Genomic DNA, 72,089 nt, shown 5'->3' with positions numbered 1-72,089 from the left:
AAGTGATGACGAAGTCTCTTATAGGCAGCCAGGAGTCAGCTGACCAGGCAGGGTGTGGCACCAATTGGACTGCAGGAACCAATCAGACTTCCTCCTGTATCCCTTCTAGCCTCAGGTTGTGGCTAGAAGGGATACAGCTCCGACCGGAAATGAACAATGAAATTAATTGAATACCTATTATACTGTGCGCTAATTAGCATATTAATTTATAATTTATAATCGAGCCGTCGTCTGATTAAATCAAATAATACACACAAGATAAGACAAGACAATTCCTGTGCTGTGATTTCGGCTATATTTGCATGTAAAATTAGAGAAGCAACATAATATCTATTTGAACTGAACGCGCTGCTCCTCTCAGCCGTTGCGGCAGTACCAGCGATCACAGAGACTCGATAAGGTTGGTCAAAGAAGTCGCTAGATTTGTCGCTAGTCACTTTTGGGGAAAAAGGTCGCTAGGGTGGTCTGAAAAGTCACTAGGGTGGTCTGAAAAGTCGCTAAATTGGCAACACTGGCTTGAATAGCTTCAGCATCAGCGACTTCTTATAGGACACAATCGCTGTCAATCAAACGGAGATGCAGTCTTTCGACAAACCCTCCAATCATCATGCAGAAGCCCGGAGTCCAGACCCACCCACTCCTCCATTCACCCCCAGAGACGCTGAGCGTCCGGGGGCGGGACATAATCGCAGCATTTATCCAATGAGCGTCTAGTTTTCAAGCACTGAAAAAAACTGTTCAAAGCAGCCCCATTGAAGTCAATGGACGCTGGGCTTCAACAGGCAAATACACTGATGCAACGGGAATATATGAGAAGGAAATCGAGTCACCTGCTATATGTAGCTGATTCTGAACGAACTCGTCTTCGAGATGAACGCATTTTTTATCAATAAAATGTTAACACAATAGTATATGTTTGACCATTAATTTGTTGACATTATAGGGGAAGCTGAGCTTCCCTTGCAGTCTTAAAGAAATCCCCACTGATCTACACCTACCCCTTACAGGAATGAAAAAATAGTAACTATTGTTGTACAGTGTGACCAAAATTATGCTGTATTGATGTGCGCATGCCCAGTAGCGTACATATCCCTTCGCCTTAACCACAGAAACACACACAAACACCTCCCAAACAAAAGATAACAAAGAGAAATAGAAGAAAAGGGACGTAACAGGACTCATTGTCATTCAGAATAAGATAATGTGGGTGATTGAATTGAGATCACAATCTGAATATTTATATCTGAAACATAAAATGAGGGTTTTGTGAAATGAATAAATACAGAAACACAGACTCACAGTGTACAGTGATATTAACAGGATGATATTTCTCTCCAGATTCAGACTCACACCAGTTCACTCCAGTGTCTGATATGCTGGGGGATCTGATTGTACATGTAGATCCTGATTGTGATGCCCACACTGATGATGAACAATCTTTCAGCCCCCACCTCTCTGTGTATCTTCTCACTCTCCATCTATCAGAGTTACTCTGGTCCTCACAGCTCAGAGAGAGAGAGTCATATCTGAAGTGTTGAGTTCTGTTGGGTCTGACGATCAGAGAGACTGGAGGAGAAACACCTGAGAAGACAATTACAGCTACAGTTTAGAAATCAAGTCAAGACAGTTTTATTGATAAAACACTTTACACAACTTTAGTCAGATTATACATTTGTATTACACCTATTTGATTATTCTCCCTGAAATCCACTTATGTTAAGTTATATTTTAGTTTTTCATGACAATTTTGATCCATTAGACATGAACATTTTTGCCGCTAACCGAGGAATCAAGGTGTTGCTGGTTAGTTTGGTTTATTTAGGAGCTGCTAGTAGATGCAGTAACTACACCTGACAGCAGAAGCATCTTTATCCATTCACACCATTAATAAGTAGCTGTATATTATGGCAGGACAACATTTCAAGACACATCAAGCTCTAAAAAGATCAAGGAACATTTCCAGAGTGTCTCATTCATTCTGTGGTTCAGTTTGAACTCACCAGTGACCAACATTAACTGTTTGTTGCTGTACTCTGTGTAATTGGCTGGTTTTCCTCTCTTTGCTCTGCACACATAAACTCCTGTGTGTTTTAGAGCAGCAGAACTGACAGTGTAGTTTCCTCCAGCTCCTCTGCTGCTGTCTGAGAGCAGATCATAACGATTGCTGTAGTCTGTATAAAATGAGAAAGTGCAGTTACCTCAAGACATGAGCAGTCATTTATATATGAGTCTTATAAATGACCTTTGTTGGTATAATCAGAGTATTCAAATTAATTAAATATTATGAATCTCTATAATATTTTTATGAAACCAGTTCATTCAGATGTTGCTGCATGAAGCACATTATATCTTACTTGATGAGACAGTTTCAGTGAACCAGCTGAATGTCCAGCCTGTAGAGGAGCCCTCAACCTCACAGATCAGAGTCACTGGATCTCCTTCAGTCAACCACGTCTGTGGAGAAACACTTAAAACTGCCTGAGCTTTATCTGAAATAGAGAAATCACTCATTAATAACATGTTAAACTTGTGTGTGAATGTGAAGAGATGATCAAACTCACCTGATACTGTCAGTGTAACTTCATCACTGCGGTGTGATGTTCGTGATCCTTCTCTCTCTTCTCCAGAACAGAAGTATTTACCTTCGTCAGACTCAGTAACAGAACTGAATGTGTGTTCCTGTAGTTAACTGAAAACTAAACCATCTTTATACCAGCTGTACTTCCAGCTAGTGACTCCTTCAGCATGTATGTCACATCTGAGAGTAACTGACTCTCCTCTGAATACATGTTGAGCAGGTTTGATGGTCACTGTGGGTTTTGGTGTTTCTGTAGAACAGCAACAATTCACAATAAAAATAATATGCTGCTTTTACTGCATGAACACAGCTACTTGACTGTAAAACACACACATGCTAAATCAGATGAGACTGAAGTGTTGTTCTCTATAGCTGTTATAGTCATTTATAAAAGATCTGTCAATATACAATCATTGAGAATTTAGAAACATGAGTTGTGAAAGTGTTCTGATTTAGATTTCACAAAGAATGTAAGAAATATATCAACATATAGGACAATATATGTTGTCAGTGGCTACTCCAGGATTTTTTTTGTTGGGGGTGCTAAGGCGGGGCTTAACAGTTCAGACGGGATGCTAAAAAAAGGAATTAAATTGAGAGAAAGTAATGAACGCCTAAACTTTAGCTATCAGGGTTTTTTTTTTATAGACAGCAGCTTCGAAAAAAAGGCATTTTTACTTTTTTTTCTGTGGTATTAAACTTCTCATATGGGGGGGGGGGGGGCTGTGCCGGGCCTAAGCAAGTATCTGATGGGGCTATAGTCCCCTCTAACCCCGCTCTAGCGCCGCTACTGTATGCTGTGCTTCTTGTCACACCTCAGAATTGTCACAAATCATTCACCTTGTTAAAAGGGTGCATTTATAATCAGTGTTGGTCATCTTACTTTAAAAAAAGTTACAAATTATAACGAATATAGAAAGGAGAGAAAGTTGGGATTTTTTCTTTATATATATATATATATATATATATACATACAAACCCGATTCCAAAAAAGTTGGGACACTGTACAAATTATGAATAAAAAAGGAATGCAATAATTTACAAATCTCATAAACTTATATTTTATTCACAATAGAATATAGATAACATATCAAATGTTGAAAGTGAGACATTTTGAAATGTCATGCCAAATATTGGCTCATTTTGGATTTCATGAGAGCTACACATTCCAAAAAAGTTGGGACAGGTAGCAATAAGAGGCCGGAAAAGTTAAATGTACATATAAGGAACAGCTGGAGGACCAATTTGCAACTTATTAGGTCAATTGGCAACATGATTGGGTATAAAAAGAGCCTCTCAGAGTGGCATTGTATCTCAGAAGTCAAGATGGCAAGAGGATCACCAATTCCCCCAATGCTGCGGCGAAAAATAGTGGAGCAATATCAGAAAGGAGTTTCTCAGAGAAAAATTGCAAAGAGTTTGAAGTTATCATCATCTAGAGGGCATAATATCATCCAAAGATTCAGAGAATCTGGAGCAATCTCTGTGCGTAAGGGTCAAGGCCGGAAAACCATACTGGATGCCCTTGATCTTCGGGCCCTTAGACGGCACTGCATCACATACAGGAATGCTACTGTAATGGAAATCACAACATGGGCTCAGGAATACTTCCAGAAAACATTGTCGTGAACACAATCTACCGTGCCATTCGCCGTTGCCGGCTAAAACTCTATAGGTCAAAAAAGAAGCCATATCTAAACATGATCCAGAAGCGCAGGCGTTTTCTCTGGGCCAAGGCTCATTTAAAATGGACTGTGGCAAAGTGGAAAACTGTTCTGTGGTCAGACGAATCAAAATTTGAAGTTCTTTTTGGAAAATTGGGACGCCATGTCATCTGGACTAAAGAGGACAAGGACAACCAAAGTTGTTATCAGCGCTTAGTTCAGAAGCCTGCATCTCTGATGGTATGGGGTTGCATGAGTGCGTGTGGCACGGGCAGCTTACACATCTGGAAAGGCACCATCAATGCTGAAAGGTATATCCAAGTTCTAGAACAACATATACTCCCATCCAGACGTTGTCTCTTTCAGGGAAGACCTTGCATTTTCCAACATGACAATTCCAGACCACATACTGCATCAATTACAACATCATGGCTGCATAGAAGGAGGATCCGGGTACTGAAATGGCCAGCCTGCAGTCCAGATCTTTCACCCATAGAAAACATGTGGTGCATCATAAAGAGGAAGATGCGACAAAGAAGACCTAAGACAGTTGAGCAACTAGAAGCCTGTATTAGACAAGAATGGGACAACATTCCTATTCCTAAACTTGAGCAAATTGTCTCCTCAGTCCCCAGACGTTTGCAGACTGTTATAAAAAGAAGAGGGGATGCCACACAGTGGTAAACATGGCCTTGTCCCAACTTTTTTAAGATGTGTTGATGCCATGAAATTAATCCCTTAAAATGATACATTTTCTCAGTTAAAACATTTGATATGTCATCTATGTTGTATTCTGAATAAAATATTGAAATTTGAAACTTCCACATCATTGCATTCTGTTTTTATTCACAATTTGTACAGTGTCCCAACTTTTTTGGAATCGGGTTTGTATATATATGTATATATCTTTATTTAATTTATTTATTATTTATTTAAAAATAAATAATATTTATTTATTTAATTTTTTTACACTTCATAAAACTGTTTCCACACGGACACACATTGCAGGTGAATGCTATCATGTGTCGATGATAGCCATCCCAATTAATGTAGGCCTGTTACATTCTTCTTATTATTAGGCCTATTATTATTATTAGATTACTTTTATTAATAAATTACATGTAATTATTGCCCCAGCTATAATTTCATAACGCATCACAGCATGTGCAGTTTTATTTCAGGCACTGATTTTCAAAAATAACCTGTTTAAAGTGAAATACGTTTCTTCTCATGTTTTTCACTATTCGAGCCACAAGAGAAATATTAAGGGAATAATTTAAGACAGTTATACACCGTTATCAGCACATTTTAGAATAGATTTGTCTCTCGTTGTCTCAGAGAGAATATTCGCAGTTAAAGCAGCATTAGCCGTCAGTTTTTTTTTTTTTTTTTTTTACACTTTCTCTGTAGTAAATTGATCTTCACCGTCTTGCACAAAGTTTGTGCGTTGCTTGCTTGAGTTGCTTGACCCCTCCCCCATAATATCAATTGTTTATAGGCCATATATTAGGCACTTTTTTTTTACGGTTTTTAATGTTTATTTTTCAGTGTTAATGAGAGTGACACCGAGAGTTAAAAAACAGGAAAATCATTTGGAAATCCTGGGGGGGGGGGGTGCTGTGCCGGGCCTAAGCAAGTATCTGATGGGGCTACAGTCCGCTCTAACCCCGCTCTAGCGCCGCTACTGTATGCTGTGCTTCTTGTCACACCTCAGAATTGTCACAAATCATTCACCTTGTTAAAAGGGTGCATTTATAATCAGTGTTGGTCATCTTACTTTAAAAAAGTTACAAATTACTTCTCCCAAAAAGTAATTGAGTTAGTAACTCAGTTACCACACTGTAAAAGTAATTAGTTACTCAGCAAAGTAACTGTGGCGTTATTTTTTATGTTCTATAACGCTGTTACGTTCTATAACATCTTTAACGTTTATATTAACTGATTGAAGAATAAAAACACTATATACAGTATTTTAGAGCATTTGGTATTTATTTGAACTCAACAGATTGCAGCCTGCCATATGATGCATAGAAATAAAACCATAGAGAAAATAAATATTGAAAATAAAATTCAAGTGCAAAATTAAGACACACAAATGTAAACAACAGAACACTATCCTACTCTTAAATATTCCGTAAAGTAACAAAATTAAATATTGAAAATAAAATAATATTCACACACTTTGCATTCAAGTACAAAACCAAATACCCAAAAAAAGTAAACTTGGGTAAAAATAAACAAAGGAAAATGTAGCCTTTAAGTAGTGCAATTCTCTGTGCCTGTATACCATTGCACAATAAACAGAGCACTATCCAACTCGTAAATATTCAGTACAGTAACAAATTAAATATTGAAAATAATATTCAGCTATTCACACACTTTGCAATCAAGTGCAAAACTAAGACACAACTGTACAACTGTAAACTTGGGTAAAAAGAAACAAAGGAAGATCTGGCCATTAAGTAGTGCAATTATCTGTAGCTGTATATTATTGCACAATAAACAGAGCACTATCTAACTCTCAATGTAGATTAACTAACTAATTAATGGGTTGATGTAAGGTGCTTTATTAGATTTGAGTTACTTGATGCAGACGTGGATAACGTTTTTTTCCCTGGGCATAGCGTGCATGTTACATACACATTCTTGCCTTTAATGTTCATGAGTGAGAAGTAGTAACGGTACTTCCAGTTAGAAAACGCTACCTTTGAATTTCCCTGGCTCGTCGCCATTGTCGCGGTTTTGTGTGTTTAGTGGTAGTAAGAGCGTGCAATGAAAGAGCGTGAGCAGGGCATCCGCCCACCCAGCCAATCATCATCGCATTTGCAACGGTGTCATCATCCCCACCACTGCTCCCTCCAGGCAGCTGATGTGTAGCCAAAGCCTGACATCTCCTCGCGCTTTATTCAACCAAATTGTAGTAACGCGCCACTTTACATTCTCAGTAACGATAACGGCGTTGCAACGATGGGAAAAGTAATTAATTAGATTACTCCGTTAATGAAAAAATAACGCCGTTAGTAACGCCGTTATACTTAAACGCCGTTACTCCCAACCAAGGTTATAATCGTTAACGAAAACGAACGAAAAAACGAAAACTAGGTGGGAAAAAACATTGTCGTTAACTGAAATAAAAATAAAAACGAGGCATTACAAAAAAACGATAACTAACTAAAACTGTAATGTGTGTTTGGCAAAACTAACTAAAATAAAATAAAATTATAGAGTAAATGTCCTTAGTTGTCGTCTTTGTCAAGGTCTTTAATTTTTAACGCTATTTAGAACATGCAGCGTATTCGTTCAGCTGCATTTCCTTTCCCTGCTCTCCCTCCGCCTCTCTGTCACTCATGTGTCTCTCACATGCGCGCGCGCGCGCACACACACACACACAGCCCCTCCCCTCCGTGCACACCGCGTCTCCATGAGAACGACTTCGTTCGACGTTGAAAGTTCGCGAAAGGTTGGTATCTCCACCTCTTGAACACATTCAATCAAACATTAATTAAAATATTTTAAATTCTGAATATAATTTTGTCAGTGTGTTAATGTTGACCCGAGAAGCGATTATGCCTCCTTTAGAAAGTTAACTAGTCGCAAGTTTGAGGTAAAATGCACTTTTTGGTTGTGGTTGTCGATGTCAAAACACTATATAAGCTGTGATTCAAATATAAAATAATGTTATGTAATTTTTTTACTTTTACACTGAATGTTTGCTGCTTCAATCCAGATGAGTAGGCTATTGACTGTAGGCTATAGGGTAAATTTAGTATAGGGTGTGAAAATTGTACAGCTGTGGTATTTGTAGGGTGTGTAGATTCTAGAACGTGTAGATTTTTTTGGTAGGGCGTGTGGATTTTGTAAGAGGTATTCTTACACATGCTCACACACTCTCGCACACACACACACACACACACACACACACACACTCAAGCAACACACACACACGCACACACATGTTGGGTTTCCATGTTTTATGGGGACATCCCATAGGCGTAATGGTTTTTATACTGTACAATCTGTATGTGCTATTGCCCTACACCAACCCTACACCTAAACTTAGCCCTCACAGGAAACATGCTGCATTTTTAGATTTTCAAAAAACTTTATGCTGTATGATTTATAAGCTTGTTTCCTCATGGGGACCAAAAAATGTCCCCACAAGATTAAGATTTACTGGTATTACTATCCTTGTGGGGACATTTGGTCCCCAGGACGTGATGAATACCAGGTGCACACACTCTTGCTCACTCACTCGCACACACACACACACACACACACACACACACACACACTCTTGCTCACTCGCGATCGCACGTGCAAACACTCACCCATGCTCACTCACTCACGCACACACCCACGGCACACACCCACACTAAAAAAAATTGAAAAGCTGTATTTTAAACAGGTGATTCATGAATGCAAGGGACTTACATTATTTTGTTTACCATGTTGGAACTTGTCGGGACACAAGTTTATTTTTTATTTTTATTAGTTATGTTCTTTTCTCAGATTGAGCTCCCTGACAATCTTGACAGAAATGTCTTGTGTGGCTCAAAAATGGGTTGAATACATGTGGTTCATGTATGTCTTCTTTAGTCTGTTGGCTATTTTGTTTTTTTCTTGGCACACGTACGTCACTTACACATTTTGCACTTACTGCGGAGACGGTTTACATACATATTATTTGTGCCCATATGTACATTTTATGTACTGGTGTTATTGTTGAATACATATTTTCTAAAATTGTATGATGGTTTTGTTGAGTTATTATTACACAATACTTTTTCTGACCTTTTTGAATCTTGCCCCTGACAAATAACCCAAATTACAAAAAAAGACTAAAACTAACACTAAAACTAATAAAAACTAAACTAAAACTAAGCATTTTCAAAAAATAAAAACTAAACTAAACTAGCAAACTCACTTTAAAAGCTAATTAAAACTAAACTGAATTTGAAAACAAAAAGTCAAAACGAAATAAAAATAAAAACTAATGAAAAATGCAAAACTATAATAACCCTGCTCCCAACACTGTTTATAATCATGATAAAATGTTAGTAATTTCTCAACTCTCAGTTGGTTTGTAACAGTTAATGTAGAATCACTCATATGTGATGAAAATATATGAATTAAATTGAGACTCACCTTCAGTATGTCCAGAGTAGATGTTTGAAATCAGCACTAAAACACAAAGAGAAAACTCATTACAATGTGAACATAGAGCTCATAATTATAAAGATGAACAAATATTAAGATATTGTGTGGGGACTGTATATGTGTCTAGATAAACATGAAATATTTGACTGGTATTTTATAGATTTGGTCACAGCAGAAAACTGTTTAGAGAACTTGAAGGAAACAGTCTGATCACGATCAGAAGAATAAAGACAAACTCTTACTAACTGTGTACTAGTGAATATTACGATAACAGCGACAATAACTGAACAAACAAACCAACAGAACTGATTCAACACCATTACACATCACAAAACTGACTGACTGAACAAACACTGATCTACAACACAACAGAGTGCATTTCTCTTTCACAAACAGCACTAACTGCACACTTCTTCTCTCAAACTCATCCTTCACTCATATATCATGGACTAGAGCTGGATCTGAAACTCTGAGAGCAGCAAGAAAAGACATAAATCTAGGAACACTAAAACACTTGATTATATTATCTACATAATATAATAATTCCACTGAAATACATTTAGTATATTAGATAAAATAATACTCACAGAGCACAAGAGGAAGCTGACTGAGCTCCATACTGACTGAATGATGACGGACGGTTAAAGACACAGACTGTGTTAAAGACTCAAGACTTCCTGAAACTTGCGGTCAGATCTTCAGAAACATCCTGACAGATTAAAGACATACAAATGTACCTCATGTGTTACAGAAGATCTTTTGATAATGTTGATAATCTTGTTTTCACAGAATGTCAGACTGAATAACACGCAAGCTTTCTACTGAAATGTTGTCGTGACCCATTCAGTATTAAATTGAACAGGATTTATTTGCTATTAGGAAAAGATGTATTCAGGTGTGTTTAATGAAGGGAAATGGAGCAATATTTTGGTTCTTTATTGTAATTATGTTATTAGCTGCATTTATAATGATGCATTTGCGATGGAGCTGAAACAGAACAAACCACAACTATGAGCTCATATCTATTTCTATTCTATCAGGCCTCTGACACTGATATATTTGTTCATGTGAACACAGTTTAATATTCATACACCAAGGCAAGGGCTGGACATTGAAACATTTAATGATTATGATTCCAGTTACAACAATTCAGACTACACTGGTATGTTTCACACTGTTACTGAGTAGTGACACCGCTGATAAAAACTGTAGCAAATCTGAAGAAACCATTATTTGATTTGTTTTCTTATAAATATGTTTAGAAATTTAGCCTGCATCAGCCATGCATCAATATATAACAGAGAGAATGATGTGAAAGAGGAAGTACAAGAGAAAGAATAAACAGCTTGCATTAACTTGGACACATTACTAAGAATTTCTAATTAATGCTGTGATGCCAAATAAACCACATTCAGTGTGAAGAGAAGCTCATATCAGATCTTGTTTTGTTAGTGCTTCTTGCAGGATGAGAAATGTTGGTAAAACTAAACACGTAAGAATTTTAATCAGTTGAGAAGCATCAATATTTATATAAATTGTTTATATTTTATAAATGTCTATTCTTATTACAATTTTTCTCGATTGCTTGACACTAAAATTCATTATAAAAGTCAAATATCACAAAAATAAAAACAAAATACAATTAAATACATACATAAAACACATACATTTAACATAACTTTTTAATATTTCTCAGAACTGTCAACACTATTCTGGTGTTTCACAGCTCTGTTCATCATTTGACTCCATGTGTTCCTGTTCAGTAGCGTTCACAAACCATCAGTGCCAACAAAAGCAGCAGATCTCACCATGTGAACACTAGTATGCAGCATTTTCTCCCTCCAGTCAGAACCACAGGATGTGTAAAAATAATCACGTGTGAATTCATTGGCTGTGGATACAAAAATGCAAGCTAAAAAATTGTTTAATATTTGATAGTTTTCTTTTTAACTGCATACTAATTGTAAAAAATAAAATGTAATTAAAAGTGTTCCAAAGTGCAAAATAATTGACGTCAAACCTGATTGACTGCAGTAAGAGGTCATGGTTCATTTGCTTTTACTGTGACACTGCAAGAATCATCATCAAGACAAAGCAGCAGCTCCAGAATTAGGCACTGTCTTCATTAAAAAAAAAGGAAACATGAACAGTTCAAAATAAGAAAAACCTACAAAGCATTTGCTACAAAGCAGTGATACAAGTCAGAAGAGGAAATGAGGAATATACATGCTTATAAATCACAGTGTGGATTCCTCCTGATATATATATATATATATATTCGACACCACTTTGTGACTCTTTTTTCTTCTTTTCACTAGAAAGGCTTTCAACTATGCCATATGGACAAGCCCCCAACTGTTACGTACTCCCCTTTCAATCTAGGGGTAAATCGGGAATAGGGGTAATAGGAATAGGGGTAAATCGGGAACGACGAACAATAAACAACAGAGAGACTTTGAGGATCTCCAGCTCCCCCGGCCCAGAAAATCACAATCAAACACAGGTTTCATTTTTAAATGGCTGAAGTGCCTTTTATTTGAACTCAATCAAGAGCTCAAAAGAGAATAATATCAATAATATGAAAACTGAAAATATGAACAAAGAAAAATATTACCTCGGGAGGAGGGCCCGAACCAAAAGAAAACCCAAAATACCTCTACCTCAAAGGGAAATAACTACAGTATCTCACAAAAGTCAGTACACCCCTCATATTTCGGCAATAATTTTAGTATATCTTTTCAAGGGACAATACTCTAGAAATGAAACTTGGATATATTTTAGAGTAGTCAATGTACATTTTTATAGCAGTAAAGATTTACTGTCCTCTGAAAATAACTCAACATACAGCCATTATTGTCAAAAAAGCTGGCAACAAAAGTGAGTACACCCTAAGTGATAACAGCCATACGTAGTTTAACCATACAATGCCACATGTCCTATTCATCATGTTCATGTTTTTGTCTGCTTTACAGGACTATACAAATTTGTGTATCTTGTTTTAGAGCAGTTCAAATTTGGTGCTTTGACTACAATTCTCTCATACTGACCACTGGATGTTCAACATGGCACCTCATGGCAAAGAACTCTCTGAGGATTTGAGAATTAGAATTGTTGCTCTCTACAAAGATGGCCAAGGCTATAAGAAGTTCGGTAACAGCCTGGAACTGAGTAACAGTACAGTGGCCAGGGTCATACAGAGGTTTTCCAAGACGGGTTTCACTCGGAACAGGCCTCGCAAGGGTCCATCAAAGAAGTTGAGTCCTTGAGCAAAAAACAGACGCATGAGTGCTGCCAGCATTGCTTTAGAGGTTGCAGAAGTGGAAAGTCAACTTGTCAGTGATCAGACCATACACCACACACTGCAACAAGTCGGTTTGCATGGCCATCGTCTCAGAAGGACAAAGTTTTACATAATGTATAAAAATTAAAAAATATACACCTGCATTATATATTTTTTGTCATTCCAAATAAATCTTCAACATCAGAAATAATTCAAAACAGTTGTTAGATTTTTTTTTTTAGTGTTTTAGATTTTTCTCAGTAGGCCTTTGTCAATAGGATTTATTTTCATACATTTACTTGCATTTGTTTGTTTTGTGCAGGGCATGAATGAAGCCTGCATCAATGAGGCCACTGAAGATACCACTGTTGGGATTTATGTTCTCAAGCAACATGCTTCAGATGAACCAGAGGATGTTGGTGTTGTACTTAAAGGGTTAGTTCATCCAAAAATTAAAATTCTGTCAGTAATTACTCACCCTCATGTCGTTCCAAACCCGTAAGACCTTCGTTCATCTTCAAAAAACAAATTAAGATATTTTTAATTTCCTTCATAGGCAGAAGGTAACTCGGGGGAGAAGAATTGTTGAATTAAGTTGTTATTTTTGTTTTCTTTGCACACAAAATGTATTCTTGTAGCATCATAAAACTACGGTTGAACCCCTAATGTCACATGGAATATGTTACCGATGTCCTTACTACGTTTCTGGGTCTGGGAACACTTCTGTTGTGTTGCTCTCTATGGAGGATCATAAAGCTCTTGGATTTCATCCAAAAAAATCTTAATTTGTGTACCGAAGATGAAGGTCTTACAGGTTTGGAACGACATGAAGGGTGAATAATTAAAGGAGTCAAAATACCTCAAGCGTGTGACGGAAATGTTACGCCCCTTCCCATGTTGTGATGCTGTGTCCTGGCCTTTTTACAGTCTATGGTCCTGGCGCGACTAAAACAATAAAACCCACTATAAACCAGGCATTTGTTGCATTGGTAACACTTAAGATTACAACCCGCAATTTACTGGGTAAGTAAACAGAATTTACAGTGTAACTTTTTTGTAATTATAGTGTACCTATTCAGTACCTCTGTGTAGGTATAAGGGAATAATATGTGAAGTTTGTGGAATAAAACCTGTAAAATTACTAATTATTTCTACTGTAAGTATTTTGAAACTAAGTGATACCTATTCTAATATTATGTCGTATGTAGGCTATACAACAATCTTATATTTGCAAGCGATTTAGCAAAAACGTACACTGTGTAGGTCTACTTTTTAAACACGTTAGGTTATTGTTTCAAACCAAACGCTCGGTTGAGACTTGCATTAGGAAGCTGACTTGATTTGACCAAATTTGGGTTTATCAGTAATAAAAGTAACCCGACGGTCCTGGGTTAGGAACAGTGTTGCCAAGACCGCAGTTTTCTCTGGGAATTTTTACCGGGGAACTCTCGAAACGCGATTGAAAATCTGGCAACCCTGGTTAGGAATGTGGAGCTTCAAATGCAAACGGTTCTGTGTGCGACGAAATCCGTGTCTGCAGTGCTGAAGGTGCAAACGTGTGGAAAATAGGAAAAAATAATAGAAGTGCAGACGAGGGACAACTTTGAAACTGCAAAAGCAGTGAATGTGCTGATCGGGAACAGGAAACAGCTTGAATGGTGCTTGAGACGATCTATCCGTGTTTGCGGTGCTCATGATAGGAATATGTGTCGAAAATACAATAAAACTAATCGATGCGAAGAGGAGAGAGATTTTTGAAACTTACTGGAATGTGTTCTTTTAAAACTGGAGAGTTTTGTCCGAGTATGTTCTCACAACACTGAACAGTAAAGCCGGGAACTGAAGTAGTCAAAATGGTGCTTGAGGACATGGATCACAACAGTAAAAATCAAAGACTGTAAAATCCTGTCAGTTCGCTATAATACATAGTTTAATATTGACTTTCATTGTTTATTACTGTGTTTATTGACGTGATGGTTTGGCCATAATAGTTTAACTTCGTCAGTGGGTGAAAAACATGAACAAATTCAACAAAATCTTAATTTTGTTCTTAAACTTTTCAAAAGAATTTGGTTTAACTGTATAAGCTGTATAAGTATGGAGTACTCACGCACCTGGTTCCACCTAGCCAATCATTGAGCACACCTGCACGTCATCAGTTCCACTCATCAGCCACACCACAAAAGCACACACCTCAGCAGCAGTCTTTGTCCGATCTCGTTTACACGGTGGACTCTACCGTTGGTTCTATCACCTTGTACAATCGAAGTGACTTACCTGTGGTACTTACCTGAATTCTCTTCCTCCAGTTGTGCATTCCATCTGCAGCTCCAACCTCCATGCTGAGGTGTGTATTCATCTCCTAGGACAACTCTGTGTTGGATTACTCACCCGAAGTTCCCCATCTTCACTCCTGAGCTCCCCTGTTCAATAAACTACTCATAGTTTAATACTTACCTCTGTGTCCTGTTCAGGACACGTAACAGGAGGAACAAGTTGGGCTTAAACACAGAACAAGTGTATATTTGCAAAGTAATTACAGAGAAAAATATTGCTCTAGTTTTAATTTAATTGTTTGATGGCCAAACTAAATCCTTTTTTTTTTGCTATGAAAGCATTTTGTACGCAATAATCATGTATGCCCAGGGCCTTATAAGCATGTATAAAGAACCCTACATGTAATTAGATATGTTATTTACAGGGTGTGTGAAAAGTAACTAGACATTAAAATTAATAATAAAGTATATAATTGGACCTCTAATCAGTGTTAATTTCGTCATGAAGACGACGATGAAAAATATTCGTCAACGAACCTTTTTTCTGTGACTAAAGCCGGGCTCACACTGTGCGATTTTTAATAGTCTTTTGCGATTGTTGCTTGTCACACTGTACGAACATGATCCCCATGTCAGACTGTAGGATCTCAGTTGTCTTAATGTCAGACTGTACGTCAGTCAAGACGCGACAAAAACGGACGTACTCAAGAAGACTTGTCTGGAGTTTTACGTCATCAATACGTGACCCGCGTTCTCTCGCTATAATGGTAGCTAGCAAACAACAGCAACATGTAGCGTTAGTTTTATTAATTACATGCCATGATGTTAAAAAAAAAAAAAAAACGAAAAAGACGACGTGTGTGGAGCAAGTCATGGCTGGGCAAAAGAGGACTTTATGGACTTCCAGTTCTACAGAGCGAACTTGAGGTAATTTTGTTATTCGAGTTTAAACATCCTGCCCCTTAATAAATAAACTTTAAGTAAACTTTACTTTGTACATATATTGTTTTTACAAATAAACGAAGTTGAAGTTTGAAGTTGTCGCGCTAATTGCGTCATCAAGTTCAGTGCTCCTATTGGTTCTTGGTTTGACGGTCATCGTAGGAGATGTCACACTGCAGGAAAGTGTCTGAAATCTTCTGACACTGCCAGAATTTAATCGGAGGAAAAAATTGATCGCAACGGCCATTAATCTGCTGTCGGTGAACATGTCAAACCAGCGATCTAGACAACCGATTTTAGCCTAGGATTATAGGAATCTTTTAGGATTTTCAAAATTTGTCTCAGACGACCAAATCGTGGCCAAAATCGCACAGTGTGAGCCGGGCTTAAGACGAGAAAATTATGCGCGTCTTCGTTAACAAGACGAGACGGGACTAAAATGTTATTTGAGGACTACCGGACATTCAAAATACATCCTATAGGCTAAGTTAACTGTCTTGTCTTTCAAAATGTGCGTCTCTGTCATTGGATAAGGTGCGTTTGCATGGCAGCCGCAGTGGACGGATGGGCTACCAAAACGCGAACTGGCTTTGAGATGGCAAACAAGTTTAGATCTTGACTGTTTTTATGTTTTATGTTTGGCTTAACACTTTGGTATTTCTCCTTTACTCGTATCTTATGTATTGCCTATGCCTTGTGTGCGACATTCTTACTGTTTCTATTGTAACAATGCAGAGCACGAATTCAGAGTATAGGTCACCATACTTGGCAGTATGTCACTTCACTTCAAACATAATTATCACCCATCCAATAGCATGTACAAAACATTCACTTATTAAGGTGTTTTTGACAAACACACAGTGATCATTCATGCCATCGTGTGCAATACATGACTTGATCACGTGTATTTGCGCTTGCACAGAGCAATTAGCCTATCTTACTGTAGCTTTGCTTAATTGACAAACAGTGTTATTTACACGACAACTCCGCCTAATTTTTCACTTTGTGTTTGGAGATACGAATACTATTCATTTTGAAATGTGTCTTTTCACATTTAAATTTGATAAAAAATATAAGTGTTATAACATAAGGCCAGTTTGGCCTAATTGTTATTGAACGAAACTGGCTTGATCACACACTAAAAATGTCTAAGGGACGACAAAAACGGTGAGTTCGTTTTTGCTAATTTCAAATATATGCGACTGTGTTGTGCTTGCTTTTGAGTAACGTTTAATGCTTCTTTAATAATTAATATGATTAGTATTATTTGTTTCATGAGAATATGATAACTACAGATTATGGACTAATAGATTACATTCAAGTGTATTGTCATTATGCAAAGTATGCTACATGTACTTTGCAGAGTATAGCAACATATGTACAGTTTGTTATGTATACAGTATGTACAGAGCAATATTAAACAGGTGTTCACTCAGTACAAGATAAGTACTCAAGTGAAGAAAAACATTAAAATTGCATGTTTTATTTCAATTTCATATACAGAATTGCCTTCAAAACATTTGGAAAGGTAAGGACTGTAGTATAATTTTTTTAGGTATTAATTTTACATTACATTAAATTGAAAGCTTGTATTTCCATTACTCTTGTATAGTAGAACATATGTATGTAAAACACACTTCTGAAACAAAAACAAAACAAACAAAAAATAAATAAATAAAAATATATTTTTACTTTTACAGGCCAGAAAAACATATATATCCTTTGATGACATTTTCAAACACATCCAAGAGCTTCAGAACTCATTATCTGTGCAGAAAACAGGGGAATGCCTTCTGCAAGACCACAAGTTCTGGACAGAACTCTGCACAGTTTTGGGTGTACCAAATACATCTCCAAATAGATATCAACTGAAAAGGGCATACAAAGATGAAAATGTGAAAAAGGTCCAAACCGAACAACATGGAAAGGAGGATGCACCAGAGAGTGAAGGTGCACAAGTGAAAGAAGTTACACAAGACATGAATGATTTTCAAAATGAAAACGAAAAAGAACATACTAAGAAAAAAGAAAAAGCATACAAGATGAGAATGATTTAAAAGCAGAAGAGGGAAAGAAAGAATCTGAAAAACAGAAAGAGTTTGGGCAGATGGATGTAAAGAAAGAGGACTCAACGGAGGTGAAGACAGCGCTTCAAGAGGAAGATGGAGAGGAAGATGCACCAGAGATTGAAGGTGCAAAGGAGGAAGAAGTTACACAAGACCTGACATCATTTAAAAAGGACGACGAAAAAGAACATATGAGGGAGAAGGACTTAATAAAACAGAAGACAGTTGTAACAGTAGACACTGCACAAGAAATGAAAATGGACAAGCAGGAGAAAGATGTAAGGGATGAGATGATATTACTTACATCTAAACTTCTACACATTTACTTCTATCTATACCACCAGTATGCTGTTTTAGAAAACTAGCACAGGTGTCGAAACACAAATTGAATTATTTAAAATGAGAAATTATTTGGCTTTCTATTATTAATATTTATTCTCTTGTATAGGTCCAGAAGAAAAATCTCAAGGGGGAAGACATGGACAGTTGGAGTGATACTGACGATGAAGTCAGTCTTGACAAAGAAGATAAATTCTTCACAGAAAAGGTTCCTGCATCACCTTCCTTTTTTTTATTCCTCGTGATGCCTGGAAAAAACTAAGGAAAAAACAAAAAAAGGATCACTTCAAGGGATTGCAGTGGACTAACATTATCTCTTCAGGCATCCGCACAATCCATCCACATTGTAGTTTTGCTTTTACAGGCCACAGGGTTAAAAAACAAGGATCAACCAGAAACTCACCTGTTTTTAAATGCTCTGGCAATTGCCTGTTCACTGACTGCCCAGTAGAAGTTGAAGTTGTTGTTCACAGTGAGAACTCGCTTAAAGCACAGGTGTCCTTCAGAGGTGACATGGTAGTGCACAGTAAAATAGAGCTGCAAAGGCGACCTGTAAGAGCTGATGCCCAAAAGGAAATAAGTCAGCAATTGCAAACAACACTACCAAGGGCACTCTATCTTACGGAAATGGAAAACCTGAAGGAATCTGTGTTTGAGTCTGGCTGTCCAGATGAGGCACCATCAACAGGTGTTCTGAAATCCATTTCCTGGAGACAAAGAATGAAAGACAGGAAACATAAGAATGAAACTCTCAGTCTCCAGATGATGGTAGAAGAAAAAAAAGATGAACCGAATGAGGTTATCCAGAAAGTGATTCTTCATCCAAAGGGTGTGATGCTTTGGTCAAAGAAAAGCATTGACATATTCCACCAAAGATGTAAAGACGACATAGCATATCTCGATGCAACAGGAAGCATTGTGAAGAAAAGTAAACACAGCACAGGTCTATTTTACATATACGAACTGGTGGTCAGAAACCCAAATAAGGGTTCTTCCCCTTTTCCAGCAGCTTCGTATGTGACCTGTGACCACACTACCTCATCTATTATGTGTTTTGTCAGTGCTTTCCAGACAGATCATGCCAAGCAATATGGACACAAAAACATCACCCCACTCATGATTATATGTGAGCACAGCCATATCACCCTGTAGCCCAAGACTGGTTGCCCACTGAAGCTAAGCAGGGTTGAGCCTGGTCAGTACCTGGATGGGAGACCTCCTGGGAAAACTAGGTTGCTGTTGGAAGAGGTGTTAGTGAGGCCAGCAGGGGGTGCTCACCCTGCGGTCTGTGTGGGTCCTAACGCCCCAGTGTAGCGAGGGGGACACTATACTGTCAAAAAGCACCGTCTTTCGGATGAGACGTTAAACCGAGGTCCTGACTCTCTGTGGTCATTAAAAATCCCAGGATGTCTTTCGAAAAGAGTAGAGGTGTGACCTCGGCATCCTGGCCAAATTTCCCATTGGTCTCTGACCATCATGGCCTCCTAATCATCCCCTTACACTGATTGGCTTCATCACTCTGTCTCCTCTCCACCAGTAAGCTGGTGTGTGGTGGGCGTTCTGGCGCACTATGGCTGCCGTCGCATCATCCAGGTGGATGCTGCACACTGGTGGTGGACGAGGAGACACCACCCCTCACAATGTAGAGCGCTTTGAGTGCTTAGAAAAGCAAAAAAGCGCTATATAAATGTAATGAATTATTATTATTATTATTATTATGTGATGGATCGATGGTCCTCATGAATGCCATCTCACTCGTCTTCTGCCAAACCAACCTCAATGCCTTGCTCCAAAGTTATTATCGAATACTGACAGGGAAAGGCACTGATGAAGACTTCAGTCGACCTATTCTCCACCGTTGTCTAAGCCATATAATGAAAAATGCTAAATCCCTGTGCAAAAAGCAGTTTTTTCAAAGTATTTTTTTTCCATGAAGCAGATAACTGTATTAATGGCAACAACGTATTCATAAGGTTTTATGACAATATTCTTATTGTTATTTCTGTCTCAGTGCACCCAAGAACTACAAGCTGGCCATGCATGTTTTTGGACTTTTGACCACAGCGAGTTCCCTTGTTGAGTTTGATGAAATGCTCACCAGCTGCACTGTCGTCTTCTCAAGCCGATGCAGCTCTGAAAACGTTGAGAAGCACTTCAACAACATCCAGACTTTATTAACCACCATTGGAGAATCAGCTGTTGATGACAGCAACATTGTTTCTGAGGACCTTGAGGTACACAGTAAAAACTTTACATACGTCTTGAAGTAATGTCTTTTGCTAAATTGGTTAGAATCACTCATGCAAACATCATGTAAAATTTCACATTTTAGGACACCTTCAGTCAAAGACCTTTTGACAAACATTTCATGGAGGTCATATGCTCTGCCCCCCTCGACCAAAAAGGGGATCCTAATGTATACTACAGCGAGACATTCATCTCCTCAGTGGCTGCCTACTTCTTGCCTCATGCAGCTCTTTGGACAAGCATGATGCTGGGTCAGTTACACTTTTTGTGATTGAAAGAGTCACTTAGATAAAAACTTAAACATCTTTTGTTATTCACAATAATTTAGGTGTACAGTTGTATTTGACCGAATAGTATGTTTGTCAGATGTCTTTAGTACTTTTGGACCATTGCTAGGCATGGACAAATAATGTCCATGTGGGTCAGTCAGCTCATAAAATGCTTGCTCCATAGCAAATATCAAAATCTATTAATCAGTTACAAATGAAATTTGTTATGCAAATTAATTATTCAAGGGCCGTTGATTTTGTTTTGGTCTTATAACCTTTCCTCTGCTTTCACCATCAGGGCAAATTTTCAGCTTTGTACAGAGCTTGTGTTGTTCTAAGTATTGTACAGATATGATGTATGATGGATAGGGGTGTCAACAATAATCGATTCGGCGATGCATCGCGATGCGGGGCATGAACGATTCAGCATCGATGCGGCAAAGTGCCATAATCGATTATGTCACTGTTTATTTTCTAGCGGAAAATAAAGTTGTGAAGTTTCAAATACTTCCGGTCCCGGGGGAATAACAACAACAACGAGCAAGATGGCTGAGGCGGAGGGAGATGACCGCGATAGACGGGTTATTAAAAACGCGCCCAAAGCTTGGAAAGCGGACATCTGGGCACATTTCCTCTCCTCTCTAGGTTAGCAAAGAGATACTTGTGCATCCCCGGGACAAGTGTGTCAGCAGAGAGAGTCTTCTCCACTGCAGGAGATGTTATCACTGCAAAAAGAAGCGCTCTCAAACCGGACCATGTCGATCAGCTTGAGTTTTTGCACAAGAACCTTGAAATTCCCAAATGCTAAACAGCGAGAAGTTATGATGTAGGCTTAGGTTAAACTATACATTTCCTCACTCTGAAACGGATTGTTGATGATGGTGATGTTGAACTCAGACGGAAGAACTTGTTTGTTTGCACAAATTTGGTAGTAGGCTAAGCCTACACACTTTTTTTTTTTGTTTACATTACTGTATTTAACATCTTGATATTTTGTTGTATGCAGTTGATGTGATGTAGGATCAGGGCAGGCATATAATTGCCATTGTCTTAAAGCTGCTAAGCTGCTGTTTTGTTGAGAATAGTTTGCACTTTACTTTACTACTTGAAAAAAGTTTCACAGTAATAAGTGGTTACTGCTGTTGCACTGAATATTTTTATTCCTGGGTGGTTGTTGTTAAAATAGTGCTACTTATTATTTTAATATTTGTACAGGACTTCAGGAAGCTGCTATTAGAGCTGCTATTTTACTGTGTGTAAAAAAAAATATTTATGTTCACTGCTGAAAAAAAGTTGGCTGTTATTTTATTGCTCTATTTATTTAATTTCAAATGGTTCTTAAGCAGAGAGAAGAGAAACATTTCTCATTCAAAGCACTGAAAGCACTGATTTTGATTGTTTTCTTTTTCAGGTTTGAAAATGCCATATCCAATACCCTGTACCATTTTATTTAATTACATTTTATTTAATCACATTTTATTTTATTTAATAACTTATGTCAAAGATACAGGAGACACATAGCAGCCAATAAAATCTGTTGTTTAATATCTGCTTGTATTGCCTCATGACTGATGAAAAATTTGCCTTGTTTGCAGTAGAATTTTGATGGATCGCAATGCATCATAGAATCGAACTGAATCGAATCGTTACCTGGTGAATCGTAATCGAATCGAATCGTGAGGGCAGTGCCAATGCACACCCAATGATGGATGCAGAAATGTGTCCTTAAACCATCTAAACGAGATGTACAACTAATGTGTTATACTGTATCTACAGGAGACCTGGGCAGGCATGGTGAAGGACCCCCATACCAGCTATTCTCAAATAAATTTTCAAAGATTTCAAAGAAAAAACCCAGGTGTTGAATAATTTTAATGAATATATGCAATCTAATGGTTTGAACCTATTATTTAATTCTGTACTATGTCCTTAGATAAGATATTATAGTCCTTTTTGTCTTATTAGAATTTCACAAAGGACAACGAGACACAAGCAATTATGGAAAAGAGTCAGTGGGACTTGAAGAAAATTTGTTTTAAAGGAAGACGACTGACCAGACTTGATGACTTCATAAGGACCTACAGAGACACGCACACTGCACTTCTAAGGGAATTTAATGATGCGGAACGTATCACTAAAAGAAAGGTAAAAGAGTCAACATTATTATTTCAATGTGTCTTGGTGAGTGTTATGCTTCACACACACGTTAATATATCACAAAGTACAGACATACAAGAAATTACTCATCTGGTAAGACAGGCCTAAGGATGCATTTTCCATCCCTGCATCTGTCCAACTATCTGTTCACCACTTTGCTGTAATGCAAAAAATAAAAACAACAACAATCTTATTAGCTCATTACCATGACATTTGGCTAGTCAAATTACATCAATGTAAACACTGAAATTGTGAAAATGTACTAATGTTAAACAATGTCTCTACCACACAAATGAACTTGTACAAATTTAAATAAGAAGTCCTCCTATATATTTCATTTCATAGGAACACTGTATCCTGAAGGAGAAGTGGAGGCAGCGAAAGCAAAATAGGAGAGGAGTCTATGTTACCTCCATCAAAACGCTATTCCATTTAAAAAAAACAGCGGTAACATGAAGCACATTTGAATACATTGCTTAACCAATACCATATTTTTCTAAGACATTTATAGATTCTAATGTCTTTCCTGAAATAAAGCAGGTGTCTGCAGCCCCACGGTCAACAAGCACACCTTCTACTCACAGACAGATACCATTAGTAGCAGCAGAAGACCCAAAGGCAGCCAAAACAAAGATGCTTCAGAGGTGAACTTGACTCTGCTGTCTTTTTATGTGCTCTGACCATTGCAATAGTTTGACAAAAGTATAGGTAACACTTTAGAATACTGTTACATCATTAATGAGTAACTACACAAGAACATGTGAATAATGCGATATTAGCACTCTAAAAACTACGAGTAACTAACAATAAACGCTGATGAATTAGTAAGTAATAGTTCTTCATAAGAGATTACTACTTATTTGGATGGACATTCTAAAGAGAATACCACGAGGATACTGTAGTAATGACTGAAATCATTGTAAGCTTTGAGGGTTTTGTAAAGTATTGGATGGAAATTATTCAGGTGGTAGTGCTACATCCTTCTAAAGGAATTACTAATTATTTGAATCTGTATTATAAAGTGAAGATAAAGATAACACACTAGTAATTACGGAAGTCATTGTAAACTTTTGATGTTTTTGTAAGACTCTGGTTAGTAATTCCTTTTGGTAACACTTTGGTAACACTTAAATCATCTAGTGGGTTACCATGATCTTCACTTTAGAATATTGATCCAAATAATTAGTGATTTCTTTAGAAAGATGCAGTAACACTTGAGTCATTACTATCCAAAACCTTACATATATCTCAAAAGCTTACAATGACGTCAGTCAACATTAAGGAGTTCCCAAGATTTTAACTTTAGAATACTGATCCAAGCAGTTAGTAGTTCCTAGAATGATTTGGTAATACTTCAGTCATTACTTGTGGGGTACCTTTGTCATGATACTGTACAGATGAGGAAGCAAGTTGCAGGTAAAGAAATGATTTATTGTCCAGAAACTGAATATACAGACACAGGATGGAATGATGATCGGTGACGCAGGAATGGATGGGCTGCACGGCCGGTGAGGTGAAGAGTGTCCAAGGTGGTGTGGGAATCCAGTACAGGAACGACGAACACACGACTACACGGACAGACCTTGACACCGGGAACCAGAACTGACGAGAACACACGGGAACTGGAGACAGAACAGCACGGGAAGACGATCTGACAACGAGAAGAGAATCTGGTGATTATTTATGTGTGCGGGAAATGGGCTGCAGCTGCCGCTGCTGATGAGGCACAGCTGAGAGGAGTGAGTGGTGAATGCTCGGCCACGCTCACACACGTACGGCACGCACACACATGACAGTACACGGGACAAAGAGGACACAATGGATGCGCGAACCGTGACAGTACCCTTCCCCTAAGAACGCCTCCTGGCGTTCCCAGGTTCCCCTACCTGTCGATTGTAGTCATCGATAAGGGAGTGATCCAGTATGTCTGTCGCAGGTACCCAACTTCTCTCCTCCGGACCGTAACCCTCCCAGTCCACCAAGTACTGAAATCCGCGTCCCCTCCGTCTAGAGTCCAGTATACGGTTTACCAAAAATGTTGGTTCCCCGTCTACGAGTCGAGGCGGGGGGCTGGAACCAGGGCTGGCGGATTAATGGGAGAATGAAACACGGGTTTAATTTTGGATACGTGAAAGACGGGGTGAATCCTCCTGTACACCGGAGGAAGGTTGAGGCGGACTGCCACCGGACTAATGATCTTGGTGACAGTGAACGGGCCAATAAATTTGGGAGCGAGCTTATTAGAAACGGAGCGGAGAGGAATGTTCTTGGTTGAAAGCCACACTTTTTGACCAACGACGTAAACGGGGGGCTTAGACCGCTGGCGATCGGCTTTAGCCTTGGTGCGCGCCCCCACTTGGAGTAGAGTCTCACGGGCTCTAGTCCATGTGCGGTGACACCTCTGGACAAAGGCGTGAGCGGAGGGGACCGCGGCTTCGGATTCCAGACTGGGAAAAACTGGTGGCTGGTAACCTAAACTACATTCAAACGGAGATAGGCCCGTGGACGACACTGGCAACGCATTGTGGGCGTACTCCACCATAGAGAGTTGTTGGCTCCAAGAGGAAGGATTCTTGGAGACCAGACATCGCAACACCCTCTCCAAATCTTGGTTGGCTCTCTCGGTTTGGCCATTGCTCTGGGGGTGAAACCCAGAGGACAGACTGACAGTCGCTCCCAGCAATTTACAAAACTCTTGCCAAAATTTGGACACAAATTGGGGTCCCCTGTCGGAAACCACGTATATCGGGAGGCCATGTAAACGAAAGACGTGGTTCACGACTGTCAATGCTGTCTCCTTGGCTGAGGGTAATTTGGGCAAGGGAATGAAATGGGCCACCTTCGAGAATCGGTCCACCACAGTCAAAACGACCGTGTTGCCCTGAGAGGGCGGTAATAAAATCTAGAGCGATGTGGGACCAGGGTCTCGAAGGGACCGGCAGCGGTTAGAGTAACCCATCTGGGGGTCGATTGGAAGTCTTACCAGTGGCACAGACCGAGCAAGCCAAAACAAAACTGTAAATGTCGTGAGCCATACGTGGCCACCAGAATCGTTGCTTAACCAAAAACCTAGTTCGATTGACTCCTGGATGACAAGCCACGTTGGAACAATGCCCCCACTGGATAACGTCGGACCATAACCTCTCCGGCACAAATAACCGATTCGGTGGGCAACCGGGCGGAGGCATTACCCCTTCTAAGGCCGCTTTGACCTTCGACTCGATCTCCCATGTGAGTGTGGAGACAAAAAGAGTGTCAGGTAAAATGCACTCGGGAGTAGACGGGCGTTCGGAATTGTCAAAGACGCGAGATAAAGAGTCGGGTTTGATGTTTTTGGAACCCGGGCGGTACGAGAGAGAGAAATCAAAACGTCCGAAAAAAAGTGCCCACCGAGCCTGCCTGGAGTTCAGTCTTTTAGCCGTTCTAATGTATTCTAGATTCCTATGATCGGTCCAGACGATAAAAGGTACCCCTGACCCTTCCAACCAGTGACGCCATTCCTCCAACGCTAACTTGACTGCCAACAACTCTCGGTTACCAATGTCGTAATTACGCTCGGCTGGGGATAAACGATGGGACAAAAACGCGCAGGGATGCATCTTGCCGTCCGCGGAAGAGCACTGGGACAACACTGCGCCTACCCCCACCTCTGACGCGTCGACCTCCACCACAAACTGACGTGAGGGATCAGGGGCTATGAGAATGGGGGCCGAAACAAAGCGGTCCTTGAGTTTGGCAGACACAGCCTCGGCTGTGTTAGACCACCTGAACGCAGTTCTGGGGGAGGTCAAGGCAGTCAGAGGCACGGCTAGTTGGCTGAAGTTGCGAATAAAACACCGGTAGAAGTTGGCGAAGCCCAGAAACCTCTGCAGGGCCTTACGGGAATCAGGACTTGGCCACTCCACCACAGCCTTAACCTTCTCAGGGTCCATGCGCATTCCCTCGGACGACACAATGTACCCTAGGAAAGGAACTGACTGTGCATGAAAAGCGCATTTCTCCGCCTTGACAAAAAGCCCATTCTCTAACAACCTCTGAAGCACTCGCCGGACGTGCTGCACATGTTCCTGGAGAGACGAAGAAAAAATCAGTATGTCATCCAGGTAGACATATATGAACTGATCTACCATATCTCGCAGCACGTCATTGACGAGTGCCTGGAAGACTGCTGGGGAGTTGGACAGCCCGAAGGGCATGACCAAGTATTCAAAGTGCCCCCTAGGGGTGTTAAAAGCAGTCTTCCACTCATCCCCCTTATTTACGCGGACCAAATGATAGGCATTGCGCAAATCCAATTTTGTGAAAATGGACGCTCCCTGCAACCTCTCGAAGGCTGAAGACATCAACGGCAAAGGATAAGTATTCTTTACCGTGATGTTGTTCAACCCTCGGTAATCAATACAAGGACGCAGGGACCCGTCCTTCTTCCCCACAAAAAAGAACCCCGCCCCCGCCGGAGAAGAGGAAGGGCGGATGAACCCAGAAGCTAGAGAATCAGAAATATATTTCTCCATAGCCTCCCCTTCTGGAACAGAAAGTGAATATAACTTGCCCTTAGGCGGAGACATACCTGGCAGTAAATCTATGGCACAGTCGTAAGGACGATGGGGAGGGAGAGAAGCAGCTCGAGACTTACTGAACACTTCCTTCAGGTCCTGATACTCCGCGGGCACGTTAGACAGATCCATCGCCTCCTCCTGAAACACAGAAACAGAAACCAACGGACAGGCAGACACAAGACAGGACTCATGACAGTTATTGCTCCAAGCTATGACGGATTTATGATGCCAGTCTATTTTAGGGTTGTGATTGATGAGCCAGGGGTGGCCGAGCACGACCGGTGCGAAGGAGGTGTCCATGATCAAAAAGGATATAGTCTCTGTGTGGTTGCCTGACGTGGTGAGAGTGATGGGCTCGGTGGTGAAGGCAATGGGGGGTAACTGGTGACCGTTCAGGGCATGGACAGAGATCTTGTGCGTGAGAGGTTTGATGGGGATGTGATACTTGTGAGCAAACGAAAAGTCCAAAAAATTACCCTCTGCACCAGAATCCAGTAACGCCTGACAGGTGATGGCACGTGTAGCCCATCTCAGTTTCACCGGGAGGAGGGTCGATGATGTAGATGAGGTCTTCTCTGCGGAGATCCCACCCGATAGTAGCCTCAAGTTTACTACCGGGCTTGACCTTTTACCGGGCATCTCGAGACTGAGAGTCCTGCCCCTCCGCAGTAAAGGCAGAGCCCCTGGGATCTCCGCCTCTCCTTCTCCTCCCGGGAAAGCCGAGCTCGCCCTACCTGCATGGGTTCGAGATCGTTGACGGAGCTGACCACGTCCACGTCGTTGGTACGGTGACTCTCAAACCCACCAGGAACTCGGTTGGCCTGGACGCGTCGCTCCGCTCTAGTGAGCCGTGCGTCCACCCTGAGGGCCAGGTCTATCAGTCCGTTGAGTGTGGTGGGGAGGTCCAGGACGTAGATCTCCTTCTGGACGTGGTCAGCTAGCCCATGCAGGAACATGTCCCACTGCGCCTCCTCGTTCCAGCGACATTCCGCCGCCAGGGTCCGGAACTCGATGGAATAGTCCGATACAGATCTTTCACCCTGGCGGAGATCGGCGAGTATTCTGGCCGCCTCTCTTCCGGCGACGGCTCAATCGAATACTCGCTTCATTTCTTCGGATAAAGTCAGGAACGAGGTGCAGCATGGATCTTGATTCTCCCACACCGCTGTTCCCCATAGTGCCGCCCTTCCAGTCAGCAACGTGAGAACAAAAGCCACCTTGCTCTGTTCAGAAAAAAAGGTTCTGGGTTGCAGGGCAAAATGCATAGAGCATCGTGTCAGGAATGCCCTGCAAAATTGTGGCTCACCTGAGTATGGCTCAGGAACGGGTTGCCGCGGTTCCGACTGGAAAGGGGGTCCCGATGGAGTGGGGGGAGCTGGCGGCGTGGGTGGCGCAATGGGAACTCGTAGTTGTTGGAGATGTTGGGTGAGCTCGGATACCTGCGTCACCAGAGCCTGAATAACCCGACCAGTGGTATTCAGGCTCGCCTCTTGAGAGTTCATGCGTTCAATGCTTTGGGTGATGAAATACTCCAGAGATGCGGCTGAGGCGCCCGCTGCTTCCATGGGATGGTCAGATCGTTCTGTCATGATACTGTACAGATGAGGAAGCAAGTTGCAGGTAAAGAAATGATTTATTGTCCAGAAACTGAATATACAGACACAGGATGGAATGATGATCGGTGACGTAGGAATGGATGGGCTGCACGGCCGGTGAGGTGAAGAGTGTCCAAGGTGGTGTGGGAATCCAGTACAGGAACGACGAACACACGACTACACGGACAGACCTTGACACCGGGAACCAGAACTGACGAGGACACACGGGAACTGGAGACAGAACAGCACGGGAAGACATCCAAAACGATAATCTGGTGATTATTTATGTGTGCGGGAAATGGGCTGCAGCTGCCGCTGCTGATGAGGCACAGCTGAGAGGAGTGAGTGGTGAATGCTCGGCCACGCCCACACACGTACGGCACGCACACACATGACAGTACACGGGACAAAGAGGACACAATGGATGCGCGAACCATGACAACCTTGACTTTTATAATTAATTATACATTACGCATAATTCATATTAATTATGACGCTGTATACAGTACGTCTTAGTAGTTGTCGTGATATATGAAAAAAATAGTACTTACTGATTATCTAATAGTGAATCAGATTCAGCGGAGCTCTGTTACTTACTAAATTGTTAATCAGAGTTTGTCGTTAGTTAATAGTAGTTAGTACAATGTTAATAGTGCATACGTCATTTGTTCCTGTGTAGTTATTCATTAACGATGGAACAGTATTGTAAAGTGATACCTAAGCATGTCTAATTAAATATTGTGATGTCCTCTTTTTTGTAATTATTAATAATATTCTAAACACAGATTTATCCAAATACAACTTAACTGATATCATCCACAGCCCTAAATCTAGTAACAAAAGAGTGTTGTGCCAGAGGTCTGAATATTCAAAGGGGAGGGGGAGTTGGATATGCCTATTCAGGTCAAGTAATTCACATTAAAATATATATATATATTTTTTTTAATATATATATTTTTTTATGGTGTTTATCTCATAGAAAGGGAATAAAACCCAAAGAGGCCAAAGGCAAAAGTCCCATGGACCACTTTGGAGACATCACTCTCCAATGGAAGTGATCCAAGCCACTAAATTGGTGAAAGAAGCAGTAATCAAGCAAGAAGAAATGTTAAGTATCCTGCACACTCAAACCTGGCTCAGCAGCGATGAAGTGGATGCAGCTTCATTTTACATAGCTCAGAAGTTCCCTTACATAGAAGGGTTTCAGTCCTGCCTACTGTTTCAGAATGTTCACCAAGGGGGAGTTGTTGGCACACCACAGACACCATTTGAGCAAGTAATGAACATAAATGACAACCACTGGATCAACGTTTTCTGTGGATCTAATGAGGTCTGCATTTATGACAGCCTGAACGCAAAGATCACCAAGCAAACAGAGCAAAAAATATCCTGGCTGATTCGTCCACAAGCACCTCATTTTGAAATCAGAAGGCCCTCCATACAAATGCAGCAGTCATCCAGCAGTTGCGGATTATTTGCATTGGCCTTTGCAGCTGTTTTGTGTGATGGAGTAAAACCGGAAGAGTGCCAGTTTCAGGAAAAAACCATGAGGAGAATACTTTATACAGCTTTAAAGAACAGAAAGGCGCCAGTGTTCACTTACAAAGATGTGCAAGCAAAGCCCGACAGGGCCAAACTTCAGGTAGCGGTTCACTGCATCTGCAGGACCTCACACAACCAAGAGGTCATGGTGCAGTGCAGCAACTGCAACAAATGGTACTACCCCAATTGTGTGTCTGTCCCACATAAAGCGCTGGTCACCACCACAGAAGAGTGGAACTGTAAAAACTGCACTAAAATGTAATTTTTGGTAGTGGTTGTGCACAGTTCAAAGTCTACAAAGTTCCTTAGATTCTTGTAATCTTTACACACACACAGGTATTAGATTAGATTAGATTAGATTCAACTTTATTGTCATTGCACATGTAAGGTACAGGGCAACGAAATGCAGTTAGCATCTAACCAGAAGTGCAATAAGCAGGATATACAGTGCCTACAAAATGTTACATATGTACAGAATATACAGATAAGGCAGTAGTACTATGGACATAATTTACAGATTTTTTAAATACTATCAGTATTGTATACAGATGGGTGATATGAACATACTATACAGATGGATTGATAAATGTATGTACACTATGAATATAGTTACAAATGGATATGAATAGGCTATACATTAAGATATATAAATACTAGTGCAATGAACATTGAAAGTGCATAGAAATAAAAAATTCCAGTACATAGTACTCAGTGTGTGGTTGTTGTTTTTTAAAAAAACTGATTTAATGATGGGGAGGGGTGGAGAGTTTGTGGTGGTGTGTGAGGGGTGTGTCATTGGACAGAGTTAAGTAGGGAAACAGCTGTAGGGAAAAAGCTGTTCCTGAGTCTGCTTGTCCTTGTTCGGAGGCTCCTGAAGCGCATCCCAGAGGGCAGTAAGTTAAACAGTCTATGGTCAGGGTGAGAGGAGTCCTTAAGAATCCCGCGAGCTCGACGTGAACAGCGTTTTCTCTGAACGTCCTTAATGGCAGGAAGTGGTGTCCCTGTGAAGCGTTGGGCGGTTTTCACCACCCTCTGCAGTGCCTTGCGGTCAGCAACTGTGCAGTTCCCATACCAGACTGTGATACAGTTGGTCAGGATGCTTTCAATCGCACACCGGTAGAAGTTCACCAGGATGGTTGGAGACAGGTGGTTCTTCTTCAGTGTTCTAAGGAAGAAGAGGCGTTGGTGAGCCTTCTTGACTAGGCTGGATGTGTTGGTGGTCCAGGTCAGGTCCTCCGAGATGTGGATTCCCAGGAACTTGAAGCTGGAGACACGTTCAACAACCATCCCGTTAATGTGGATGGGGTCATGCGTTCCACTTTTCTTCTTCCTGAAGTCCACAATAAGCTCCTTTGTCTTGCTGGTGTTGAGGAGCAGGCTATTGTCGGCACACCATGCAGCCAGGTGCTGTACCTCCTCCCTATAGGCAGTCTCATCGTTGTCTCTGATGAGGCCAATCACTGTGGTGTCGTCAGCAAACTTGATGATGGAGTTGGATCCATGCACAGGCCTGCAGTCATGGGTGTAGAGGGAGTAGAGAAATGGGCTCAGCACACAGCCCTGTGGTACGCCGGTGTTGAGTGTGATGGTGGTGGAGCAGGTGTGGCCTGTCCTAACATGCTGAGGTCTGTTGGTCAGAAAGTCCATAATCCAGCTGCAGAGGGAGGTGTTGACACCCAAGTCACCAAGTTTAGTGATCAGCTTGGAGGGAATGACGGTGTTGAATGCTGAGCTGAAATCAACAAACAACATCCGTGCATACGTGTTGGTATTATCCAGGTGTGTGAGTACCGAGTGCAGTACTGTGCATACTGCATCCTCGGTGCTCCTATTGCTGCGGTAGGCAAATTGGTGTGGCTCCAGTGTGGGTGGGAGGCAGTTCTTGAGGTGTGCCAGGACCAGTCGCTCAAAGCACTTAATTACAATGGGTGTGAGTGCTACGGGGCGGTAGTCATTTAGGCACGTCGGGGAGGAGTGTTTCGGCACTGGCACAATGGATGTGGACTTAAAGCATGTTGGCACAGTTGCTTGGGTGAGGGACAGGTTGAAAATGTCTGTGAAGACCTCTGCGAGCTGCTCTATATATATATATATACTGTATATATATATGATCTTGAAAAGATGATGATTTTTTTTTTGTACTGGTACTTCTATACGCTCTTATATATATTTCCACATGACAGTCATGACAGTGTGACAAACTGTTTGAGTTTAAATGCAGCTTTGAATAAATTGCAGACTCTCTATTTTTTTGTCTCTTTCGCCGGTCATGTTCATGTTGTGTGTCAAGACAGAGAAACCGCACACAAGGAAGAAGCAGGATGAGAATGACCAAAGTCTTCACTAAGCCAAACTTACCAATGTCAAATACACAGTCAATATACAAACCCAATGCTTATCCCAAAGTCAGCCAAAAGTATATAAAAACTATTTGATTTTATATTTTTATGAATTTTTAAAATATGTCTATACAGAAATGTAAATAGCATTTGTCATGACTGGTATGCAATTATTAAAATAGTATACAGTAAAACAACATGAAAATCATCACAGTGGTACTTGGGGAGACGCAGAACAAGAATCTGGTAGAGTTTGCAGAAAACAATTTGATTTGATTTTTTAAATGACTATACATCTGTTACGGGGGTGACAGTGAGACGTGCGGATCCATTTGCAAAGCTTTATTATAAGACATAGTCAAGACAGGCAGGGTCAAATAACAGCAAACAGGTATGGCAAAGGCAAGAGACAAGAATAATCCTAGGGCAAGCGTGGGTCGACGATCGGCGTACAATATCCAGACAGGGCAAGGCAGAGAGAATAATCCAGGAACACGGGCAGGAATCAAAACACAGGGAAACAAACTAAGAAAACTATGACCAGAAAACGCTTCGTAGAGTAGCTAGACTAGACAATACTCGGCGGTGAGCGAAAGCAAGTCCCAGGCTTAAATAGTGAGTGGTGGTGATTGTGAAATGATGATCAGGTGTGGGTGAGATAGTGAACAGCTGTGCATGTCGTCAGTGCAATGGATTGTGGGAAATGGAGTCCAATGTGTTGTGAGTGAAAATAGTCACTGTGGTGAACGGGTGACCTCTAGTGGTGGTTAACCGGGAGAGCATGGACCAGATTCGTGACAACAGCAATGTACATATCATTTGTCATGACTTTGGTATGCAATTATTAAAAAATGATTAAAAATTACCACTGTAGTACTTGGGAGATGCATAACAAGAATTTGCAGAAACTATTTATTTTATTTTTTCTTTATGATTTTTTTCAAAACAAAAACATTTTTCAAACACATTTGAAATGTTTTATTGAAAATGTAATGCATTATGAATATTATTAAATAATAAAATACCATTAAATAAGAAGTGCTTGAATAATGTGTTTTTTAATCAGCTTATTGTTATCCAGACTGGGCTTCAGTTTAAAAAAAAAAAAGATTCGCAAAGGTTTGGAAGCTTCACGGCTATCACTACCACGCAACGTCATGTAGACGTGGAACAAAATTTTCGGCGTAGATGGCGTGACCGCGCTTATCGGAAGTGCAGATGGCGTGACCGCAGTACGTAAAAAAGAGTGACTCCGATGCCGTTATATTTGAATCCGGTTATATGAAGAATATGAGCCAGCTGTCAATGACAGACTTAAACCAGACACAGCACCAGCACAAAAATACACTCAGCAAAATATTGCCTAATTATTGTTATGGAGGCAAGACAAGTTTATTTATATAGCACATTTCATACACAATAGTAATTCAAAGTGCTTTAAAAAAAGGAAGTAAAATAATCATAAAAAACAAATAATCACAACAATAAAACCAGAAATTAAAAGAAAACATTTAAAATGATTTAAAAATGTATTTAAAATTAATTTAGAACAATAAATCAACAAAGGAAATAGAGGAAATAGAGCTTGACTTGATTTACGTTTATTAACTTAATTTATTAAGTTTTATGACAAACAAAGATTATAATACATTAGTACACTATACAAAAATGAAATAAAGCAATTATAAAACAAAGTTTTCCGGCATAACAATCAAGGAACTTTGCTGCCGTACCATGGGTGCAGCAGGTACTGTGATATTACGCAGCGCCTGAAAGTAGTCCCCAGCTAGGTAAGTAGTTATAATATAGGACTACTTTCAAGCGCTGCGTAATATCATTGCGCCTGCTGCACCCATGGTACGGCAGCAAATTTCCTTGATTATTACGCCGGAATGAGAGTATAGGTCCTAGCCATATCAGCCTTGAAAAATCACAACTTTTTATTTTATTTTCCGTCGGTCTTAGTGCACGATGTAACTACAGAAGAGTCAAGTTTTAAATAGGAAAATTATTGAAACTCTTTAGTCATTTTTGAGCGAGATGCTAACGGTCTAATCCGATTCAATTATCTATGCTAAGCTAAGCTAAAAGTGCTACCGCCAGCCACGGAGATCGGCTGAATGGATTCAAAAACGGTAAAACTCAACTGTTTAACTCTAGGGGAGTTGTAAAATGAGCCTATTTCCAAAAAAGGTGGAGTGTTCCTTTAAGAGTTTGTCCTGATAATAACCTTCGTCTCATGACATTAAATATTGTGCACAGACCAAAAGCACATGTTTCACCGTCAAGAGAGTCCCACAATATTGACATTTTGGTGCTTCTTCACCAATCAATAAATGTTCATGAGTTAATCTAGTTTGTCCAATACGACACCTTCCAATTAATTCCTGATGGATCAAACCAAGTTCTTCTTTACATGTTTTCTCGTTGAATATCCTGTTTCACTCAGAAGTCAGAAGGGTTGTGATGCTGGTTCATGATGATTTTAACAACTGTGAGATGCCAAAAGGAGTCACTCCCAAAACATGACTTTTACAGTAAATAATCATGTTCAGTCTGAACTGAGAGACTGAGAGATTCCAGGATGAAGCTGAAGTTCTCACCATCACGACAGATTAAGATCAGATTGCAGTTTCTTGCTCTTCAACAGATGCAGCTGTTAAATACACACAAAACAATCAAGCATTTACTTCAACAGCTGTGTGTGTTTTTTGTCTTTGTTTATTGTTTTTTTATGAACTAACTACCATCATATTTTAACTACATTTAAACAAATTTGACTAGAAAAGACAAAACAAAAAAATATAAGAGAGGAAAGATGTGTATTTGTACAGTAAAAGATAAACAGGAGGAGTGAAACAGATTCAGTTTAACTGATTTGGATTACAACAGTTTTCACAATAAATGCTGTTTCAAAGCAGCTAGTGAGCATTGTACAAACCCAAAGCATGACAAGCTACACAGTGTTATCGATAATGACGTATTTGTAGTTTAACTGAATATAATGTAATAAATCCGACATTTACCTCTCATCCTGCAGCATTTGAAAATCAGCACGACTGTCACTAGCAGATATGGAGAAACTGCCAGAACAGAACTGAGTGTGTGGAGGACAGAGATCTGAGATCCTGAATGAGACGCTGAAGAAGAGACACACAAACACTTTATCAAGCACCATATCTGAACGAGAACATAAGAAGAAATAAATCAGCTCAGTTTCATTGACTCTCACCTGTGACTGAGATCCAGCTCTTGGGTGACTCTCCTCTCTCTGGGTGTTTGCAGGAGTAGAAACCCTCGTGTGACTTTGAGACAGAAGAGATGACCATCTCTGTAGTTTGATTCTGGATGAGTGACCCAACTTTATAGAAATCAGCTCTGAGGTTTGGTGAGGTTGAATATTTATATAAACAGCGTAGAGTCAGAGTTTCTCCTTCAGTCACAGGATGAACAGGACTCTCCAGAATCACACCAGCTACAGAAACAGAGCAAACATCAACTGACAAATACAATATAATAAAGAATATATTAAGAATAGAAGAATATATCACCACTGTGGTGATAATTATAATGGCCAAATAGCTCAACACGCTGCAAATAGAGAAGAAAAGAAAATAGAAAAAAAAAAAAAACTTCTGCAAATTAAGAAAACATCATCAATTTGACCACACTCAATGCTGCAAATGACATATTTACAGATATGATGCATATATGATACATTTCTTTAAATTATGCCACCTCTTTGCGACATTCTAAACATGAATCCATAATTTCTAACTCAATTCCCCAAACATTATATTAGCCAATATAATAATATTCAGGTCAAAATGAAGCTCTTCACTCAAAACAACTCAATCTTGCTGAAAAAAAAAAAAAAAAAAAACCTTCGCTCTCAGACATGACACACAAACAGTCAAAAACACACACAAAAAAAAAAAAAAAAAAAAAAAAACACACACAACAAAGTTTTACATACTGATGAGATAAATTCAAAACAATACTACAAAAACTGGTAATAAGTGTGGTACTCATTAAATGTTTTATTCCTCAATTTAATGTACTGTAGTTTGGGTAATTGTGTGCTAGCTGAGCTCAAACTGTGCAGACTTGAGTGAACAATAGTGAATGCTAGTGCTTTCTAAATGAGCACATGGTGTAAGCACTGAGAAATGTAGGAATTTGTGTGTAGAGTTTTGCAGAAACAATAAACCAAATCTGACTCATGTGTTAAAGCTGTGGAACAGTGTTTATAGTTCAGCAAAATGGGTGTGCTTTTTGAAAATTGGCGTTATAGTTTTGAAATTTTAGTTCAAAAGCCTGGTTGTAGTGTTTTAGCAATCGAGAAAAACTGTATTAGCTTAAATAATCTGACGAACAATTACTATAACTGTGAAAGGTTATGTAAGCCGGCTAAATAATTTTACAACTTCCCTTACAAAAATTAACCATAGCCTATGGTATTACAATTAATTTATTATTAAATACAATTATTATATAAAAAATAAATAAAAACAAGGGATGGTTACTAGTAAAACCATGGTAACCATTTACAAATTATCCATGGACTTACTACACTAACTATAGTTTAACCGTGGTATTTGTATTTAACTGTGGTTATATAAGTGGTATTGATATATACAGTGATATATATATATACTGTATTTTTTTTTTTCTGCAACTATTTGCAGCACATGTGCTGTCAAACTGATGAAGAGGTTTTCTTAATTTGCTGGTGCATTTTCTATTTGCATGTGTTTTCTGAAGTTACAACTCGTTGAGCTTTCTCGTCCACCGTAGATAATAATACTAATAATAATAATACTATTTTTATTTAGAGGTGCCTTTCAAAACACTCAAAGACACCTTAATGACAACCTAATGACAATCATAAAATACAAGAAAGTAATACAATCAAAGCAACATCTATTCAACACTAAGATAATCCATAAATTAAAAATTAATCAGGAAAAGCTCATTTAAAAAGATGAGTTTTATGACATGATTTAAAAGTAAAGAATATAATTAGTTTCAGAGACGAGGAGCAGCACAGCTGAACGCTCTGAACCTCACAGTGGTGAAATAAACAGGAGAAATAACAAGAGAAAAAAATGAGGAAGATCTAAGAGTATGAATTTGAAACAAGTCAGAGAGATATGAAGGTGCAAACTTACGCAGAGCATAAAAGTAAGAATCTTTTACTTTTCACAATATTTCACAGGAAGCCAAAGCAACTGACAAAGAACAGGAGAGATGTGCTCAGTGGAAGACACTAGTAATTTTGCGGCGGCTGAATTTTAGACCAACGGAAGTTTATAAAGAAGTTTGAGGCATAACCTAAATAGGACAGAGTTACTATAATCAATAAAACAACAACAATAATAATATTTTTTTATGAAACATATTAAACATGTTGAAGTGAAGTGAAGTGACATACTGCCAAGTATGGTGACCCATACTCGGAATTCGTGCTCTGCATTTAACCCATCCAACGTGCACACACACAGCAGTGAACACACACACACACACCGTGAACACACACCCGGAGCAGTGGGCAGCCATTTATGCTGCGGCGCCCGGGGAGCAGTTGGGGGTTCGGTGCCTTGCTCAAGGGCACCTCAGTCGTGGTATTGAGGGTGGAGAGAGCGCTGGACATTCACTCCCCCCACCTACAATCCCTGCCGGCCCGAGACTCGATCCTGCAATTCTTTGGATTACGAGTCCAACTCTCTAACCATTAGGCCACGACTTCCCCTGGATGTTAATAATATATGAAATTTATGAAACACTGTCAACAAAGAAACTTTTTTTTTTTTTTTACCGTAAATGGTCAACTTGAGCGGCACACTTTTTTATGGCAGAAGTCAAATGTTGAGTAATGGTTTATTAATAGTCAAAGGTTTAATAGTGTAGCGGAATCGTTGTCATTTACAAATAGGATTGTGTGGCTGATTGAATGGAGATCACAATCCTGGCTATTTAAATACAAAACATAAAATGGGGGCTTTGTGAAATGAATAAATACAGAAACAGACTCACAGTGTACAGTGATATTAACAGGATGATATTTCTCTCCAGATTCAGACTCACACCAGTACACTCCGGTGTCATATGTGATGGTGTCTCTGATTGTACATGTAGATCCTGTTTGTGATCCCCACACTGATGAACAATCTTCCAGCCCCCACCTCTCTGTGTATCCTTTCACTCTCCATCCAGTAGAGTTACTCTGGTCCTCACAGCTCAGAGAGAGAGAGTCAGATCTGAAGTGTTGAGTTCTGTTGGGTCTGACGATCAGAGAGACTGGAGGAGAAACACCTGAGAAGACAATTACAGCTACAGTTTAGAAATCAAGTCAAGACAGTTTTATTGATAAAACACTTTACACAACTTACATTGTTTCAAAGCAGCTTTTCAGAAAAATATCACTAATATCTCAAAATAAGTAGCCATAAGTCATCGCTCAGAATTTCTATTTAAAACTTCATAAACAAAATAACACCTTAAAATTTTTGTCATTATGCCATCAGCAAGCAAACCAAAGACAACTGTGAGAACCTTACTATTGGAGAAAAAAAAAAAAACCTTGGGATAAACCAGACTCAACTCAGGGGTCAGTTCTTCTTTGTCTATACAGTGTGAACCTAGTAATATTTATAGTTAGCTAAGTTTGTTGAATATTAATTTACTAATATATAATTAGTAGGCAGATATTAATCAAACTGTAAAATGATTGATTAAGTGTTTATATGGTTCATCTTATCAAATCTGCTGATGTGCACATTGAGTGTCCTGTGTTGTTGGTAAAGTGCCTAGAATCAAGATGTGGTCAGTGACATAAAAATTAAAAATACATTTCATAATGAAAACACTTATTAAAGGTTAGAGTATACATTTTTATTACACCTACTTGATAATTTTCCCTCAAGTACACTTACAGCGGAATGTGTAGTTGTAGAGAATAGTCACATGTGTGTATCAGTAAATTTGAAGTCACGGACAAACTTGTAGTTGTAGGGGTTTTTTTTGTAGTTTGTAGTAAAACTTGTAGTTTTTTTTCTCCCATAAACACAACACAACAGTTACACCTTCTCAAATCCTTCAATGCATGTTCACAAATCCTATTCTATCAGAAAGACTCAGAAGGTAAACGTTTATGAGATATTTATTCTGTAAAGTGTTAACAGATGGTGGTAAGCCACAATAATTCATGTATAGTTGTATAAAATTATTTGGCGTAAGCCCCGTCCTTTATCCAAATCCTGGGGATGCAGATTTGGCTGATCCTGCCTGAAGATGAAGGCAGGGGCGGAGCCTACCCCCAAAAAGAAGAGTGAATTGATACAAAGCAGTTGAGACTTTTCTTTATTGGATTACCTAAAAAGGAAAGGTCAGGAGTTTGGCATTAAATTAAGAAAACCATAAATAAAAATGAATAAACAAACGACTGTATGAGCTATGTTATGACAGGCCGCATTATACATTTAACACAAAAGATGGCGCAAGTCATGTAATGAGAAAAGACATGATAAGCCAATTTCATGAAGGGCCAATGTGGTGAGTGGGGCGGGGCCGAGAGCCGTGGGAACGGAGCGAGGCCGGTGGAGTTAATGATAATGAGCGACACCTGCGACACTCACCGGTCTCAAGTCCCACGGAGGAGCTCCGGAAGGATAAAAGGAGGAGTGACGACAGTGGAAGACGAGAGAGGACCAGGCCTGGATTTTAGTTTGTGTTTTGTGTGCGGCAGTCGTCCGTGAGGGGCTGCCGCTGTACTTTTACGTTTGTTTATTTTGGTTATTAAATCTTTAAATGTTTGCCGGTTCCCGCCTCCTTCTTCCCGAATCTACAAACTTTGTTACAGCCAAGATCGGCCAAGTAACTTAAATGACAGTCGGACTTACCTGATAGTCGCAATAGGCCATATTGTTCAAAAGCCACAACAGGCTATGTAATGTAAAAGCCTCAGTAGGCCATGTAAAGTGAAGGCCCCCGACAGGCTATGTGATGATAGGCCGTGGTATGTGAAAAGCCATGATAGGCTGGACGTAAGGAGCAAATGAGAAAGGTAACCACCGCTACCGGCTATTTGATAAAAGTACCATATGCATTGAAGGATTTGTGAAGGTGTAACTGTTGTTGCATTTATGGGAGATAGGAAAAAAATCTAAGTTTGCTACTTTTGTCTGTGACTTCAAATTTACTGATACACATGTGTGACTATTCTCTACAACTATAAATACAGACGCTCAGTTGTTTTGCACCAAAAATACCTTCATACATTTATGCCACAATAGTTTGTCTTTCATGACAATTTTCCACCATTAGAATTAAACGTTTTACATTTTTGCAACGAACCAAGGAATCAAGGTTTTTCTGGTTAGTTTGGTTTATTTAGGAGCTGCTAGTAGATGCAGTAACTACACCTGACAGCAAAAGCATCTCCATTCTCCATTCACACCATTAATAAGTAGCTGTATATTATGACAGGACAACATTTCAAGACACATCAAGCTCTAAAAAGATCAAGGAAAATTGTCCAGAGTGTCTCGCTCGGTTCAGTTTGAACTCACCAGTGACCAATATTAACTGTGTGTTGCTGTATGTGTCATAGGCTGGTTCTCCTCTCTTTGCTACACACACATAAACTCCTGTGTGATTTAGAGCAGCAGAACTGACAGTGTAGTTTCCTCCAGCTCCTCTGCTGCTGTCTGAGAGCAGATTGTGACGATTGCTGTTGTCTGTATGAAGAGAAAATGTGCAGTTACCTCAAATGAGCAGTCATTTTTACATGAGTCTAATAAATGACCTTTGTTGGTATAATCAGAGAGTATTCAGATTGATTAAATATTTTTAAATCTCTCTTTCTCTCTCTCTATATATATATATATACAAACCCGATTCCAAAAAAGTTGGCACACTGTACAAATTGTGGATAAAAACAGAATGCAATGATGTGGAAGTTTCAAATTGCAATATTTTATTCAGAATACAACATAGATGACATATCAAATGTTTAAACTGAGAAAATTTATCATTTTAAGGGAAAAATAAGTTTATTTTAAATTTCATGGCATCAACACATCTCAAAAAAGTTGGGACAAGGCCATGTTTACCACTGTGTGGCATCCCCTCTTCTTTTTATAACAGTCTGCAAACGTCTGGGGACTGAGGAGACAAGTTGCTCAAGTTTAGGAATAGGAATGTTGTCCCATTCTTGTCTAATACAGGCTTCTAGTTGCTCAACTGTCTTAGGTCTTCTTTGTCGCATCTTCCTCTTTATGATGCGCCAAATGTTTTCTATGGGTGAAAGATCTGGACTGCAGGCTGGCCATTTCAGTACCCGGATCCTCCTTCTACGCAGCCATGATGTTGTAATTGATGCAGTAAGTGGTCTGGCATTGTCATGTTGGAAAATGCAAGGTCTTCCCTGAAAGAGACAACGTCTGGATGGGAGTATATGTTGTTCTAGAACTTGGATATACCTTTCAGCATTAATGGTGCCTTTCCAGATGTGTAAGCTGCCCGTGCCACACGCACTCATGCAACCCCATACCATCAGAGATGCAGGCTTCTGAACTGAGCGCTGATAACAACTTGGGTTGTCCTTGTCCTCTTTAGTCCGGATGACATGGCGTCCCAATTTTCCAAAAAGAACTTCAAATTTTGATTCGTCTGACCACAGAACAGTTTTCCACTTTGCCACAGTCCATTTTAAATAAGCCTTGGCCCAGAGAAACGCCTGCACTTCTGGATCATGTTTAGATATGGCTTCTTTTTTGACCTATAGAGTTTTAGCCGGCAACGGCGAATGGCACGGTGGATTATGTTCACCGACAATGTTTTCTGGAAGTATTCCTGAGCCCATGTTGTGATTTCCATTACAGTAGCATTCCTGTATGTGATGCAGTGCCGTCTAAGGGCCCGAAGATCACGGGCATCCAGTATGGTTTTCCGGCCTTGACCCTTACGCACAGAGATTGCTCCAGATTCTCTGAATCTTTGGATGATATTTGTCACGGTTCACCCATCCGCGGTCTCTCTTTGTCCCGTGGTTTGTCATGTGTGTGTGCGTGCTGTACGTGTGGGGGCGTGGCCGAGCCATCATCCGCTCACTTCCCTCAGCTGTGCCTCGTCAATCGCGCCAGCTGTTGCTCATTTCCCGTGGCCTTAAATACTCACCTCTTTCTCCTCTCCGCTGTCAGATCGTTCCTGGATGTCTCCCTGCTACAGTGTTTCCGTCTCCACGTCTTCATCTCGTCGTCGTCGTCGGTGGATCTGTTTGGTGTTGTGGATCGGAGTTCGTGTTGGTGTTGTCGTGTCCTCATCCCGTGTCTGGAGGTTTGCTGTCACTGTCGGTTCCTGTCTTCACCACCACTCCACTTCACCGTGTGCCCATCCAGTACTGTGTCACTCCATTCCTCAATCCTGTCGGTGTCTCACTTCATCTGTACAATAAACTCTGTTTCACTTGCATACTGTTTCCTCATCTCTTCAGCCAGCCATGACAGAACGATCTGACCAAGCTATGGAAGCAGCGAGTGTCCCAGTTACAACTCTGGAGGATTTCATCGTCTAGTGACACAGGTGTCCGAGCTCACCCAACAGTTTCAACAGCTACGAGCTCCCACCGCGCCACCCACGCCGCCAACCCCACCCACGCCATCGGGACCCCTCTCCCAGGTGGAACCCCGCTTGCCTGTCCCCGAGTCATACGCCGGTGAGCCAAATTTTTGCAGACCCTTCCTTACTAGATGCTCTATGCATTTTGCGCTCCAGCCCCGAACCTTCCAGAACGAACAAGGCAAGGTGGCGTTCGTTCTCACCCTGCTCACTGGGAGAGCGGCACTTTGGGGAACGGCGGTGTGGGAGAATCAAGACCCATGCTGTGCCTCATTCCAAGCGCTCTCAGAGGAGATGAAACGGGTATTCGACCGCGCAGCCGCCGGAAGAGAGGCGGCCAGAATACTCGCGGATCTCCGTCAGGGTGCGAGGTCAGTCTCTGACTACTCCATCGAATTCCGCACCCTGGCGGCGGAGTGTCGCTGGAATGAGGAGGCGCAGTGGGACATGTTCCTGCATGGGCTGGCTGACCGCATCCACAAGGAGATCTACGTCATGGACCTCCCCACCACACTCGACAAGCTTATTGACTTGGCCATCCGGGTGGACGCACGGCTCACTAGAGCGGAGCTACGCGTTCCGGCCAATCGAGTCCCTGGTGGGTTTGAGAGTCGCCATACCAACGACAGGGACGCGGTCAGCACCAACTACGATCCCGAGCCCATGCAGGTAGGGCGGGCTCGGCTCTCCCGGGAGGAGAAGGAAAGGCGGAGATCCCTGGGGCTTTGCCTGTATTGTGGAGGAGCAGGACACCGTCGGGATAGATGCCCAGTAAAAGACCAAGCCCGACAGTAAGTATGAGGCTACTGTCGGGTGGGATCTCTGCCAGGAAGACCTCATCCACATCATCTACTCTCCTTCCGGTGAGACTGAGATGGCACACACACACTCACCACTGTCAGGCCTTACTGGACTCAGGAGCTGAGGGTAATTTTCTAGACTTTGCACTTGCCAAGAGACTTCACATTCCCACAAGACCCCTCACTCACAAGATCGCCGTGCATGCCCTCAATGGCCAAGAACTACCCACCATTTCATTGATCACGGAACCCGTCACACTCGTCACCTCTGGCAACCATTCTGAAACCATCCCCTTCTTTATCATGGACTCTCCCCTGACACCCGTAGTGCTCGGCCACCCCTGGCTCATGTCCCATAACCCCAAGATTGACTGGCATCATAGAACTATCACTGCCTGGAGCGACCGTTGTCATAAGTCATGTCTTGTGTCTGCTTGTCCGTTAGTCTCTGCTTCTATGTTTCAGGAGGAGGCTGTGGATCTGTCTAACGTGCCCGCAGAGTACCAGGACCTGAGAGAGGTGTTCAGTAAGTCTCGAGCAGCTTCTCTTCCTCCGCATCGTCCTTACGACTGTGCAATAGATTTACTACCAGGTATGTCTCCGCCTAAGGGCAAATTATATTCGCTTTCTGTCCCAGAAAGGGAGGCTATGGAGAAATATATTTCTGATTCTCTAGCTTCTGGGTTCATTCGCCCTTCCTCCTCTCCAGCGGGGGCGGGGTTCTTTTTTGTGGGGAAGAAGGACGGATCCCTGCGGCCTTGCATTGATTACCGAGGGCTGAACAACATCACGGTAAAGAATACCTATCCGTTGCCATTGATGTCTTCAGCCTTCGAGAGGTTGCAGGGAGCGGCCATCTTCACGAAATTGGACTTACGTAATGCTTATCATTTGGTCCGCATCAGGAAGGGGGATGAGTGGAAGACTGCCTTTAACACCCCTAGGGGGCACTTTGAATACTTGGTCATGCCCTTCGGGCTGTCCAACTCCCCAGCAGTCTTCCAGGCACTCGTCAACGACGTGCTGCGAGATATGGTCGATCAGTTCATATATGTTTACCTGGATGACATATTGATTTTTTCTTCATCTCTCCAGGAACATGTGCAGCACGTCCGACGAGTGCTTCAGAGGTTGCTAGAGAATGGGCTTTTTGTCAAGGCGGAGAAATGCGCGTTTCATACACAGTCTGTTCCATTTTTAGGGTACATTGTGTCGTCCGAGGGAGTGCGCATGGATCCTGACAAGGTCAAGGCTGTGGTGGAGTGGCCAAGCCCAGATTCCCGTAAGGCCCTACAGAGGTTTCTGGGTTTCGCTAATTTCTACCGGCGTTTCATTCGCAATTTCAGCCAACTAGCCGCACCTCTGACCGCCTTGACCTCCCCCAGAACTACGTTCAGGTGGTCTAACACAGCTGAGGCTGCGTTTACCAAACTCAAAGGCCGCTTTGTTTCGGCTCCCATCCTCATAGCCCCTGAGTCCTCACGTCAGTTTGTGGTGGAGGTCGACGCGTCAGAGGTGGGGGTAGGTGCAGTTCTCTCCCAGCGCTCTTCCGCGGACGACAGGATGCATCCTTGCGCGTTTTTATCCCATCGTTTATCGCCAGCCGAACGCAATTACGACATTGGTAACAGGGAGTTGTTGGCCGTCAAGCTAGCGTTGGAAGAATGGCGTCACTGGTTGGAAGGGTCAGGGGTACCCTTTATCGTCTGGACCGACCATAAGAATCTTGAGTATATCAGAACTGCCAAAAGATTGAACTCCAGGCAGGCTCGGTGGGCACTTTTTTTCGGTCGTTTTGATTTTTCTCTCTCGTACCGCCCGGGTTCCAAAAACATCAAACCCGATTCCTTATCTCGTATTTTTGACAGTTCCGAACGCCCGTCCACTCCCGAGTGCATTTTACCCGAGACGCTTTTCGTCTCCTCACTCACATGGGAGGTCGAATCGAGGGTCAAGACGGCCCTAGAAGGGGTAATGCCTCCGCCCGCTTGCCCACCGAATCGATTATTTGTGCCGGAGGAATTAAGGTCTGACGTTATCCAGTGGGGGCATTGTTCCAACGTGGCTTGTCATCCAGGAGTAAATCGCACCGGCTTTCTGGTCAAGCAACGATTCTGGTGGCCGCGCATGGCTCGTGACATTCACAGTTTTGTTTTGGCTTGCTCGGTTTGTGCCACTGGTAAGACTTCCAATCGACCCCCAGATGGGTTACTCCAACCGCTGCCGGTGCCTTCGAGACCCTGGTCCCACATCGCACTAGATTTTGTCACCGCCCTCCCGCCCTCTCAGGGCAACACGGTTGTTTTGACCGTGGTGGACCGATTCTCGAAGGCAGCTCATTTCATTCCCTTGCCCAAATTACCGTCAGCCAAGGAGACAGCGGTAACTGTCGTAGACCATGTCTTTCGCTTACATGGCCTCCCGATGGACGTGGTTTCCGACAGGGGTCCCCAGTTTGTGTCCAAATTTTGGCAAGAGTTTTGTAGATTACTGGGAGCGACTGTTAGTCTGTCCTCCGGGTTTCATCCCCAGAGCAATGGCCAAACGGAGAGAGCCAACCAAGATTTGGAGAGAGTGTTGCGATGTTTGGTCTCCAAGAATCCTTCCTCTTGGAGCCAGCAACTCTCTATGGTGGAGTACGCCCACAATGCATTACCAGTGTCATCCACGGGCCTATCTCCGTTTGAATGTAGTTTAGGTTACCAGCCACCCATTTTTCCCAGTATGGAATCCGAAGTCGCGGTCCCCTCTGCTCACGCCTTCGTCCAGAGGTGTCACCGCACTTGGACTAGAGCCCGTGAGACTCTACTCCAAGTGGGGGCGCGCACCAAGGCCAAAGCCGATCGCCACCGGTCTAAGCCTCCCGTTTACGTCGTTGGTCAAAAAGTGTGGCTTTCTACTAGGAACATTCCACTCCGCTCCGTTTCTAATAAACTTGCTCCCAAATTCATTGGCCCGTTCACTGTCACCAAAATCATTAGTCCGGTGGCAGTCCGCCTTAACCTCCCTCCAGTGTACAGGAGGATTCACCCCGTCTTTCATGTTTCCAAAATTAAACCCGTATTTCATTCCCCGATTAACCCGCCAGCCCCGGTTCCCCCCCCGCCGCGACTCGTAGACGGGGAACCCACTTATTCGGTCAATCGCATACTGGACTCTAGGCGGAGGGGACGCGGATTTCAATACTTGGTGGACTGGGAGGGTTACGGTCCGGAGGAGAGAAGTTGGGTACCTGCGAGAGACATACTGGATCACTCTCTGATCGATGACTATAATCGACAGGTAGGAGAACCTGGGAACGCCAGGAGGCGTTCTTAGGGGAGGGGTACTGTCACGGTTCACCCATCCGCGGTCTCTCTTTGTCCCGTGGTTTGTCATGTGTGTGTGCGTGCTGTACGTGTGGGGGCGTGGCCGAGCCATCATCCGCTCACTTCCCTCAGCTGTGCCTCGTCAATCGCGCCAGCTGTTGCTCATTTCCCGTGGCCTTAAATACTCACCTCTTTCTCCTCTCCGCTGTCAGATCGTTCCTGGATGTCTCCCTGCTACAGTGTTTCCGTCTCCACGTCTTCATCTCGTCGTCGTCGTCGGTGGATCTGTTTGGTGTTGTGGATCGGAGTTCGTGTTGGTGTTGTCGTGTCCTCATCCCGTGTCTGGAGGTTTGCTGTCACTGTCGGTTCCTGTCTTCACCACCACTCCACTTCACCGTGTGCCCATCCAGTACTGTGTCACTCCATTCCTCAATCCTGTCGGTGTCTCACTTCATCTGTACAATAAACTCTGTTTCACTTGCATACTGTTTCCTCATCTCTTCAGCCAGCCATGACAATATTATGCCCTCTAGATGATGATAACTTCAAACTATTTGCAATTTTTCTCTGAGAAACTCCTTTCTGATATTGCTCCACTATTTTTCGCCGCAGCATTGGGGGAATTGGTGATCCTCTTGCCATCTTGACTTCTGAGATACAATGCCATACTGAGAGGCTCTTTTTATACCCAATCATGTTGCCAATTGACCTAATAAGTTGCAAATTGGTCCTCCAGCTGTTCCTTATGTGTACATTTAACTTTTCCGGCTTCTTATTGCTACCTGTCCCAACTTTTTTGGAATGTGTAGCTCTCATGAAATCCAAAATGAGCCAATATTTGGCATGACATTTCAAAATGTCTCACTTTCAACATTTGATATGTTATCTATATTCTATTGTGAATAAAATATAAGTTTATGAGATTTGTAAATTATTGCATTCCTTTTTTATTCGTAATTTGTACAGTGTCCCAACTTTTTTGGAATCGGGTTTGTATATATATACTGTATGTAAATATATATATATATATATATATATATATATATATATATATATATATATATATAGATAGATAGATAGATGATATATATATATATATATATATATATATATATTATTATTTTTTTTAATTTTTTTTATGAAACCAGTTTAATCAGATGATACTAAATGAAGCACATTATATCTTACCTGATGAACCAGTATCAGTGAACCAGCTGAATGTCCAGCCTGTAGAGGAGCTGTTAATCTCACAGATCAGAGTCACTGGATCTCCTTTAGTCAACCACTTCTGTGGAGAAACACTTAAAAATGCCTCAGCTTCATCTGAAATAGAGAAATCTCTCATTAATAACATATTAAACTTGTGTGTGAATGTGAAGAGATGATCAAACTCACCTGATACTGTCAGTGTAACTTCATCACTGCGGTGTGATGTTCGTGATCCTTCTCTCTCTTCTCCATAACAGAAGTATTTACCTGCGTCAGACTCAGTAACAGAACTGAATGTGTGTTCCCATAGTTCACTGAAAACTAAACCATCTTTATTCCAGATGTACTTCCAGCTAGTGACTCCTTCAGCATGTATGTCACATCTGAGAGTAACTGTGTCTCCTCTGAATACATGTTGAGCAGGTTTGATGGTCACTGTGGGTTTTGGTGTTTCTGTAGAACAGCAACAATTCACAATAAAAATAATGTGCTGCTTTTACTGCATGAACACAGTTACTTGACTGTAAAACACACACATGCTAAATCAGATGAGACTTAACAGTTATGGAGAACAACTCTTAAGTAAGTTATAAATATTGGTCAATAAACAATCATTGGGAATTTGGAAACATTTTGAGGTGTGAAAGTTTCAACAAGTTTTCCAACAGAAGAGCTTGTCTCTGACTGTTTTGGTTTCGATTTCACAGAGAATGTAAGAAATATATACTGATTTCAGCAGGGGGAGTCTGTGCATGGCCCTGGCTGTTTTTGATAGACTGATGTTTCTTGTCACACCTCAGAATTGTCACATGAATACTTCAACTTGTTAAAAGGTTGCACTGATAATCATAATAAAATGTAAGTAATATCTCAACACTCAGTTGGTTTGTAACACTTAATGTAGATGTGATGAAAATATATGAATAAAATTAACTCACCTTCAGTATGTTGAGAGTAGATGTTTGAAATCAGCACTAAAACACAGAAAAACTCATTAAAATATGAACATTGAGATTAATATTATACAGATATTAATATATTGTGTGGGGATTGTATATGTCTCTAGATAAACATGAAATATTTGACTGGTATTTTATAGATTTGGTCACAGCAGAGAACTGTTTAGAGAACTTGAAGGAAACAGTCTGATCACGAGCAGAAGAATAAAGACAAACTCTTACTAACTGTGTACTAGTGAATATTACGATAACAGCGACAATAACTGAACAAACAAACCAACAGAACTAATTACAAATCTCAAAACTGAATGATTAAATTAAGCGTTAGTGTTGGTTCTGGCAGGTGACTTGAGTCAAGCTGAATGATTCATGGCGGTAAAGTTAGTTTGACATTCATTAAACATTCGGTTTCATTTCAATTAACCTCTTAACGCCTGTAATGTTTTGAGCCATAACTAACTCAGATAGACATAAATATATGCCCTTTATGTTGCACAAGGCTTAATTTTTTGAAATAAATGTATAAAAATTAAAAATTAACCATATAAATTAAACAATTTCCTGTATATAAAAACAAAGGAATATTCTGAAAAAACAAGCCTTGTGCATTATAGGGAATAATGTTCTGAATATTTTACAGTTGGTTTGATACCTTTAGATCAAACTGTATTAGTGTTTAACCAAGTACTTACAGTAACAACCAATAGCTTAAAACAACAAGCAGGTCTAGCAACAAACATGATACTGAGCACTAGATAAGCCCTAAAAGCAAGCAAATTCCCAATACCCTAACAGCTTTAAAGCAAAGACCTTCTGCAATAGCATAGACTGGGGCAGCACGCCCTTTAAGAAGAGAAGCAGCGAAGGGGTGCTCTTCTTTAATAAGCAGCTGAGAAGAGCAACATGCCCCTTTAATGCAGTACAGCATATGGTCAATACCCGAAGTTTAGGCAGCAGCATGTTGCCCTTATCCAGATAATCGTTAGCATTAATAACCTTTGGTAGCAATATCTACATACTGTGCTTTAAGTATGAAGCACGTTACAGGTACACTGATTAAAGCAACAGCATATCACTGACTTAAAACACAGTGTTGGAAATAATAGTTGGATAAGTTTAATGAAACAGAATTCCCAATACTAGATGAGCCTTAAACTTGCAACAGCAAGAAGCTAATGTTTAAGCTGTTGTTTAGGCCATCTGATTGTTCTCTAAATATGCTTGCTGCTTATGGCTCATCTAGTTATTGAGACTGCTATTTCCTTAAGTTTATCTGACTACTGCAACATGCTGCGATTAAGCAACAAGCTTGTTGCAAAGCTATTGAGAGTATTGGTGAGGATTTTTGTCTACGGTCACGTGGGTTGTCAGATTGAGGACACGTAACACAACGAGCACAAATGTCAATGGGAGACGACAAACCTGTAAACTGATGATTTGATTTGAGTTATGCTGTTTTTATAGAGTTTTTAAATGGATGCTGAAGCTTTTAGGCCATAGAATCTGCAATCTCTCTCTAAACCGTTTGTTGCTCGCTTCTATGGCTGCAGTGTGTTGTTTGCTGCAAATTAGGCTGCCAATTTTAGTGGGTTTTCTGCATATTTTTCAGGTATTGCATTAAAGGGGCTTGCTGCTCTTCTTAGCTGCTTATAAAGAAGAACACCCCTTCACTGCCTTGTCCTGTAAGGGGCTGCTGCCACAGTCTCTGTTATTTCAGAAAGATTTGCTTCTTTCAAAATGCCATCAGTTGTGGTTTGAGCGGTTCTGGCCTATCGTTGTGTCGGGGGATTATTATTGCTGCTCTCCCTACTCATTCATGACTGGCTGCATGGATAGGCAGGGAGTTTTTGCACAAAACGGAACCATACCGCCAAACCAAACTTTATGCTAAGTATCTATCATTTTGACGATTGTGGTCCTGACAGAAAGAAACACACTGATCTACAACACAACAGAGTGCATTTCTCCTTCACAAACAGCACTAACTGCGCACTTCCTCTCTCAAACTCATCCTTCACTCATTTATCATGGACTAGAGCTTGAAACTCTGAGGGCTGCAAGAAAAGACATAAATCTAGGGTTACACTTTATTTTGATAGTCCACTTTAGACATTCAACTAACTGTAAGTAACTTTGTAACTACATGTCAAGTAATTCTTGTTCATTTGCAACTACATGTCTACTAACTCTCAGTAGGGTAGGTTTAGGGTTAGTAGAATAAGTTTCTCATATTCAGTATGGTGTATGTTGTGGACTTATCAAAATAAAGTGTTAGAAGATATTAAATGGTCGACTAATACTCTAATGAATGCTAGTTGATATGTAGTTGCAAAGTTACTTACTGTTAGTAGAATGTCTAAAGTGGACTATGGAAATAGTGTTACCAAATCTAGAAACACTTAAACACCTGACCATGTATGTAATATAATAGCAATTTCACTGAAATGTATTGAGATAAAATAATACTCACAGAGGACAAGAGGAAGTTGACTGAGCTTCATACTGACTGAATGATGACAGACGGTTAAAGATACAGACTGTGTTAAAGTCTCAAGACTTCCTGAAACCTGCGGTCAGATCTTTAGAAACATCATGATAGATTAAAGACATACAAATGTACCTCATGTGTTACAGAAGATCTTTTGATAATGTTGATAATCTTGTAACATGTTTTCACAGAATGTTACACTGAATTGTTCTACTGAGGTTTTCATGACCCATTCAGTATTACATTGAACAGAATTTATTTGCTATTATGAAAAGTTGTATTCTGGTGTCAGCAGGGGAAATGAAACAATATTTTGATGGTTCTTTATTGTAATGGTGGTATAAGCTGTATTCACAATTATGTATTTACGTTACAATAAAGTAAACAACTGCTGCTTCTCCCTCAGTGGTTAGTGCGGTGGAGCAGAAATAGAACAAACCAAACCACAACCCTACATAGCAACTGACGTCTGGGCCAGCTCTGGGCCAAACAAGCAGTTACACTCGACCCACATGCAGCAAAGAATTACGGCCCTTGATTGGCCCAGATCTCGACTACAGACATGAGCCATAACTGGGCCAAATCTCAGCCAAATAGTAACTTATAACCAGCCCTGAACTGGGCCAGAACAAGTTTTAATAGTGCTACCCAATCTCAGCCTTCGGTAAACCACATAGAGACCAGTCTTTAACCAGAAACCCCAAAACTGAGCCATTAAAAAGCCATTAATTCAATTAAATTCAATTCAAGTTTATTTGTATAGCGCTTTTTACGATACAAATTGTTGCAAAGCTGCTCTACAGGAATATAAATTTCCACAATATATTTATATATTGCAGAGCCTTAATATGTTTGACTTATGGCCAAATTTGGTAATTATGTGTGTTGTCTGAGCATTGGCATCCTCTGAGGTCCTCTGAGGGGTTGGCATTATCTTTTCTCAGGTGTTCGGTCATCTCAGATCATTTAAAGGTTGGATCCAGACTGAAGCATCTGTCATTCTTAGTTACCACGGGATGCTTATCCCGTGGCAGAAACAGAGAAACAAATAGAGACATAATTAGCGTAGCTGCTGTTCCATCTAAGCAAAAATTATTTGTTCAACCCAAGCTAAAGAATAATAATGAATGTACATTTGATCAAATATAACTGCAGTACAAGATTATAAGATGCATTATGTGAATGCTTGGCTAAAGAGATGTGTATTTAATCTAGATTTAAACAGAGAGAGTGTGTCTGAACCCCGAACGTTATCAGGAAGGCTATTCCAGAGTTTGGGAGCAAAATGTGAAAAAGCTCTACCTCCTTTAGTGGACTTTGCTATCCTAGGTACTACCAAAAGTCCAGAGTTTTGTGACCTTAAGGAGCGGGTTGGATTGTAGCGTGGTAGAAGACAAGTTAGGTACGCAGGAGCTAAACCATTTAGGGCCTTATAGGCAAGTAATAATATTTTGTAAATGATACAGAACTGAATAGATAGCCAGTGCAGAGACTGTAAAATTGGGGTAATATGATCATATTTTCTTGACCTGGAAAGAACTCTAGCCGCTGCATTTTGGACTATCTGTAGCATGTTTATTGAAGATGCAGGACAACCTGCTAGCAGTGCATTACAATAGTCCAGTCTAGAGGTCATGAATGCATGAACTAGCTTTTCTGCATCAGAAACAGGTAGCATGTTTCGAAGCTTGGCAATGTTTCTAAGATGGAAGAATGCTGTTTTTGTAACATGGGAAATATGATTTTCAAAGGACAAGTTGCTGTCTAATATAACACCCAGATTTTTGAATTTAGAGGATGTGACAGTGCATCCGTCTAGTTGCAAATTGTAATCCAAGAGATTGTGTGTACTGTTTTTTTGGTCCAATAAGTAATATCTCGGTCTTATCTGAATTTAATAGGAGGAAATTATTGGTCATCCAATCGTGTACATTTTTTGCACAATCTATTAGCTTAGATAGTTTAGAAGTTTCATCTGGTCTTGTTGAGATATATAGTTGAGTATCATCAGCATAACAATGAAAACTAATCATATTACCAAGAGGCAACATGTATATTGAAAATAGCAGAGGACCTAGGACAGATCCTTGTGGTACTCCATACTTTACTGGTGATAAATGTGATGACTCTCCTTTTAAATGAACAAAGTGGTAGTGATCGGACAGGTAGGATCTAAACCATCTTAAAGCCTGCCCTTGAATACCAGTATAGTTTTGTAATCGATCTATGAGTATATTATGGTCTATAGTGTCGAACGCAGCACTAAGATCAAGTAATACTAGCAATGAGATGCAGCCTTGATCTGAAGCGTCATGTTGCTCAATGCATGATGGGTGGCTCATAGTACAAAACTAATAATAAGAGTGATCACCTGGCTGGTATCGAGGGGGTTCTGACCGACGGATGTCTGCGAAGAATTTATGCCTCCGCACTGCACGCTTGAGGTGGATGTGCACAGAGTCCCATACCTTCTCGCACTCTCTGAACCAGTAGTCCACAGCTGGAACCTCAAAGGGCTCTTCCGTCCAGGGGAATACAACTGCATGAAATGTTTTCCTATTCTAATATTTTGAACATTTTTAAGTCATGCAGAAATGATTTGGATGGGATCATGTAGACTCACACAGATATCAAGATTCAGCATATGAACCTCAACAGTGGTGACAGACAACAAAATATTCAGATCAACAATATAACAGAACAAGCTTTTCGTTGACTGTCACCATTGTTGAACCTCAGGTTCATACGCAGAATCTATCTGTGTGTGTGTCTACATGATTCTGTCCAAATAATTTCTGCATAATGACTTTAAAAAATTCAAAATATTAAAGCAGGACAAAATTTAATGCAGTGGTGTTCTAGAGCTACTATAAAGTGAAATGATTAAATCTAAATAATGTATGAATTCTCCATTCAGAGGTGACACAGACCGTTCGTTAGGTCCCCACATGAACCAGGGAATCACTCAAAGCGGATGTTTCTTTCATTTGTGATACAATGCCACCATCTAGTGGACAACTGACCGTTCGCAAAACCCACACACCCTTAGTTACTGTTGCCATGTCCGACAAACAATTCCACTCTCAAACTACACTCATGTTCTGACGCAGTGAAAAACACAATCGCAGATCAAAGGGGAACCTGACAACACACCGACAGAGAAGACAGAGCAGGTTACTTCTGATATGAAACAAGGTCTCAGGACCCTCAGCTTATAAATTGGGTCATTTTTAAAGAAATTCAAACAATACCACTTTGTGGCTCTTCATTGTGTCAACAGATCACTGTATTGCCTCAGTTCAAACATGTGAACCGATCGTCTTTTCATATTTACTTACATTAAAGCACGAAATGAACATGAATAAACATCAGAAAGTGTTTTATTTCAACCGCGGAACACACCATTTTTCAAGTGTAAGTTCAGCGAAGTTAATTTACTCTCCTGTCTTATTTGTGGTTAAAGCTAGAAGGGATACAGCTGCAGCTAATGGGCATGTGCATTTACATATTTTTCTGAGCCAACAATATCATAGTTTAATGACATGAAGCAATGTGAGGTTAGCTGCACTGAAAACAGATGAGCGCACATGTGCATATACAGCTCCCGATCGGGGCGAAGTTCACGGGATTGTGTCCACAGAATAAGAGCACACATTTTAACTAGGGATATTAATTAATTACACAAAAATAACGCGTTAAATTTTTTTTAACGCATTTTAATCGCACTTATTTTTGCACCGCGGAACGTTTCTCACTGGATGAGTTTTGGCGGACCGATTATACTGGAGCACCAACTAGCGTTCAGAATTCCAAGAACGCAAAGAACGGACTTGCGTTCTCGTGGAGACCGGTCTTGCCAAGCTTCCTTGGAAGAACGAACTCGGAAGGACGCGAGAACACAGAACGCACACTTATGAGAACTGAGATGTACTGCATTCCTGCTTAACTGACCGCATAGTCTCAGCATAAGAAACGGCCAATGAACAATAAATATTACAAAATGTCAGAACTTATTAAAACATTTCATACTATTATAGATATTACTTTCATATAATTGTATTGTGTTTTATTTTACAGCGTTATATGTTTTACTGTTAAGATTCATTTTAATATGCCAATAAAAATGCAGACTTTCTCCGGGTCTTATAACTTTATTAAAATTAACCAAAACAAAACGATAAATGTTTACTTTCAACCTGAAGAGCCGTTAAGTATTTGTGAGAGCGACTTTAAAGCTTACAGGCTTCCGTACACTGGCCACCCACAGCGTTTTCTGGGATTTCTAACGGCTCGATTCTCTCAAGTCTGCACTCGATGCATCCTCAGTTTCAAGAACATATCCGGGCACTTTCATGCATCCTCTGTACTTGCGTTCTTGAGCATTGGAACTGAACTTCGACGGTTAATGATGACGTAGAACGAGAACACAAGGACGCAAGATCGCTGAAGAACGCATATTGAGAAACAGCCAAAAACAAACCACAGTGAACATGGACAAAGAAGCTGATGAGACCGCTTTGGTTGGCCCTGTGGATGGGAAATTTAAAAATCCATATAAAAAAAACTTACTTCTCACTGTTCTCAGGTCAAATATTTATATGCGATTAAAATGCGATTAATTTCGATTAATTAATTACAAAGCCTCTAATTAATTAGATTAATTTTTTTAATCGAGTCCCGGCCCTAATTTTAACATATTATTTTATCATTTAACAATCTGTATTTAACTAAAGCGCTGCAATCCATGTATACAGCGCCGGACATGACAGGTTTTCTGGTACCAAAACAAGTAATAGCTTATTTTTATATTTAGTTATACTGAAAAAGTTTAAATTAAGTCAATCTTTTTTACCCTGTTTCAAAGGTGCTGTATGTAGGATTGACACCCAGCGGTTGAACTAGGGATTGCAGTCCAAATTCAAAATATTGGAGAGGGTTTTTTTCACCCGGCCCCTCCTCCTCAGACTTGAAGCACAGGCAGGTGAGCTATGCTTTGATACAACCAGGGGCGGACTGCACTGTAAAAAAAATTAATTAATTAATAAAAAAAATAAAGTTGAGCCAACTTAAAATTTTAAAGGGCATATTGCAGGTTCGAGACTCCAGTGAGTCGATGTATAGAAAAATACTGTAGGAACTAGATTTTCTTTCAAATATACTTTAAAATACGCTATTAAGTCTTCTGGAGACGTTTTTGTGAGAGAATTTTACTTCTGCATTTGAAACGCGTCAAAACCGGAAGTGACAAATCAAAAGGGAGAGTGGTCCATTTAAACCACAGGAAAACAATGGGTCGCAATGACAGTTCGGACGCTGAGGAAATGTTAAATGTGTATTTACACTCGTATGACGGACCACAGATACAATGATGAGCCTGCTATGCAGCCAAGAGAGCAGGACAGGCCAGGATTAGACAGAACGTCTCGGTTACATAGGTAACCCTCGTTCCCTGAAGGAGGGAACGGAGACGTACGTCGGACTGACCGACGAATAGGAATCTCGCTAGAGAGGCCAATCTGCTTTGAGTGTAACTAAAACGAGCCAATGCACATTGGCATGCAATCATATGCAGCAGCTGCTCACCTCGCAGCGCGGGTATATAATGAGCAGCAGGTGCGTTGCATCTTTAGGTTTTCGCTGAGGAGCCGAACAGATAAGGCGGCAGCATCAGCGGGGTCCAGCGACTGTGGCGACGGGACGTACGTCTCCGTTCCCTCCTTCAGGGAACGAGGGTTACCTATGTAACCGAGACGTTCCCATTCAGTCGGTCACGTTTGACGTACGTCGGACTGACCGACGAATAGGAATCCCTACCAAAGTGCCACAGGAGCTGCCCCCTTCCAGCGCTCTGTAGCAAGCCTCCTGAACCCCCTTGCTTAAGGACGGTGGGCCAGGGCCAACACAGAGAGTGTCGATCACTGCTGTTCACCAAACCATTCAGTGAGACTAATGAATAACACTGGGAAAGCGTACCCTTTCCTTGGAAAGGACCGCTGCGGAACCACATCCTTCCCCGAAGGAGTTATGTGGAGAGTACATATGGACCAACCCCGTAGGATTGTACTACACATGGAATACTGGGGTGACTCCAACCCGACGAGAGGTGGGTTCTCCCAGAGGGAAAGACACGGGCTTCGTTTAGGAGCAACTCGTGGAATAATACACATGGGATCCCCGTAGGGTCACACATATGGAACCCAGCCTAAATCCAGTTCTCAAGGATACAATGGAGTAAAGGCCTGGCGCCAACGCTCCGCCACGTCTGGCTGCCGAAGGGTGATCGGAGGACTCAACAGGGTCTGCCTTGTAGGGACTCTCTGGAGCAATAAGCGCATGTAACGCAGCAAGCCGACACTAAGCCGGGACTTCTCCGTGCCTCTGACCTGAAGTGAGAACACGGGAGGAGACCGGCTCGACACGAAGGCTATAGAATCTAGCGAACGTGTTAGGTGTCGCCCAGCCCGCAGCTCTACAAATATCTGTCAGCGAGGCGCCACGAGCCAGCGCCCAGGAGGATGCTACGCCTCTCGTAGAGTGGGCATGCAACCTGAGCGGGCAGGGCACGCCTTGTGCTTGGTAAGCCAAGGCGATGGCGTCCACTACCCAGTGGGCCATCCTCTGCTTGGAGACAGCCTTTCCCTTCTGCTGGCCTCCGTAACAGACAAAGAGCTGGTCTGAGGTCCTGAGGCTTCGAGTTCTGTCTATGTACAGTCGCAAAGCACGAACTGGACAGAGCAAAGCCAGGGCTGGGTCTGCCTCCTCCGGGGGCAGCGCTTGCAGGCTCACTACCTGGTCCCTGAAGGGAGTGGTAGGAACCTTGGGCACATAGCCAAGCCGGGGTCTCAGTACCACGTGGCCGTCACCCGGCCCAAACTCTAGGCACGATTCGTCAACCGAAAATGCCTGCAGGTCCCCTACCCTCTTGATGGAGGCCAGTGCAACCAGCAACAAAGTCTTCATAGACAGAATCTTTAAGTCTGCTGACTGCAAAGGCTCAAAGGGAGCAATCTGGAGTGCTCGCAGCACCAGAGCAAGGTCCCAAGAGGGTAAGGAGGGGGGTCGAGGAGGATTTAACCGTCTCGCCCCCCTAAGGAACCTGACGACCAGGTCGTGCTTACCAACGGACTTACTATCGATGTGGTCGTGGCATGCGGAAATAGCGGCAGCATGAACTTTGAGGGTGGAGGGAGCCAGCCTACGCTCCAACCCTTGCTGCAGGAAAGAAAGCACGACACCGATCGAACATCTTCGGGGGTCTTCTCGGCGAGAAGAACACCACTCGACAAACAGGTTCCACTTCAAGGCGTAAGCACGTCTCGTAGACAGTGCACGTGCCGAAGCGATGGTGTTAAGTACCTCAGGGGGTAAGTCACCTAGAACCTCCGCGTCCCGTCCAGGGACCAGACATGGAGTTTCCAGAGGTCTGGACGCGGGTGCCAAAGGGTGCCCCGTCTCTGAGAAAGAAGATCCTTCCTCAGAGGAATTCGCCAGGGAGGGGCTGTCGCGAGGAGCGTGAGTTCCGGGAACCAGGTCCGGCTGGGCCAATATGGCGCAACTAGCAGGACCTGCTCCTCGTCCTACCTGACTTTGCACAAGGTCTGTGCAAGTAGGCTCACTGGGGGAAACGCATATTTACGAAGGCCCCGGGGCCAGCTGTGCGCCAGTGCATCTGTACCGAGTGTTCCCCCGGACAGGGAGTAGAACAACTGGCAGTGAGAGGTTTCCGGTGAGGCAAACAGGTCTACCTGAGCGTTGCCGTACTCTCCCCAAATCAGCTGGACCACCTGGGGGTGGAGTCGCCACTCTCCCGGCAGCACAGCTCGTGAGAGCTCGTCGGCCACACGGTTGAGCACACCAGGGACATGAATGGCGCGAAGCGACCTCAGATGCTTCTGACTCCAAAGGAGGAGATGGCGGGCGAGTTGCGACATGCGACGGGAGCGCAGACCCCCTTGATGGTTGACGTACGCCACGGTCGCAGTATTGTCCGTGCGGACCAGCACATGCTTGCCCCGTAACGGCCCTTTCAGACGGCCCAGGGCAAGACGTACTGCTAGCAACTCGAGGCAGCTGACGTGCCAATGCAGTTGGGGGCCCGTCCATACCCCTGACACTGCATGCCCGTTGTACGCGGCCCCCCAGCCGGTGGCAGAGGCATCCGTGAAGACTACCGCATGCTGGGACACCTGCTCTAGGGGCACTCCTGCCCGAAGAAACAAGGGGTCTGACCACGGGCTGAAGGTTTGGCGGCATTCCGGAGTGATTGCCACTCGGTACGTGCCGCATTGCCACGCCCATCTCGGGACTCGGCCGTGAAGCCAGTGCTGAAGCGGTCTCATATGAAGCAAACCGAGCGGGGTTACTGCCGCTGCGGCTGCCATATGCCCCAGGAGCCTCTGAAAAAGTTTCAGTGGGACCGCTGTCCTGCACCTGAATGTATTCAGGCAGTTCAGTACTGACTGAGCACGTTCCTCTGTGAGGCGTGCTGACTGTTCGACCGAATCCAACTCCATACCGAGAAAAGAGATCCTCTGCACTGGGGCGAGTTTGCTCTTCTCCCAGTTGACCTGAAGGCCCAACTGGCTGAGGTGACTGAGCACCAAATCCCTGTGTTCGCATAACTGCTCCCGAGACTGAGCAAGAATGAGCCAGTCGTCGAGATAGTTGAGGATGCGAACGCGCTGTTCTCTCATGGGAAAAAGGGCTCCCTCTACGACTTTCGTGAAGACGCGGGGAGACAGGGCCAGCCCGAAGGGCAGGACCTTGTACTGATATGCTCGACCCTCGAATGCAAAGCGCAGAAACGGCCTGTGTCGAGGAAGAATCGAGACATGAAAGTACGCGTCTTTCAGGTCGATCGCTGCAAACTAATCTCGGGGACGGATGCACTCGAAAATGCGTCTCTGCGTGAGCATTCTGAACGGTAGCCTGTGAAGGCTCCGATTCAAAACTCGCAGGTCCAAGATCGGTCGTAACCCACCACTTTTCTTGGGCACAATGAAGTAAGGGCTGTAAAACCCTGACCTCATATCGGCTGGAGGGACCGGCTCTATCGCATCCTTCGCCAGTAGGACTACAATCTCCGCACGCAAGACGTGGGTATCGACAGCTTTCACTGAAGTGAAGTGGACACCCCTGAACTTGGGGGGACGCCGGGCGAACTGAATCGCATAGCCGAGCCTGATGGTCCGAATGAGCCAGCGAGACGGACTGGGGAGCGCTAACCAGGCTCGCAGAGACCGCACAAGCGGGACCAAGGGGACCGTAGGCGTACCCGCAGTGGGGCAGCGAGGTGGAATGCAGGGACGCGGCTTGGGGGGCTCCGTAGCGGGGTCTGTGTGTGCTGTGCAACACTTACCTGGTTCCACGATCGGACGGGGCTGCAGGAGAGGCTTGGGTGCCCATCTCGAACTGCGCGCTGCTGTCCGCTGGCGATAGAAGAGGTGGATGAGAGTGGAGAGGTTTTGCTCCTCCCACTACTCTCCGAGCCCTCTTCGGACCCAGAGATGATAGAAACTGCTCTTTTATTGAAAATTTGGGTACCGCTGGCTGCTGGGCCAGCGGCGGAACAGAAAGAAAAGGGAACAAAGGATTTACCACCCGGCCCTCCTCCGGGGGAAGGAGCAGTGCAGTCACCATCTCCTGAAGAGCAGTCCCAACCATCTCCGGGTCGCCCGTCCTAGGGCCTCTTGCTCTTGGCTTTACCACCTCTCTTGGCGGGGGCCTGGACGGGCTGGGGACCCCGCTTACGACTGGCTCCACGGCGCTTGGGTGGAGGCTGCTGCTGCGGCACGGGAGCGGGGGCAGCCGCAGGGGGTCGCCCTCGACGACGAGCAGGCTGAGGTGCCGCCGGCGGTGAATTGGATGCAGCAGCGGACCACCGTGGCAGGATGTGGCTGATCGCCTCAGACTGCTTCTGTACAGCCGAGAACTGCTGGGCGAAGTTCTCGACCGCGTCTCCGAAGAGGCCGGTCTGGGACACGGGGGAATTAAGGAACCTGACCTTGTCGGTATCCCTCATGTCGGCCAGACACAGCCAGAGATGGCGTTCCTGGACCACCAAAGTGGACATCGCACGACCCACCGACCGCGCAGTCACCTTCGTCGCCCGAAGCGCGAGGTCTGTCGCGGCACGAAGTTCCTAAAGAACTTCCGGGTCATGACCACCCTCGTGCAGGCCCCTCAGTGCCTTGGCCTGATGGACCTGCAACAATGCCATAGCGTGTAAGGCGGAGGCGGCCTCCCCACAGGCCTGGTAAGCCTTGCCGGTAAGGTCCGACGAGTGCTTACAGGCCCGGGAAGGGAGAGACGGCTCCCCCCGCCAGGTTGAGTTAGGGCACAGCTGCATAGCAACGGCCTGCTCCACCGGGGGGATGCGCGTGTAACCCTTAGCCATGCCGCCATCGAGGGTGGTGAGGGAGGAGGACCCACTGGCACGGTTTCGGGCAGTAAAAGGTGCCTTCCACGTATCAGTGAGCTCTTCATGCACTTCCGGGAAGAAAGGAACCGGGGTGGGTGGCTGAGAACCAGCTCGTGCCACCCCGAGAAACCAATCATTCAGCCTCGAGGGCTCAGGACACGGTGGAGGATTCCACACGAGCCCGACCCTGTTGGCGGCCCGGGAAAGCATAGCCATCATTTCTGGATCTGTATCGGGCACAGCCACTGTACCCGAAGGAGGCAACTGCACCGACACATCATCTCCGGAAAAGTCTGACTCACCCTCCGATGCAGCTATTGACATCCGGTCATCGGGAGGAGCGCCGAAGGACACAGATGGTGCACACCTCTGAGATGGCCCACCGCGCTCCCCTGGCAGCTCCACTGGCTGCGGAGTGCAGGAGGAGTGAGGGTTCCTAGGGGGTTGGTTCCCCGAAGGAAGCGCACTCACTGTGATCCTCAGATCACCAGCGCCGCCACTCGCAGCAACCCTCTGAGGAGGATTGCAACGAGGCAGCGGCACTGGGACTCCGCCCCTTTGCAGGAGCTGGAGTCTCGACCGCAACTCCGAGATGGTCATCTTCCCACAATGGGTACATGACTCATCCACAAACGCTGCCTCAGCGTGCACTGAGCCCAGACACGCGATGCAGCGCTCGTGACCATCTCCCGGCGCCAGGTAACGACCGCATCCAGAAACACACAAGTAGAATGTCATCTTTAAAAAGACGCAAGCTCTACTTGTGCAAGCTCTTTTAGGGACTCGCTCTCTTAGTCAGTGCTGAAGCACGCAGGGGAACGGCCGTGACAACACAGACAGGGAATTGTGCAGCCTGTCTGTGTGCTCTCTCTCTCTCTCTCGCCGCTTTCTACCAGCTGTGAAAACAGCTTTTATGCGCTCTTAAGCGCACCGTTTACCAGCCGTGAAAATGGCCCTTTCCGCTCTTTCTGCTCACAAAAAAGGCAAAAAAAAAGAGAAGAAAAGGAACTAAGAGAATCGACCCCGCTGCTGTGCTGTACACCCGCACCTCACAAAGAGATCGTCCAGCAGAGACTCTTTTTAGACCACTTAGCAGAAACAACTGTTCGGCTTCGAAGCGAAAAGCTAAAGATGCAACGCACCTGCTGCTCATTATATACCCGCGCTGCGAGGTGAGCAGCTGCTGCATATGATTGCATGCCAATGTGCATTGGCTCGTTTTAGTTACACTCAAAGCAGATTGGCCTCTCTAGAGAGATTCCTATTCGTCGGTCAGTCCGACGTACGTCGAACGTGACCGACTGAATGGGAACAACGGTCAGAGAAGACAAATTGAGTTGATGTGAGGAGAACAGGGCTGGTGTTTGGTGAGAGATCAGTGTTAGCTTACAGATATACACACGTTAGCTAATGTAATCAGGCAATAGCAATGCTAGTATTGATACTACCAGTAATAGAAACTAATAAGTGTTGATCAGGCGTGTCACACTCGTTAATATCCGACACTAATGTTACGTGATAGTGGTTTTTTATCACCGCAGGACAGAGAGAGATAAACATGTTTTTGATTCATAGGTGCTTGTGTGGGAAATGCGAGGAAAGCATAAACCTCTCCAGGCCAGCAGACACGTTTTAGGGCAGAAATCATTTATTACTCTAAGCTAAATACTTGCATACATGCATAAATACATAATTAAAGATTTTAATGTTAAAACAGTCTGAATAATTTTGATTCTCAATTACAAGTTAACTCTATTTAGGTCATGACTACCTATAAGTAACACTTTTTGATACCATTGGTATAACACAATCAATAATGATAGCATACAGACAAGTTGTCCGCTGGGCCTATGGTGCATGTGTTGTGTCAGACATTAGAAGATAGTTTACAGAGGAAGGAGGACTTTATAAAGGTTTTGAATGGCCCCATTTTGTTGACAATCAATAAAAAATAATCACAATCAAGCAGATCTGCATTTATGGTTAATTAAATTCAGTTTTATTTATACAGCACTAAATCAGAAATATTATTTCATAGCACTGTTAATACCCAACTCAAAACACAACATTTCAACTGTTAATATATATATGTGTAGATGTGCCAAAAGAAATAACATCTGATCCATTTAAAAACATTTAACAATCTTTCAGTCTGGGTATCACACTAATGTGATGTTAAAGTGTGTTAAATGGTGAAGGCTGTGCTAGATATACACCAACAGCCTCATCATGTTGATCCTCTGGAGGGATCTGGAAAGAGGAGCAGGTGTAGTGGACATGACAGTGCTGTGTTCTTGTGGTGACCTGCAGTATTCCTCTCTCAGACTGATGCATGCTGGGAGAATCAAACACAAGTTTAGATCACATTCACTGCTGACCATGCTTTTCCACTTGGCCTCCATCACATCTGTTAAGTTACACATCGCCGCAGTGTTTGAAGCAGATGCATTAGTGAAGTCCAGTCTCTTCAGCTGCACTAACGCACCGAGGCCCGGAAGATACCATCCTATTTCTTGTTTGGAAACCTGTAGACTCGATGTCCTGACAGGCTGGAGTTTGTGTAACCTCCACAAACACAATAATTTACCATTACAATGATAAATTGAAATAAAAATAACTACCGAAAACACACTGACTCGCACGCGCCCAAAGCAGAGCGCGGCACACGACTCCCTTATGTGACGTAATATGACGCAATGTTGAAAAAAAGTGTTTTTTGAGAACTGTCAAGGAAAGCCTCACTTTTTCATCTAAATTTGTGCCCTCACGTCTTGTAAAACATTTTCAAATCCTGCATTAACGGTTGTATCTTATTCAAGTATCTTATTCAAGAGTTTTATTTGTCACATACACAATTATACAGAGTATAACCAGCAGTGAAATGTAGGTCAGGTCCGCTCCAAGGACAATGCAATTATAAAGTATACAAATATTAAGAGAAGAAAAGTAGAAAAAAAAAATAAATAAATAAATAAAATAAAAGAATAAAATAAAAAGATAGATAAAAAATATAAATATAAATGTGCAGGTCAGTATGTTGTTGACTTAAATAGTACTAAGAGGAATGTGCAAAATAATGTGCAAAAATGTTGTACAGGGTATATAATAGCAGCAATATGAGGTAGAGAAAAATTATGAATAGCTTATTGATATGGTGATATTTACATGGAGTCATGTGATGTTATGACACAGAGTTAGAGTTTAGGAGCCTGATGGCCTGGGGGAAGAAGCTCCTCCTAAGTCTCTCAGTTTTTGCCATCAGGCTACGGAAGCGCTTACCAGATGGAAGCAAAGTGAATAGCTGGTTACCAGGGTGATTTGAGTCCTTGATTATTTTGACAGCTCTATTTTTGCAGTGTTTGAGGTAGATGTCCTGCAGAGAGGGGAGAGCAGACCCTGAGATGCGCTCAGCTAAGCGCACAACTCTCTGTAGTGCTTTGCAGTCCTGATTGGAGCTGTTTCCATACCCCACTGAGATGCACTGAGTCAATACACTTTCTATGGTCCCTGAATAGAAAGTTTTCAGGATTGCTGGTGAGACCCTGAATTTCCTCAGCTGTCGCAGATGGTACAGTCTTTGCCTGGCTTTCTTTACCTGTGTTTGGATGTGTGTAGTCCAAGTCAGGTTCTCAGAGATGTTTACACCGAGGTACTTGAAGCTGCTCACCCTCTCCACAGGGGTCCCACTGATCATAAGAGGAGTGTAGGGCTGCTGCTGTCTCTTCCTGAAGTCCATGTAGTGCTTTGCAGTCCTGATTGGAGCTGTTTCCATACCACACTGAGATGCACTGAGTCAATACACTTTCTATGGTCCCTGAATAGAAAGTTTTCAGGATTGCTGGTGAGACCCTGAATTTCCTCAGCTGTCGCAGATGGTACAGTCTTTGCCTGGCTTTCTTTACCTGTGTTTGGATGTGTGTAGTCCAAGTCAGGTTCTCAGAGATGTTTACACCGAGGTACTTGAAGCTGCTCACCCTCTCCACAGGGGTCCCACTGATCATAAGAGGAGTGTAGGGCTGCTGCTGTCTCTTCCTGAAGTCCATGTAGTGCTTTGCAGTCCTGATTGGAGCTGTTTCCATACCACACTGAGATGCACTGAGTCAATACACTTTCTATGGTCCCTGAATAGAAAGTTTTCAGGATTGCTGGTGAGACCCTGAATTTCCTCAGCTGTCGCAGATGGTACAGTCTTTGCCTGGCTTTCTTTACCTGTGTTTGGATGTGTGTAGTCCAAGTCAGGTTCTCAGAGATGTTTACACCGAGGTACTTGAAGCTGCTCACCCTCTCCACAGGGGTCCCACTGATCATAAGAGGAGTGTAGGGCTGCTGCTGTCTCTTCCTGAAGTCCATGTAGTGCTTTGCAGTCCTGATTGGAGCTGTTTCCATACCACACTGAGATGCACTGAGTCAATACACTTTCTATGGTCCCTGAATAGAAAGTTTTCAGGATTGCTGGTGAGACCCTGAATTTCCTCAGCTGTCGCAGATGGTACAGTCTTTGCCTGGCTTTCTTTACCTGTGTTTGGATGTGTGTAGTCCAAGTCAGGTTCTCAGAGATGTTTACACCGAGGTACTTGAAGCTGCTCACCCTCTCCACAGGGGTCCCACTGATCATAAGAGGAGTGTAGGGCTGCTGCTGTCTCTTCCTGAAGTCCATGATCAGCTCTTTAGTTTTGCTCACATTCAGAGAGAGACAGTTGTCCTGGCACCATGATGTGAGTCTCTCTACCTCATCCAAGTATGCGGTCTCATCGTTGTTGGAGATGAGGCCCAGAAACACAGTATCATCAGCGAATTTGACAATAGATGTGGAGCTGTGAGAGGACACGCAGTCATGCGTGTAGAGAGAGTAGAGCAGGGGACTCAGGACACAGCCCTGTGGGGCTCCTATGTTCAGAGTGATGGAGTTTGAGGTGAACTGGCCAACTTTCACCACTTGAGGTCTGCCAGTGAGGAAGTCTTGAATCCAGTCACAGAGTGAGGAGTTTAGGCCGAGGTCTGTGAGTTTAGATGCCAGCTTGATGGGGACTATAGTGTTGAAAGCTGAGCTATAGTCAATGAATAGCAGCCTTACATAATTTCCATTGTTGCTATCCAAGTGTGTGAGGGAAGAGTGGAGAACGTGAGAAATGGCATCGTCCGTGGATCTGTTTGGGCGATAGGCAAACTGAAGAGGGTCCAGAGTATCAGGTATGGAGGAGCAAATGTGGCTCTTTACAAGTTCATGTGGTATTTTCATACAAGGTTATATATTCATTTGAAAAACATTTTTAACCTGCAATATGCACTTTAAGGCGACAAGCTTCATCAGATTTTTGAGTTCTCTCAACTTATTTTTGTAGGAGATTCTCAACTTTTTGTTGTATAAACTTAACAAGTTGAAGAAAACTTGCCTTAAAATTTTAAGTTGGCTCAACTTTTTTTTTTTTTACAGTGTGGGGCCAAAAAGTGGCCCTGGACTATTTGGCATAGAGCGGCCCACCAAACCCGGTCCGCAACACACCGCACCACACCATAAATCAGTGGCATATTCTTGACATTATAATTTGTCTTTTCTGGTGTATATGGCAAATAGTAAATCATTTGTAAAGAATTTTTACGAGGGACGGTTTAATATCACTAAAGTTTACCAATTACCAATATTATCAGTCCATATGACACAATGCTCTGGTATCGTCTAGAAGACTTGAATAATGCAGAATGCAGACTGTTTTTATGGTACCTTTCTATTGGTCATATACAGTATTTGTCCTTTTGCAGGAGCTTGACATTTATCATTGTAAGGAATAGAGCTCCAATTGTGGAAAAGCGTATACAAATTATTTTGATGAAAAATACAGTAAACAGTACTGTGAACTATACAGGTCCTTTTCAAAAAATTAGCATATTGTGATAAAGTTCATTATTTTCTGTAATGTACTGATAAACATTAGACTTTCATATATTTTAGATTCATTACAACACAACTGAAGTAGTTCAAGCCTTTTATTGTTTTAATATTGTAAAAAATTAGCATATTTCATCCGACCAATAAGAGAAAAGTGTTTTTAATACAAAAAAAAAAAAGTCAACCTTCAAATAATTATGTTCAGTTATGCACTCAATACTTGGTCGGGAATCCTTTTGCAGAAATGACTGCTTCAATGCGGCGTGGCATGGAGGCAATCAGCCTGTGGCACTGCTGAGGTGTTATGGAGGCCCAGGATGCTTCGATAGCGGCCTTAAGCTCATCCAGAGTGTTGGGTCTTGCGTCTCTCAACTTTCTCTTCACAATATCCCACAGATTCTCTATGGGGTTCAGGTCAGGAGAGTTGGCAGGCCAATTGAGCACAGTAATACCATGGTCAGTAAACCATTTACCAGTGGTTTTGGCACTGTGAGCAGGTGCCAGGTCGTGCTGAAAAATGAAATCTTCATCTCCATAAAGCTTTTCAGCAGATGGAAGCATGAAGTGCTCCAAAATCTCCTGATAGCTAGCTGCATTGACCCTGCCCTTGATAAAACACAGTGGACCAACACCAGCATCACTGACTGTGGGTACTTGACACTGGACTTCAGGCATTTTGGCATTTCCCTCTCCCCAGTCTTCCTCCAGACTCTGGCACCTTGATTTCCGAATGACATGCAAAATTTGCTTTCATCCGAAAAAAGTACTTTGGACCACTGAGCAACAGTCCACTTCTCTGTAGCCCAGGTTAGGCGCTTCTGCCGCTGTTTCTGGTTCAAAAGTGGCTTGACCTGGGGAATGCGGCACCTGTAGCCCATTTCCTGCACACGCCTGTACACGGTGGCTCTGGATGTTTCTACTCCAGACTCAGTCCACTGCTTCTGCAGGTCCCCCAAGGTCTGGAATCGGTCCTTCTCCACAATCTTCCTCAGGGTCCGGTCACCTCTTCTCTTTGTGCTGCGTTTTCTGCCACACTTTTTCCTTCCCACAGACTTCCCACTGAGGTGCCTTGATACAGCACTCTGGGAACAGCCTATTCGTTCAGAAATTTCTTTCTGTGTCTTACCCTCTTGCTTCAGGGTGTCAATGATGGCCTTCTGGACAGCAGTCAGGTCGGCAGTCTTACCCATGATTGCGGTTTTGAGTAATGAACCAGGCTGGGAGTTTTTAAAAGCCTCAGGAATCTTTTGCAGGTGTTTAGAGTTAATTAGTTGATTCAGATGATTAGGTTAATAGCTCGTTTAGAGAACCTTTTCATGATATGCTAATTTTTTGAGATAGGAATTTTGGGTTTTCATGAGCTGTATGCCAAAATCATCAATATTAAAACAATAAAAGGCTTGAACTACTTCAGTTGTGTTGTAATGAATCTAAAATATATGAAAGTCTAATGTTTATCAGTACATTACAGAAAATAATGAACTTTATCACAATATGCTAATTTTTTGAAAAGGACCTGTATAATGTTACAATTTAAAACAACTGTCTTCTTTGTGACTATATATAGTAAAATAATTGATTGCTGTGATCAAAGCTGAATTTTCAGCATCATTTCCAGTCTTCAGTATCACATGATAATAAATATATAAATGTATAAGTATGCCAATAATGAATGCTGAAAATTCTGCTTTGAGCACAGAAATAAATTACATTTTAAAACATCCTAAATAGAAAACTACTATTTTAAGTGTAATACAGTATTTCATAATATTACGCTATTGTTTTACTGTATTTTTGATCAAATAAATTCAATCTTCTTTCAAATAAATAAATAAATAAAAATATATTAATTATTATTAAAAAAAATATTATTTCAAACTTTTAACCACCAGTGTGTATATAAAATAGGCTAATGCATGTGAATTAATAAGCAAATTATATATTTTATTAGGCCTATAATATAAATCACTTTCCTATGCACTGCACTCGAAAGCAAAAGTCTTCAGATTTACAATATTCTAGAGTACGATTGAGATTGAGTTTTATAGATTTTAAACATTTTCTTAGACACGTGCAATCACGGAAGAAAGCAGATTTACATTAAAGGGAAGGCGAGGACCAGCAGACTGAAGAACAGCTTCATACATCAGGCTGTCAGGAAGCTGAACTCCCTCCCGTCCTTGCCCCCCCTCCCCTCTTTCACCCCCATTTAACACAGCAACACACTAGGAACTCTGACTCTGTGACACCCCCCCCCCCCCCCCCAATGACCAACAAACTGTGACCGGCACCTGTCACTTGTGCAGCATTTGCTGATCACTACCCATCCAACATTGACTGCAAATTACCTCTTCGGATAGTCTGACAAAAACTATCCAAACAGTCACTTCGACTTGTCACTTTAACAGACTGATAAGCTCTTCTTGCACTACACTCATAACAAAACAAAACATCTGCACAGTTTTGTTTTTGTACATTCAACTGGTTTGCACTCCATCTATTCTGCCATGTGCCTTATGCACTTTATCTATCTCTCTTGTTTTTATTTTCTACAATGTCCTCAGACTGATAAGCTCTTTTGCACTACAAATATATCTACACAGTGTTGTTTATTTAACTGGTTTTGCACTCTATCTGCCATGCGCCTTATGCCACTTTATCGATCTAATTCTTATTTTTTTCTACAATATCCTCATTTGTATAATTGTATAGTTGTATGTACATATGTTTAAACTGTATTTATCTGTATCTGAACGTGTTTAATGTTAACTGTATGCACCAAGGGTCTGAGAGTAATGCAATTTCAATTCTCTGTATGTATGTACTGTACATGTGGAAGAATTGACAATAAAGCTGACTTGACTTGAACTTGAACTTGAAAGGGGGGTAAAATGCTGTTTCATGCATTCAGAGTTGTTTACCCGGTTAAAGAGTTAAAGAACATTACTTATAAGAAAATGGGCAATTCAGATATATTATGGGAAAAGGCAGAAGACAATAATTGCTATAAATGGGTAAATTACACAGCAGAAAAAGAGAAATGGGAAAACTGCGTAGTTTGCTTTGAAGCAAGACCAATTTTATATATTGTACCAATACCTAAACACAGTTCTAGTTGTAGAATATTTCATGATGAATGGTTTAAGAAATGCCCAGGACTATCTAATGTAATGGGGTGAGATGTAGTGAGATTGGGAAGTAAATGCTTTATAGAAAGAGGCAAAGAGATAAATGTCTTTAGAAACTTTACCCAAAAAACTGGCATTTTGCCCATATTGGTGCCAGTTCCTCCAATCTACAACAAACTACAGAGAAACAACTGAATTACAGTGCATACGTACCCGTAAATGGCCAATAGTACGAAAAGAAAAAAATACAAAAGCCACAA

The 72,089-nt window shown here is 42.1% G+C and overlaps 1 protein-coding gene across 1 annotated transcript; it reads right to left on the bottom strand.

Moving 5' to 3' along the window:
- Positions 1-38,826: 38,826 nt before the first annotated feature.
- LOC306874776 (cell adhesion molecule CEACAM5-like) lies at positions 38,827-52,419 on the bottom strand. Its single transcript, XM_079425018.1, has 6 exons — positions 52,377-52,419; positions 49,886-49,921; positions 49,134-49,400; positions 48,927-49,061; positions 41,581-41,748; positions 38,827-39,325 (listed from the first exon to the last, which is right to left on the bottom strand). Exons 1-6 carry the CDS (start codon positions 52,405-52,407, stop codon positions 38,901-38,903), a joined length of 1,062 nt encoding a protein of 353 aa, XP_079281144.1. The 5' UTR covers positions 52,408-52,419; the 3' UTR covers positions 38,827-38,900.
- Positions 52,420-72,089: the final 19,670 nt, after the last annotated feature.

Source organism: Barbus barbus (assembly GCF_936440315.1).
Source record: "Barbus barbus genome assembly, chromosome: 9".
Lineage (NCBI taxonomy): Eukaryota > Metazoa > Chordata > Actinopteri > Cypriniformes > Cyprinidae > Barbus > Barbus barbus.
The sequence above is the reverse complement of the archived record's forward strand: the minus strand, read 5'-3'. Positions and strand labels throughout refer to the sequence as shown.

What these genes read in the sequence shown, in the direction of transcription:
- LOC306874776 (XM_079425018.1), bottom strand. Translation starts at nt 52,407, where the DNA reads ATGAAGCTCAGTCAACTTCCTCTTGTCCTCT. An exon ending in TCAACTTCCTCTTGTCCTCT is followed by an intron (nt 49,922 to 52,376) that starts GTGAGTATTATT and finishes TCTGTGTTTTAG; the next exon opens with TGCTGATTTCAAACATCTAC. An exon ending in ACAGTTAATATTGGTCACTG is followed by an intron (nt 39,326 to 41,580) that starts GTGAGTTCAAAC and finishes TTGTCTTCTCAG; the next exon opens with GTGTTTCTCCTCCAGTCTCT.